The sequence below is a fragment of the Neopelma chrysocephalum genome, unplaced genomic scaffold (assembly GCF_003984885.1).
Source record: "Neopelma chrysocephalum unplaced genomic scaffold, ASM398488v2 Primary Assembly neopelma1_62, whole genome shotgun sequence".
Classification (NCBI taxonomy): Eukaryota; Metazoa; Chordata; class Aves; order Passeriformes; family Pipridae; genus Neopelma; species Neopelma chrysocephalum.
Genome location: NW_020897719.1, coordinates 3,313,849 through 3,385,937, shown reverse-complemented (window position 1 = coordinate 3,385,937; position 72,089 = coordinate 3,313,849). Strand labels below are relative to the sequence as shown.

Here is a 72,089-nt window from a genome sequence, read left to right as displayed (position 1 = left end):
CAGTGCTGGGACATGGTGGGTGGCTGCTGGATGTGAGGAGGCATCTTAGAACAGCGCTGCGCTCTGGCAGAGCAGTGCCTGGAGATTTCTGAACTCCGTGTCACTGCAGAGACTAAACATGTCCAGTGCCAGTCTTGCCAAAGGGCCTGCAGACAAAGGGAGACCTGACTTGCATTGTCAGGAAGAAGAAATACGCACTGTACCTCAGCCCACACTTCCTGGGTTAGTTTTATATATGTGATAAAAGAAACCCCAATTCCAAAGAGCCAGAACAGTGAATTTGATACAAAATTCCAGAGCGTAAATGTTACATTGTTTTGGCATTGCTTTTTAAGCCACAAAATTTTAATTCTCCATTAATTAATCTAGCAAAATCATTACTGAAAATTATAGTAAATTCCATTATTTATTTTTTTGGAACAAACAAAAGAAAGAGAAAGATTTGGGCTCGTATGTTCTTAAAAATAATCATTTATAGGCACATACTCCTTGTCCCCTTAATAGTAAAAATGCAGGTAGGGCTGGGATAATCAGGTTCAAGTACCTGCTTCATCTGGTTACAACATATGCTTCGTCCTGGCTTAGTGAGCACACAACTCTCGAGTTATTTCACAGAAAATTATTTCACCGTAAAATGCTTGATTAGTTCTAATCTAAGTAGTCTGTTTTCCAAAAGTCTGAACACTAGGCATTTCTCAGGAACATCACTTGCAGTTTTATTCATTACTTGTTCAAGCACGTGTAAATCTAAAGACCCTATATTTTAACAGGCTTATCTGTGGAAGATGGACCGTTAATGGGGGTAGATAGTGATCAATATCTTCAGTACATAACCAATGAGGGAAAAACAATTTTAAAGGCTTGGACTTCCTTGCCTTCTTGGTTTTGAGTTCTAACAACAGTGTTATCTTGAGAAATAAATTTATTATCTAAAATAACATCTTCTTGGCTGGGGAGGAGGATTCAGGAGCCAGGCATGCCAAATCACAGGTGTGTAAATAACAAAAAGGTACAGAGAAACAGGAGGGGAGGGTTACCAATGATTGAGAAACCAGTACTAACTTAGGAAGAAACGAAGCAACTGTGATTCAGAAACTCTTATTAGAAGGGAATATCAAAAGATGTTCAATTATTAGTTTGTTTAGCGGAAGATAAAGGTAAGAGTTCTAGTGTCCTGCCAAAACCACTGAGGGTAACTCAAGGCAAGGTGTGTAGGAGAAGCTGACACAAGTTAGCACAGAAGTTCTAGATCCAAGAAAATCAAATCCAGTGCTGTAAACACAGCACATCCCATGGATCAAAATGATTAAGCATGGAGAAATGCTATGTGCAATGGAGTTCATTAACAACAGGATTTGGTCCGGAGAGTATGGTTCCAAGCACAATAATTACAATGAGAATAATTATGATCTATTTACATGAGTTTATCTTGAAGCTCATAGAATTACAAGTCTGTGTGAATAGAATCATATTCAAGCTTAATAATTTAAGCAAAATACCAGCATTTGAAGATAAAATATCAACATTTAAGACAGGTCTTTTTCTCCAAAAAAAATTAATTATTTTTAAAAATAAAGTTATTCATAATTTTAGAGTGGAAGCTATTTATAACCTGTGCTTTAGTAGATCTCCACAGTTCAGAACAAAAAAACAAGGAAAGACATGGGATAATTAAATGGTAAAATTCAAGGATTAATTTTGATCCCCAAAGCATCTTTCAGGAAAGGATACTCAGTTAAAGCAATGCAAATAAAATGGAAGATTTGGGGCAAGATACAACTCATACAGCAAGATGAAGCTCAGAAAGTACACAGAACCAGTCAAAGGCATGACAAAGAAGCAATGGAAGTAAATCACATATAGAAAGCTGAATATTAAGCGTAGGCTTACTAGACTGCTAAGTGTTAAGAATTAAAGTGCAGGGTGAGGAAAGATTGCAATGAAGGAAAATTATTCATTTGGGTGTCAGAAAAGAAGGACTGGGGTTGAATCTAGACTCTGAAGTTACATGTAATGATGTGAAAGCCCTGTTGGATTAAAGATATTAAAAGTATCAGTGATATAACAACTCCAGAAATATATGTTCCAATAACTCATAGTACCAAATGGAATTCATTGAAGACTCTGAGGAAATCCTAAGAATGGAACACAGTTTCAGCCTACCATAGTTTATCATTAAAGATATGTAATTCATAATTAAAACAGACACTCTGCTGGGTAACTTGAAAATATCCAACACTGTAGCAATCTTTAAAATAGCTCTTAAGAATGACCCTCAAATTGAAATCTAAAGAATCTTAATTCACTAACAGGGCAAATAGTTGAGAAAATAATTTAAAATAGTTATAAAACACCTACAGGTGATATGTAGGAGAGAGAGAAAAAATCAGGATGAATAAATGGCAAGGCAGCACAGATTAGCAGAGATAAATTGATAAACTTATCAGTGAGGATAAACTGTGCTTTTCTAACCTGTTCAAATGTTACAAAGAGTTAGCAAAATATTGACTAAAAGCAAATCACAAGATATGCATTTACAGAGACATTTGATGGTATCATTCAAAGGAAGCTTTTAAGGAAACTCATTAACCCTGGGGTAGGAGATAAGGTCTTTGTCATGGGTTGAAGAGAGAGAAAAGGATAGGAATGAATAGCAGATGATTGGGATGAAAAGGTGGTAGAAGTGTGATACAGGGACTGTACCAGAGGATCACTGCTAGGATTAATTCCACTCTTTCTCCATCCCCATCAATTTATTAATGACCAGGAAGAGAGGGAATACAATGAGATGGCAAAACTGCTGACAACGCAAAGCTGTTAAATTAGATAAAACTAAGGTGTCTGTAAATAACTCTTGGGACTTATTGCAAAGCTAGCAAGAGGGAAGGAAATTATGTTCAGCATAAGCAACTGCAGAGATATGGCCATTAAACAAACTGCTTAAACTGCTTATACTCATTAATTAGGTCTGAACGAATTATGGGAGAACCTTGCTGAATTGCATGTGGGAGAGGAGAACTACTACATTTTGTTGCTTTTTTACAACTAGAGGGACTATTTTAAAACAACAAATAAGACAAAGCATCTCGTGTTTGACTATTTAAATAGTTTGGATTTCATTTTATCTGAACCGTTCCTACTCTCTGAGGGGGGCTCAATACACAGTGACATATCACTGCTGAGAAGGGCAGTGTCTGCCTCTCTCTTCATAGCTGAGAAACCTTGGCAAGCAGATGGCTCTGAATGGTGGGGCCAGCCAAGCAGTCTGTCATAGCCTCCTTCCTTCACCCAGTCTCAGAGCCAGAGGACTCCTGCTGGGGGAGTTTTTATATCTCTTCATAAAAAACACCGACAACATGCTAAAGATAGCCTCTGCTTACACAGGGCAAGCCAAACTGTCCACAGAGGAAGAAATGAACAACCTTCCCATATTGCAAGATATTTTTTGCAGATTACAGTGCTGATGGGAGGGAGTTTGCTGGAAGCTCCTCTTGGCCAATTCACTGAAGAATTTCCTTCCCTTTATCTGACCCTGAATGGCTTCAGAAAACATGAAAGGCAGAAGGAAGAGGAGGAAAATGGCAGGGGTGCACTGAAAACCTTATTCTGGGTTCAAGCGTCTTTTTCCTTGCACTAATGTAAATGTGGAGTAGCTCTGCAAAGTTCAGCAAAGACCCATCAGCAATGGGGCTGTGAGAGAGAGCAGCATGTGGGTAGACCAGCACTTGCATACTGAGCTGTCATTGCTGGTACCCAGCCCCACAGTACGGATACTGCTGGCATCTCCATTACACCTGCTCAGCCCTGTTCAGCTTCAAGCAGGAAGAGAATACAGCTGACAGGCACAGACTGATTTCCCAGGACTATGAGAAGACTCTACATTCTTGCCTTAACATCCTACTATAGCCATGCTTTAATGAATGAAATAAAGGTAAACATTTTTTCGCCCCCATCATGAAGGTATACATCCTTGGAAAGGGGAATTCGCTTCTCCACCTGTTCAGGTGACTGGAATGTTCCTTAGGGAATGCGAATAACTCAGTAAGGACAACATTAACACAGATCAGCAAACCTTGTGTGAAAGTGTGGGGGGAGGGAGGAGAATAAAGGCCACATGACACAGAAATGATTCACTGTTACCCCATCTGACCTTTCCTGCTTGTATGTATTTCCCTTTCTCTGGATATGTTACAGTTTAAAGTATCTTTTGAACACAGGTGAGCAGAAGCGCATATGATCTGAGCTCAATACCTTTTACCCAGCTACTTATTCCTTCCCAACTCTGCTGCAAATTCTTGCCAGGTACATTTTAGAACATCTTTAGCTGTTTTCACAGCTATATAGCACAGAAGAACTTATGGCCATCCTATGGTCAATCAGTTTGTTCATCTCTCCTTCCTCTGGTTCATGAACCCCTTTCCTACAGCAGAAGTTCTGGTGATTAGTCTTCAAGGACATGATTTTGCACTTTGGATTATTAAATTTCATGCCATTTCTATTCTGCTGTTCCACAAGGTCATCTAATTTTTCCTGCATAATAATCAAGTCTTCCTCTGGTCTGTATTAGCTGTACCTACCAGCTTTGTGGCATCTGCAGATTTTGTAAGCCGACATCTAGTTTTTGCACCAAGGTCATGAAGGAAAACATGAACCAGACTGGGCCCAAGGCTGCCCTCAAAAGGAATGTAACTACCGCTCTATATTGTGTTATCCAGCAGCCTCCTCTGTTCTACAAGGTCAGAATGAATCCCCCGTCACCTCTGAGTCAAATATTAGTTCCTGTGAAGCACACCCAATCTCAACACTTTCCTTAAGTCTAGGTAGATTCATTCTACTTTTTATTTGCTTTTTTCATCCATATTTATTCCCTAAAATCTTCTCTGGGTTTCATATAGGACAAAATCCAAATGAGCTGTGATTATCTCTCTCCACCACTCCTTTTTAACTTTTTCTCATACCTTGAAGCAGCATATTTCTCTCTAGAAATGGTGCCAGCAGAGGACCAGCAGAGGATGCTCTGCCAGCAGAGGATGCTCTGCCAGCATCTCCTGGGGAGAAAAGTTGCTGCTGAGCAGGTGAAGTGTCAGGACAGATAGAAGTAATGTTTGGATTATCACTCAGTCCTAATTTTGTGTTGTAGTTTTTTTTTTTTTCACTAGATCTTTAATAGGTTTAACAAACATGCAGGTTCAATATTATTTGGGATATTTTTGTCAAAGACTCTGAGAGACTCTTAATGAAGGTAAAGAGTGTTCAGGAAAATCTCCCTGTACTGGCAAGGACTCCATATAGATCCTTGCAGCTTTTCCAAAACAAGTGAATGCAGGGTAAAACTGCAGCCTGAGGATGGACTTAGCAAACAAAGAGGGAAGAGAGGATAGGACTACTGACCAATGACAACAGATATGCTTATCCACCAAAACATGAGCAGGAGCAGCTCAAAGGGACCAGCTCCCACATTCACCAGCTCCTCAGCTGATGGTGGGAGTCGACTGGGTTGGTTTTCAGACACACATGCAGGGCTCTCGCTGCTCAGGACTTCTTGAAGTTTTTTTATATATATATGCAGCTGCCTTAGTTTGTATAGATCAGATCAGCATCAGCTCTCGAGGCCCCTCACTGCCCCAGTGTATGTATCAGCCTGGCAGCCAGCAAACATTTCTCACCTCACCCAGCATGGTAGTGGAGCAGAAGATGTAGTCAGGATTAGTGCCGGTAAATTATTTTAAGTGTTATCCCCGCTCGTGGCAGATTGCTCAGGTTTCCCCTCTCAATATGTTCAAACCTTACAATAAAATTTCTGTTTTTCAAGGCCATCTGCCTAACTCACAGTTTGGGGGTGGGGAAGTGTCACTTGCTGCTTGCCCGGGCTGGAACCAAGTTTCCAACATTTCCAAGTGGGAGGTGAAGCCAGCCTTACTTCAGGTTTTTACTAAAGATGGCTCAAATTTGGATGAAGCCTCTCAAGATGCCAGCCAGGGCTGGGTGGAAGGGCTGCATGAGAGCTAGGTTCACTTTTCTGCAGTCTTACCAATGCAGCCCAGCAGTGCCCATTTCACAACTGGCTCCCTCTTGGCCAAACCACAGCAGCTGAAGCAGAGCTGCTTCACACCTGACCACACCATTCTGTGCGAATGTGCTCTCCATTTACTTTTCCCTCAGGAAAGGATTACTTCAATCCCCCTGCCATCCTCATTCACAGTCCAGCACTATCTCCGTTCCAGATCCTGGGAATGGGATTCATTTACTACTTGGCCTTACCTGGATTAACCTTTCATTTCTATCTGTCATTCAGCAACTCTCACGCTTCTTGCCTTCTTGTTCTCTTTTTATTTCAGAAGATACAGTATCTCCTGCTATTTATTTTAGTTTTCTTCATGAGAAAAAAAAAAGAGAAAAAAAGCTCAGTGAGGCTTTTGAATGTTTTCGATCTATCTCTGCATTTTCTGACCTTTGAGACCTAGCTCTCCCAACTGTCAGTTCCTTTTTCATTAGAGGCAGGTTTCTTCCCTTAAACACTTTCTGTGGGTTCTTATTTTTGCCAGACGGGTCAACTTTCCTATCTTACCATTTTCCCCTTGTGCTTTCAATACACAAGAAAACTCTTAAATAATACACAGTTCTGACTTAAATTAACTCCAAGCCTTCACATTAAAATTTTTGAGTTCCTAACTCCACAGAGCCTTCTTTCACACATGCAAAAAAAGTTGCCATTCTGAATCCTAAACCTTAGTTGCAGACCTGTTCCAAGTGATTTATAATTATCTGATCAAAGTTGATTTTTGACAGCCAGTTCCTTTGTAACTCTGTAAGATTCTGAGTTTAAAGCAGTGTCATCTCTGATTGATATAGTGACCTTATAGCAGAACAAGCAGACCTTCTCATCCAAAAATACCAGGACTTTTAAAATTTCTAGGAGCATAACTTCTCAGACTATACGTACAAGTTAGAAACTCTTACCAACATATAATTCTTCCATCATCTTACAGAGATCTCCACCTGCCCACAGCTGAGCCTGGGGAGATCCACAACAGATGGTTCTGACAGAAACATATTTTCTTCTCTATGCCTTCTGTTCATCACAAAGCTTCTGTTCCTGTACCTATTCCCACCATAAAGCCCTGCACAACTGAGTAAAACCTTTTCTTGACCTTCATGATTATACAGTTTCCCCATAAAAAAAAAAAAAAAAGCTTAAAAAGCAGAGAAGCTTTGATGGCTACCTCAGCAGCACTCATATTTTACTTTGACTCTTGGAATGTTTGCTGTTTTTCTGAAGGCCACAGCTAACAGAAAGCAATTGCATGAGACTATCAGCTTGCATTAAAGAAAAAATAAAAAAAAGAAAAAAGGAAAGTGTTTGTCACCTATATTTGTAGATTAAAGCTTGAAAATATGACTCAGATGCACCTGAACACTCTGAAGCAAAAAGGGAAATCAGGAGATACCTGAATTATTTATTTTTAAGGCCAGTGTAAGCAATGTCAAGAGGTTTAGAGTCTGAGTCGTGGTTTTTGAGAACTGAATCTGGTGGCAATACCATACTAAATGGAGGGAGAGACAACTGAAGTCAGCTCAATGCCTGTGTGTAGTGTGTAAAAGGAAAGGGGAACCTGCACACAGAACTGACCTGCTGAATCACAATCCTTGTATTGAAATTAAAAATAATCTTCTATCATTTCCACCAGGAATCATAAGATGAAGCAGATTTCATGACCTGGAAGTCTTCTTAAGCAGCCAGGAAAGTAGTACAGAGCATAGTTTCATATATAATAGACTTCAAAATATTTTATTACAGATGCAGTGATGTTGAAAATGGTTTAATCAACTACTGTGTGCTCCTTGTCTAGGGAATGTTTACCAGACTGTTAAGATATGTCAAATAAGCAACATGGATCATGTCGTCCTAATAGTGAAAATGCCGGAATAGTTCAATCTATGAAGCAGATATATAGTAGAAGGAAAACCTTTCTTCCCTTCATCTCAAAGCTCTCTGTAATACACTGTATTTGAAGACAGTAAAGACAATACAGAATTTGCAGTGTTCATTTTTGTGTGTATTAAATAATTGAATAAAATCAATTAGAAAAAGACACATAAGCATACAGTAGGTGTTATAAGAGAAGTGTGTGCGCTTCTGACAATTAAACTAATTACACAACTAGATCTTTAAAACCTTGGCAACTAAGAAAGAGCTCATCAAAGCACATTACTGTAACTGTCTTCTTTTAGTTTCTGACCTAAAACATACTTTCACTCCTTTGATCTTGCTTTTTATTTTTTTTCCCATCCTTGAATGTTAATTATACACTCGTGTCATTTTTCAGCTGGATGTAGAGACCATGTGGATGCCATCTTATCTTACTGTTCACAAGGTTAGTGTAAATAAAACAACATAGAACATTAATAAGCAGCAGAATAACATGTAATGCCATTTTGAAGAATTCATACCACTCTTATTCATCTTCTGTGACCATTTAATAGAGGAAGTGTCTGAGAGGACAGATGAGAATTGAAAGCAATGCACTCAGAAGAAAATGGAGATTGCAACTATCCTTCCAATAATTTGAAACTGATTCTCAAGCTTCTTCTAAAATAAATGCAGAACTCAAGGTCAGAAAATACATTACTTAGACTCAACCATTAGGATGCAGAACAGCACCATAGCAGATTTTGCTGTCTGCAGATATCCTACATTTGTCTTCATCAGCAGTGGAGTACCCAAGTTACTGCAAGTGTCTTGGAGTACTAGGATCAAATAGTTCCTTGACTGCAATATACAAGTAGCTATGGAATGGCAACAGAACTGCAGATACCCAGATGGAACCCAAAGTCCCAGAGTAAATGAACTCAACAAACTTTTGTAGAGATCGTCCATAGACTAAGGGAATGTTATCTCTGTGTGTATATATATATGTACATACATATATATGTATCAGAGGACTGGAAGGGTGATGATGGTTAGCGGTGATGTATTCAAAAGTGTGGGACCTGGCATGACCAAAATGGTATGGAATAAGGGCTGAACACTGTTCTGCTTTTGGCTGGGATAGAGTTAATTTTCTTTTTAGTATCTGGTACAGTGCTGTGCTTTGGATTTAGTATGAGAATAATATAGATAACTCACTGGTGTTTTAGATGTTGCTAAGTAGTGCTTAGCCCCAGTCAAGGACTTTTTTGTTTTCTGTGGTTTGCCAGTGAGGACTTGCACAAGAAGCTGTGAGGGAGCATGGATAGGACAGATGACTCAAATTGGCCAAACAGATATTGCATACCCTAGAACATCCTGCCACTATATAAACTGAAGGGATATGTCCAGGAGCTGCCAATCACCACTTAGGGACAGGCTGGGCATTGGTGGTGAGCAGTTGGATTGTGCATCCCTTGTTTTTCTTGGGTTTTGTTCCCCCCTCTCTATCTCTCCCTTCTCCCCACGCCCCTCTTCATTACTGGTATTATTATTGGTTTTATTATTTTATTTTACTTTATTTCAATTATAAAACTGTTCTTAACCTACAGGTTTTAACTTTTTTCAATTCCCCTCCCTCCTGCCCCACTGCAGTGGGGGGTGGAGAGCTGTGTGGTATCTAGTTGCTGTCTGGGGTTAAACCATGACACTGGGTCACATGTGCCACTGCTGATGGATTCTGCCACTCTTTGGTAAGCCACATATGTAAGTGCTGGTCAACAATACAGTGGGGAAATGTTTCCATGACAATAAGCATCACTTCTTTCTCTCCCCTCCACTCCTACTTCTTCCTACCTCCTCCTGGCTTGCATTCACGATTGCTCGGCAAAAAAACAGTAGCTCACTGAAGATGCTTTTGGATACCAGCCTATGAGCAATGGTAACTCTGCTCTCCAGGTGACATGCTGTGGAGGAGGTAGGCAACCATGGAGAATCTCTAGTCCTGTTGAAGCAGGTAGCCAAGATGAAGCTACTGGAATGACTGAGCTCAGAAAAGTGGGAAATGAACTTCTAGTTCTCCAACTCATAATTATCCCACATCTCAATATCATTCAGAATATAAGTTTTGAACAGCTTACTACACAGCCTTGCTTTCTTCAGAATCATTATGGCAGTCTGGTCTTGGGAGACAGAGTTGTCTTCTTTTGGATTGCTCAATGTGTTTCTGTCTTCCATGTTTTTGACCAGCGTAGTCTCTTTCTTACAGCTCTGCAGAAGCAGATGGGAGATCTAAAGTTTCAGCTGCCCTCAAATTGTATCATCTCCTGTGGAAGAGGGATAGACTGGGAGAGAATTTGCATTTCCACTGCTATTGCTTGTACAAAGCTAGCAGCAGCTTACTTAGTAGAGGATCTCCTCTAGCAGTGAGACACCCTGACATTGAATGCAGAAATGCAGATAGGCAGCAGCAGTAGCTCTTCTAGCACTACTTCTGCCTTTTAACAAGATGCCACACTGCATGATGACCAGATGCATAAGGAAAAGGCAAAAGTCAGGGATGCATTTTGCTCAGCGTCTCTCCCTGCACACTCTGGACCAACTGCGCTGACTCCTCCCTCTCCCCCCCTCCCCTGCTGTGTCACTGCCTTGCAGCCCAGGCCCAGTCGCTCTGCTGTTGATTGTGCTGGAGGTACAGAGAGAGAGCATCAATACTGGGAGACTTAGCATAGCAGCTCCAGTAAAAGGCAAAGGGGAGGGAGACTGATTTATGCCCTGTGTCCCCAGCAAGGAGAAGAAGACAGACCCTATATGGGCTGTTTAAAGAAACTGGAGAAACATTCCTCTAGGATTAAACAAAGCAACCAGATGGGATACCAGGACTCTCTGCTCTTGCTTGACCCAGAATACTGTTTCAGCCTTCCCTCATGTCCTGGGCAGTAGCTGCCTTTACTATTTAAACTTAGGATTTTTAAAGGTGGAAAGTGAAAGGTGGCCAAATTTAATGCAAATCACATCACTTCTTTCAATGCTGCTGGTCACAATCGCGTCTTGACTGTACTGGCCTGCTGAGCCACCAAGGTGCAGGAGAACCTCTAGATTAGTAGAGTAGACACACAGTTTGGGGTCCAGAGAAATGTTAATTTCCAATAGAAAGATCCAAAAACGTGAGGTCTTGAGGATCCCAAGTTGTTACAGGGGTATTTCAATTATTTTCTTCTTCTAATCTTCTGTGTAATCCAGGACTCAATTCCTGCACCCATGTGGAATGAACACCAAAGGATGCAACTGAGCTCCAGCTGTTTTGTGGGTCTCTGAGTCCAGCCAATATGCATCAGCTTCTCTGAACATAAAGGATTCTTCTTCCTCTTCTTCTTTGTCCTCCTCTTATTATTCTTATTTTTCTTCTTGGTTATATTTGCTTACCTTCTGAGAGTACTTTAAAACTTCGGCCTTGATCCCTTGGTAGTTCATCAGCCTAGCTCTATCAATCATGTGTCTTTTCAAACATGGCCCATTGAGAGAGCTCTAGAAAGAAGCTGAACTAGAACAGGCATATAAAAGTCAAAAAAAAAAAGTGAGCCCCAGGAGGTACTGAGCAGAATAGCAACAGACTAATACCAAGGAAAACAAATATTGAGTTGGGTTTGAAAGTAAGTTTGTCTAACTTACACATTTCTTACAACTTTACTAAACAGTTCATGTTGTAAGAAAACAAAAATCAAGTCATTCTCCTGGAAACTAGTGGGTGTGAAGAGCAGAGCCCTACTGTCATTCTGTGTAGCAATTACACTGAAGAAAGCTGTTACTGAAAGAAATATGGGACCATGTCCCTCTGGTCTTATTTATTTTGGCAGTCTCTGGAAACTTGGTGGTTCATGTGAATAAATGAGAAGGATTTAGCTTGAGGTGACAGCAGGTAAGCCCTCAAGCAATGGGAGAATGGAAGTGAGACTGCCCAAGATTAGAAATCTAATGGTCTCCCTAGATTAATCTAAATAGGGAAGACTGAAACTGTGTGGTGTTCAGCCTACTGTATAGCAATCCATCATTAAAAATAGAAGAGGCGGAGAAGAAAAATGAGAAAAAAAAATAAGATTTCTCTGCAGATAGGTTTCTAAAAGGTACATTTCTCTAAAAAACGGCTGCAAGGATTTCATTTGCATATTTAAACATTGCTTTTTAAAGATCTTTTCATTTCTTTGAAATTTGAAAGCATAAGGAATTTATCAGTAAAATGACATTTTGTATTGAATTTGAATATATTATAGCTTTGATGATAACCTTTATACAACAAGGAATTTTTTTATGTAGTCTTACTTAAAATTAATAGATATACATTCTGTGCAGCCAAATGTTTGATTTTCTACAAGTACTGCTACCATTTTTATTTCTTCTAAAAAATCTTTAGAACTGTGCAGACACAGTATGGCCACCTTTGCTAATCTTTTCATAAAGAAGCAGTCTTGTTTCATGCAAATTTGTTAAAGGAAATTCAGTCTTCTGCTATGAGTGTTTGAGGGAAGAGATGGAATCTCACAAAGACTTGAATTCACTGGTCCACACCAATACTTCTAAAATACACGAGAAAATCTGTAAAGAGACCTGTGGTTTTTCTGTAATCAGTTCACCATATTACAAGTATAATGTCTAGGAATGTTGTTCTATAAAAGGCATGGGAACTAGTTTTAGATACCCTATGGTACCTTTACATGGAACAACTGAGCCACCTTGTAGCCTGTCAGGTTCATTTCAAGTGTGCATAGTGTAAATCACACTTTTCCCTTTTGCACTCCATTCCCTATGGTTATGGCAGTAAAAGCTTGCACCAAAACTGTCAGTTTTATAGCAAAAATCTCTCAACATGCAATGCATATGCTGTGCAAAAATGTCATTTTCCTGTGCATTTTCCTGATGTGCACGTCATGCACTGTTTTCATCAATCTTTTATTTTTAGGAAAGCAGGAAAAAAAGCTCTTTTTTCCCTTGCAGATGAGAAAACAAGAAAGAACAATTTAGTTAACTTTCCACATGCCTTCCATTTTCTTCAGGAAGACAGAGCTATGTTTCATCTTCTAGTGTATATTCTACATGCTGCACATTTGTTTCTAAAAATATTAAGAAAACCACATCGCGGTGTCAACTGAATGTCCAGAGTGTGCTCTTAGATCTCCTATCTGACAGCTAAGTGTCTCTACAATTATCCATTGTTTGTGCCAGCTTTTTACCTGCTTAGACTTCTGTGTCATACAAATGCTGCTAGTGACAAAAGAGAATAAGTGCATGCCTTTGAACATGACACAGAGCTGATCAAAAACATGGGGGGAAAGTTAGTATTTTTGTGAAGACTAGAATATTTCATACCAGATTATAATCACTGCTTGCATTAAAATGTTAGGTAGCAGAGTGTCCCAGTGGGACATTCTGGAAGCTGAAATGGGTAGACTGACCCTTCATTTGTATGAGTATGGGGTGAATAGGTTACATATAAAGACAATTGGGTGACAGACATTGTTCCTTCCCCAAAAGGAGGAGTATTTCCCCTGTTGCAATTGATGAATACCACACTGTGTTTTTATATCAGCTCCTGTTCAGATTGACTTTCCATTCATGAGAGTAAAGCAGATATGGATTTATTAGATGGAGAAAAGAGGAAGTTCAGAGGGGCTATAACCACCTTCTTTCACCATCAGCATGACCTGCTACAGCACATATGTCCCTCATCCCTGCACGTAAGATGTTGTGACATAACATAGCCTTCCTGTTTGCATTTGGGTGGATTGCAGCTTTATCTTCCTGTGGAGGAAAGCATTCAATTTTTTCTTCAATACTTTTCTTGTCACAGAAGAGCTGATAAGGTGAAAAAATTTTTGTTAATATGGAGCAACATTAACAATTCAACACAGTACTGTTCAAGATAAACTGTATCATGATCCTTGCAGAAAATAATTTGATATAACTGAGATCTGACCACTCTGGAGAATTAAGATCTTATTGCTTTGCAACCATTAATCTCAGACAGTCTAGGAAAAATGGCCCAATAAGACTAAAGAAATAGAAATAAGTGAGGGATTGAAGTCTTCTTGAGAAAACTTCTCAGTCTCTACAGGATAGCCCAGGAAAGAAAGGTGAATAGGTAGATTCATTTCACCTCACTTGAGACATCTGCAATATAAGTGCTTCCATCTGAGCTCATCATGCTAAAATCCCTTCATGTGAAGGAAGCACTTCTAGGTGTTGAGTCATCTGACCCATTTTAGATGTTGGCTTCAGAGTGAGATAATAATAGCACAGAAAACCCAGTTTCTCTCTATAAGGGAAGTCTAGATGACCAGCTCAGACATAGATGAGTTACAATTCATCATCAAGCAGAGCAACTTTTCACAACATAAAACAAGTTAGAAAATTGATCCAGGTTCTATCACCACCTTTACCTTATGCAATGAGACATCTCCAGTTGCCAGAGATGTATGGGTCTATTCTGAAAGACTGAGTCATTTTTAAGGGCTTAATTGAGGCTTTTATCAAGCACACTGAATTTTCTTTAAAAATAGTATTTCCTTAAACTGCAGTCACCAAGCTAAGTTCAGTTTCCAAGTAGCAACTTCTGCTCTCTCTGGAATTCGAGTAACAAGTGATAGTTCAAAAAGATCCTGCAGGAGAGCTCATTCTGTTCAGTTTTGCCCCTTGACCTGGACAGTCACTTCTGCAGCCCAGTTACCCCTGGGAAACCATTGTCTCCGTCTTCCTTATCACAAAATTTCCAAAGTTTTCAAGGCATTAAAGTCCCTGAAGCCCTAGAGAAGATAAAACAAAACTGGATTTCTCTTACTAGACACTAATGAATCTCCAAAAGCTCAACCCTCCCAAAGAAGTCCTCTTAGAAATTAAGAAGCAATTGTAGCTGGCAAAGGGTATGTCCATGGTGTGTCAGAGATGAAATAGCAGCACAGAAGGTGAGAAAGTTGAATCTTGAGTACGCTCAAGCAGGTTCACACCACATTTTAAAGAATGGTCATTTGGATACCTCACTTTCCTCTAACCCAACCTGCTCAAGCTTGAGCCAGAGCCTGCAGCTTCTTTTAGCCCCAGGTCATGATTCACTGATGAGCCTTTCAGGCCATAGTCCAACAGGGATGTTGTGCACCACACTGCTGACAGGGAAGGTTTGATAAAACTTCTTTTAATCTGACTTAAAAACAACCTCCCACAAACTGTTTGCTTTTTTGGACGCTGCACAGCATATGTTCACCTTGGCAGGAGGTTGCTGCAGCAGAGAGAGCAACTTCTCCACCAGTCCTTCAGGCTTACACCCACAAGCCCCTGCTTTTTGCCACACTCCATGATCTCTTCCCCCACACCAGCTATTTTTATTCTAGTGAAAATATCAGCTGTGAACTAACTAGACCCATTTTCAGATCTCCTTTCCCATAGAAATGGTAACAGATACTGTACCCAAGTGCTTATAATTCGTTCAGTGAAGGACCCTCAGCTGCAATGGTGAAATGCCCCAAATAACAAATCACATGTCAGCTGTGAATTCATGTCATAATTTCTAATATGCTCTTTGAATTCTTTTCCTTATGGTGTATTTACTTTGACTGATTTATCCTCTTGCAGCTGCTTTTTCTTTCTATATTTGTGCTCATTACAGTCATTTTGTGTTTTATGGGGGTTTTTTTATGCCTTTCCCAATGTATCCCAAATGGAGACGAGAGAAGAGAGTAACTGAAGAAAAGAAACAGTGAAGTGGTGCAAAAAAAGGAAAAGTGATCGGCTTTTGGCTTCTGGCTCAAATAATTCTGATGGTTAACCAAGAGTTTAGTTTTGTTCTGCTGCCCTGATGCAAGGGGAGAGCTCATAGATTGGGGGGTTGCTTTTTTTTTAAATTAGTGTTTCTCCATTATGCTGGTGAATATGGTGAATACACCTTCTTTACAACTCCCTTCTATTGAAAAAAAAAACTGTATAATTAACAAGGATTTTATGTCTTTGTTTTCCAGGCTTTTATTAGCATGAGAGACCACAGCCTGTGGTGCAGCAGCATAATTACTCTGGTTCAGAAAGGAAAAATAAAATTCCTTAGAATTTAATTGGCTAAGCTGAATTAATGACCTTCCTGGTCCTAATCAGAAACAATACAAGGAAAAATTAAAGCAAGAATTATACATTTCCTGCAAAATCTCTCAAATTATGCTAATGCAGCCATTAATTGCTGAAGCCATTTTATGACTGGACATGCAATAAAAAAATCTAGCAATTTAGAAACCTTTACTCACTGTCTCTGCATGTTTATATCATAGTACCAGAAGTTCCTGCCAAAAAAGTTCCTCAGCTAGCATGGAAGGTGCTCACAGGTGAGAGAAACAATAACAGTCTTATTTAAGTCACTGAATGTGAATTTTCAGCCTCTAGTCATCATAACCTTGTTTAATGCAGGCTTAGGGCTATAGGAACTACGGGTTGGGTGTTTTAAGCAGAGATTGACAAGAAACAAAATGTAACAAGAGCTTTGCAGATGTCTCTTAACCTGCATGGCTTCAGTGGCACAGTCTTGTTGTAAGAGGATGGTGTTTGATGGGTGGCATCACAGCTTTACAGGCTGGCCAGTAAAGGAGAAGACAAAATCCCAGTACTAGTAAGGATCATCATACCAAGTGCACGGACGTGGCCCATGCCCTGGTGAACTTATCATTATTGCTTGGAAAGTATTTAGTAGAAGCATAAGGGAAGATTCATTAGTGAAAACCAATGCATATTATTTAAATCCAATGCTCTTCTCGGTGGGTGTTTTCATGCACAGTAAACAGATAATTTCAATTCTCAGTAAGTTTCTGAATATGAAAGTTCTTTACACCTATTTAGACTCAATCCTCTCCATATAAAGTGTATACACAGGGGATTTCTGAGAAAATCACGCAGCAATCTGTGGAGAGGTGTATTTGGAATGCCTGGATGTTTATTCAAGTGCCTGACAAGGAACTTCGGGTTGGTTGAGCGGGTGTGAGGTGCAGCCAAACATCCGTGGGCAGTTCATATGCAGCATGAGCTGCTCCGTGCATCTGACACCTCCTGTAGAAGAAAACGTCAGAAAGGGGAAACAAGACTCAGAAAACAGTGATTTGTATCAACTATTATTTCGGTAACAGAAAAGTCAGAGTTCCTGCAGAGAGTGAGGAAACACGAAGAGAGTTACAAAGATGAGAAGAGGAAACAACATGAACAATCTCATACCTTTGGGCTGGACTCCTAGAGCTTGGATCCAAGGTTTTCCTTTTCTGTCAGGTGTGAGGACGTGTGGGCTCACCAAAGAGCAAGGTTTCTAGTTCTGATCGAGGCAGGACTGTGTTTTATGAAGTGAGCTAGATAAGAATTGGGTTCATTGAGGAACTTCTTGATGCCCCAGCCAAAACATAGTCTGGAGTGGAAGCTGCCAGTCAGAGTGCTATGAAAAGAGCTTTGAGTCTGAAAACCAGTTCTTAAACTTTTTAGAACCAGTGGGTACTTTTTATTTACACTTACAGGCTTATAGTCTTTATCTGAGGAAGAGGATCCTGATTACCCTGTGCCTCATCTCATGGGACTTTTCTGAAGATTGTTTTGCATATGTGGAATGTTTTGATGTGATAATAAAAGCCACTATGGAAATGAAAAGTTATTGTCTGAGAGGATTCAGAGTGTGCAGGAAATCAGGCATTAGACTTCATCTGCATGTATGTATTTCTCCCTCCCTGGTCAATAATCCCTTCCCGAATATGAGAAACTCTCCTTTGAAGTCTGGTATATATGTTCTTGTTTTAAAAAAAAAGCAAAAGAGGGAAATTAATATTGTGCAATGAAATTCTGTACATTATAAAATTGTTAACAAGTTTTGGGTGACATATATGCATAGTCTAAAGATGTTTGCTGTCAATCTTAGGGTTCTCTTTCCAGCACAGAGGGATATGTGGCCTTCGTTGACCATTTCATCCAAACTTGCTTCTGATCTGTTGCTTTCCTGTCCTTATCCTCATACCATTTCTTCTCCAGCTCTTGACTGACGAGTGCAAGTGATTTTGCTATTTCTGTAGCTCTTTCTAATTTGCTCTCAAGATTCTTTGTCAAGTCTCTTTCCTCTCCATTCAGTACAATCATATTTTGTTTGACAGAAGATCTGTATTTTCATATCTCAAGTTTCTTATCTCAGGGCTAGTTTTCCTTACAGAAGAATCCTTTCCTCTATTCAGTTTCTCTCTAGTCTCCCTCTTCCTGCCAAGTAATACCTAGTATCAGTCTTCACATTGGAGTCATCCAAACTTTTCATTATGTCTTTGCTTACTCCCTAGTCTTTGGTCTCCTTCTCCAGGCTGGTGGGCAAAACAATATCTTTCTCAATGAATGGCTTGGCTGCTTTAGCCGAAACTGTTAAAATAACCTTGCTGAGAGGCTATAATCTCAGGATGGAGAATGTCAAACAAAACAGACTTTACTTGATCATAAAATTTGGTTAAAATGGTCTTTTAAAATCAGGAAGCTTTTATAGTACGTAGTGCTACAGGCCCCAAATATACTGAAGAGTCAGTTCCCTAAGATTACTGAAGCAAAGTAATCTATTAACAGTGATATACTACACTAGATACACTTATTCCAATTTATAAAACAGAAAGTTTCATGGCCAATATTAATTTTCTTTTGCTACAATACATGGTTTTATTTCATGCTTCATTAACAAGTGTGGGTGTTCTTGACATTAACTCAGCTCTTTCCAACTAGGTCTTATGCATTCATGCTCTTCCTCCTACAGTGCAAAACAGGGGGACAAGGTAACTGTCAAGAAAAAAAGGGACATCACTGACTACTTGTAGGCCTGAGAATTTTTAGTCTCTATTTACAAACAATTCCCAGCTTGACAATTTCTTTAAGGTGGAGGTGGTCAGCCTGCAAAAAATCAACCCAGCATGTCCGGAGCCCATATCCCTCCTCCTTGAATGCTCTCCAGCAACTGCCCCAGAGCAAACAGTTTGTTCTGGAGGTGGCACTGGGTCACTGCATCTCCTGAGGCTTGGCTGCCCCATGTCCTGTTGTGGTGTGGGGTCCCCAGGAAGGTGCAGCTGAATCCATCCATCCCACAGCCCTGACCTGCCCAAACCAGTGAACTGGAGAAGGCTGGGAAGGAATCCTGTGACTATTCTGTAACTGCTGGGCCACTGCTGTCTGCCTTCTTTGCCAGGGTTAGTCTTGTGGCAGTAGGTAGGGTTTACCTGCACATACACACAGTGGATCCAGAAGCAGTGAATGCTGCACCAGGCAGCTGTAGAATGTGCTGTAGAATGTGGCACTTAGTGTTCTGGTCTAGTTGACAAGGTGGTGATCTATCAAAAGTTGGACTTAATGATCTTGGAGGTCTTCTCCAATCTAAATGATTCTATATGTTGAGGACATGGAGGCAGACCACGGGGCAGGGACTGCACTGTCTGGCCCTTGGCAGCCACTAAAGGAAGTTTTGTGGCCTGCTTGCCTGCAAAGGTTTAACCTAGAAAATAAATCCACCTCTCATGCATCAATGGTGTTTTATTTTCATGAGCAAGGATAAACTTTATGAAAGCAATTCCCCAAAAGCTGAACTTTATCAATTATAGAGCATGTAGTAGACTGCAATCTTCCATGCACGTCACTGTAGTTCCTGTTAATCTCACTTACACCTGTCCTGATTGTTGATAGCAATTCAGCTAAATAAAAAGCCTGTTTGTAACATTTTATACTGCCAGAAAAATGTGCCATTGTTAGAAGAAAATGGCCCGATGAAGTTTTCTAAGAGGAAAAAAAATTCCCATATCAGCAAGCACCTAACTAAGAACAGTGTATAACAATGAACTGGTATAATAAATCCAAGATAAAATGCCTTCTCTAACAGAAAATTACCAAGTCACCCACAAGTTTAATTCTTACAATGATAGTGCATTTAATTACAGTGTTAGCGGTATTGTCATACTAGCTGGAAGATACAATTTAGTTAATTTTGCAGAAGAATTTAAAGCATTTATGTTCAAAACAGGTGGGAAATCCAGATGAGAAAATAGGGATGAATTGTAATTCTGCTCTCAGAGAAGAGGACTTAGACACCTAGAGAACAACTTCTCTCCCTGTTCTTCTCTGCATCTCCTTGACGCCAAGGTCACACAGAATCCTGTTAGTGAGCAGAATTGTACTCATCTGCTTTGGAGTGCCAAGCCTAGGCTCTAACCATGCCCTACCTAAAGTAATTTTTGCAAATCAATGCAACAACAAAATTAGACATTTTGACATATCTTACACCTAATTAGACAGAATTGTGTCTCCTTAATTGCCTTTATTATATGCTGATTATATACTGATGACAGGAATTGTGTTTTAAATTCTTAACAATAAAGCAGCTTTAAAAGTTCACTTTTCAAACTATCTTTAGTGCCTTTGGCTATATGTAAAAAGTTTGGAAAGCTCCTTCAAGGAACATTAAAATTCATACAGCTTACCACAGCTCTATGAAGGAAGCATTTGGAGGAGTGCACTGTGGTCCTTGACCCATTTTATTTTCTTACCTTGCTGCCTTTAATTCATTTCCTGAGCTGGGACTCTTCGTTTCTTCACAGAACTTATCCCAGCTGGTACCTAGATGGAAACTTCTGGGCCATTGACAAAAGAAAAATACAACCCAACAATGCTTGCAGTTGATTTTACACTGTGGCAGGGAGGTTGGGGAAGCTAAGGAAGTGCCAGACATCAAGGTATTAAGTGGTTTCAGATCTTGATTCTGCAAAGCACTTAGGAACACTTTGAGATCCAACTTTTCTTCAGGCAGCAGGAGATTGCATTTAGGTACATGCAAAAGAAATGTACTATAATAAGCCATCCACATATTGCAACCATCTGGGATGCATATAAAGTGTATCACCATAAAATCCCTCCGTTTGCAAATGTACAAATTTATTTAATGGTTTTAGTTCTGTGTATCTCTTCATTAAACAGCAGTTGTGCACGTTCGGGCATGAGATTAATTATTTTGGCCATAATTCTAAATAACAACAGTTAAAACAACTATCATGCCCTTTTTCCTTAAACTATAAAATCTCTTTGAAACAGGCTCTTCAAAGCATTGTTTTGCTCTGAAAATTTGCCTCTAGAAAATGAAGTGTGCTACCATCTCTTGCTGTTATCTAAAGGATTGCACTGCCATCTTGTGACAGGAAAAGCCATTTAAAATTGCCATCTTCTTACACTCCGGATTTTAAGCCATAAGCTGTCCAGAGCACTTACATTTTAAAACTTTTTAAACCTTTTGATTAGCTATAACCTCGAATTCATGTCTGGAGAAAAACTACACATTTTTCTCTAAGAGAAATTTTTTTAATTTAGTGAGAAAAATAAGTTATTTTTTATAAGGTTTTACATATAACAGGTAACATATAACTGAAGAAAAGCATTTTGCTGAAACACCCAGTACAAAGACCGATTACACCCACTACAAACAATCAATATACTAGCTTTAGTAAAACGCAGTTCATTGGTTTTAAGTTACCCACAAGAGAAGGGAAAGAGTAAAAGAAGAAAACATATTAAAAGAGTAAAGAAAGAAGGAAGAAAGAAAGAAAGAGAGAGAGGAAAGAAAAATAGTTGCCGACAAGATTCAATGATTCACATGGTGTCAGCTGGAACAAAGGAGAGGAAGAGAGCTCACATGGAGTCTCATATATTTATACAGTTTGTTTTTCCCTCCCAGGCAGGATATGACCTGGTTACTGACCACTTGCTGCCTTCCAGGTCAGAGAGAGATGTGCTGTAGCCAGTCACAGGCTCCAGGGGCACGGTGTGGACGGGCTCCCAGGCAGGCCTTCCTTGTCTGATGCCCAGCTCGGCCCTGTTGGCTGCAGGCCCTGTGCTCTCAGCAGCCTTACCACGGACGTGCAGGTCCAGGCCCAGTCCTTCCCCACATGCACACACAGCGAGTTGGTTCCGACCCAGATCAATAATTCAGTGAGATTCGGATCCAGTATCTCACACATCTGAACTGATTGTGGCTAAAAGAGACATTAGGTAAAAAGCTTTAAAAATTAAGCACAGGAAATTAATTAAGGAATATCTGTCCTATGATACAGGTTTAATAAAAAAGGGATAGAAGATAATAATTTTCTCCCCTCTTCATCACATTTCCACTAAGGGTTTCCCAAGTGCTTGCAAGGTGGTCTCTTAGCAAGAGCTTCTTCCATTGAATTGAAATGTCAAACCCATCAACAAAAGGTTTTCAGTACTTTAAACAGTGGAAACACACAAACTTCTTGACAGTCTGAGGTATTATCTCCTAAACCAACAGTCCCAACTTCACATCCTCAGAATGCTTTTGTCATCTCCTGCACTGTCAGAAAGCCTGGCTACTTTCAGAGACCCATATCCAATCCAATATGATACCTGTCCCTGGCAGCAGCCCAGAAATTGTGCAATATCTTTTTCTGTGTGATGATGCCAACACCAGTTGTCTTCACACCTTGGCACTATCCTTTCCACACCCCTCTTTCTCACACAGATGCAGATACATGCATTGGTTTCACAGAATCACAGAATATGCTGAGTCGGAAGGGACCCAGAAAGATCATCAAGTCCAACTCCTAGCACTGCACAGGACAATCCCCAAGAGTCACACCATGTGCCTGAGAGTATCATCTAAACACTTCTTGAACTCTGACAGGCTTGGTGCTGTGACCACTTCCCTGAGTAGCCTGGTCCAGCCCAACCACCCTCTGGGTGAAGAAACTTTTTCTAATATCCAACCTAAGCCTCCCTTGACACAACTTCAGGCCATTCCTGTCACTGGTCACTACAGAGGAGAGATCAGTGCCTGCCCCTTCTCTTCCCCTCATGAGGAAGTTGTAGATTGCAATGAGATCTCCCCTCAGTCTCCTCTTCTCCAGGCTGAACAGACCAAGTGACCTCAGCCGCTCCTCATATGGCTTCCCCTTAAGGCCCTTCACCATCTTTGTTGTCCTCCTTCGGACAATCTCTAATAGCTTTCTTATATTGTGGTGCCCAAAACTGCACACAATATTCAAGGTGAGGCTGCACCAGTGCAGAGCAGAGAGGGACAATCCCCTCCCTCGACCGGCTGGTGATGCTTTGCCTGATGCCCCCCAGGACATGATTGGCCCTCCTGGCTGCCAGGGCACTGCTGACTCATATTCAACTTGCCATCGACCAGGACTCCCAGATCTCTTTCAGTGGCACTGCTTTCCAGCATCTCATTTCCCAGTCAGGGCGTACATCCAGGGTTGCCCCATCCCAGGTGCAGAACCTGGCACTTTCACTTGTTGAACTTCATATGGTTGGTGATTTCCTAGTCCTGTAATTTATCAAGATCTCTCTGCAGGGGCTTGGGAAATGGAGGGTATACCATCTGGTCATGGAATAGAAGTATATTATTATTAATGAAGGCCTTGAGTAGATCAGAATCAAAAGATCAGCAATACAGGAAGCCTGTTAATGACAAAACAGTTCTGGAAAAGAAAGAGGAAAAAAAAAAAGAAAAAATAAAAGACAAAAGGAAAAGAAAAAAAAAGGAAGAAAAGAAGAAAAAAACTAGAGTAAAACTGAAATTTTGGGAAAGACAGGTGTATAAACAAGGTAATAACAAGGTTGAAAATCTCTCCTGAGAAGCTTTCTTTCAATGTACATTTTCTCATAACCAACAGTTTTCAAAAGAATCTTGCTTTTACGTCCAGTTGGTCCAACAGAAATCAAAGAAAATAAGTAAAGCTCCAGCTCTTCAAATATTTATGTATATCCCTAACACTTTGTATGATTCAAGGAGACAACTATCAGACCAAAGTAAACAAAACTGAATGTCTTAATGTAAATACATATTTTTGGGGGAAAAAAAGAGCTCTGCTCTAAATTTTCTCAAGCTTTTTTTCCCCCAAATTAAAAAATAACCTGTCTCCATTTCAGTTTTGGTGGGTTTTTTTTAAGGCAGAAGAAGGAAAGGAAAGAGGAACAAAATTCAATACTCTTCAGTGTCCACCTTGGCAAAGAAAAAAGACTTAACATTATAAACAAAAAAAAGGTTTTCTTGTTTGGGAGGTTGGTGGGGTTTCTTTCTTTACTCTGGATTACATTGTACTTTTGCCAATCTTCTGTTAAATATCTACATGTACTTACAGACAGGAGGCATAAATTTGCAGTGAAGCAACTCCTGAAGCCATGACCCTTTTCCCATCAACCACTTTGCTTTAACTCCTGTAGCTAGGTATGAATCTTAATTTCTCCTTTGCCTTTCTGTCTTTAAAAATCTATTATCAGTAATGCACTAGACATGTAGGTCAATATCCAAAGAGTCCTCACTAGGACCTCTGAATTCATGTCTGAATAAAAAGCAGAGTGCTGACATTTAGCTCCTAGATTGCAAACACAAGTGTTGCCTGTGACCACAATGCAGAGTTAGATGTCTAAGTGCTGTTTCTTTTGCCTTTCAGCTGAAAAGAATGATTGCATTGAACTGTTAAATAATTTTTTCTCTAGAAACATTTCACATAATTTACAACTTGTAATAATAATATCTAGAAATATTTTAATGTATTTCATATTATTTTCCCTATTACATACACTGCTAGAAAAGCTGCCCCCCCAAACCTGACAAATCATGGAATTGGTGAGGGAAGAAAATGTGGAGTTTTGTGAAGTTTTTAGGAAGCTGCAAAATATTTTCTTCAGTTATGGCCTTTACAGCTGTAAATATAGTTTTACATATTTTTCCTAATTGAATAAATGCTAAACTCTTCTAGCAATGACAGTCTTTATTTAGAAGTAATTCTTCACCTTCATACCTTTTACATTTTTAATGTAAAAAAAGGAAATATATATACACATTAAATCAAAACATCCCCTCCAAATATCATGAAGCCCTGTTATGTTTGCATTCAATTGAGGGCACATTGTTTCAATGGTTTTTGCTTTGGCCAGATGAATCCTTGGATGTGTAGAAGTCGTACTGACTGATTCTTTCCTTTACATCAGGAAACTGCAACTTTTATTTGTGTTTGATTTATCCCTCCCTGAAGGACTGAAAAATGATTCTGCTTTCAGATGTTGAATTCCATGTAATTTCAGTAAGCTTTTCACTTGTGTTAAAATGTCATGCAACTTTTATCAAAGCAGGTGGCCTACTGACTTCAGCAAGCCAAAGCAAACATTGTCTGTCCATCTCTAGTCTGCCACCCCCTGTGACCCACTCTGCTTGTAAGTGAGCCAGCCCTGCACTTTTCTTCTCCATTTGCTCTCGTTTAATAGTGTTCTTCTTTCCAACCTGGTTCACAAATAGTCTCACAAATTGACTGAATGGCCTCATCTTTCCCCCTTGGGTTTCCACTGTTTTGTGTCACTTCCATCTGTTTCCCAGAGATCATGCTGAGGTGATCTGTACTCCTGTCCTGTGTCAGGGTATCCTGATGGTTAGATGATACCACAGGACAGACAGTCACACTGTTCCTCAAGGGTGGTTATGCTTCTCAATCCCTCCTTCCCATTCCCACTGTGGTTTTTTGCATCTCTTTTTTCTTGTTCCTCGTGATGCTGTTTTTCATCAGCTTCAGTGACATTGTATTCATTATTTTGCTCAATACTAATTCCAGATTCATCAGAGATACTTTGCCATCACTCTCAGCCTTGACATCCTGGTCATTGATCCTCCTTAAGCTCTTCAAATTGAGTGTAAAATGCTATGCCATCACTCTGACTCCAGAGTCAAGAACTGACTGGGATGTGGGTAAAGGAGGCTATCTAATACATAGCCATAGCTCTGGGGAAGTACTTTTTCTGCTGACCAACAACCGGCTCAGTTCACTGATCTCCTTGATTTTCTCTTTTCAGAATTGTTATGGAGTAGTTATCTGTATAAGAGAGAAAGAAACTCTAACAAAGCAAATTATCAAACTTTCCTGTCAGAGTTGCACGATCCACTGCTATAAACAAGCACAGCTCCATAGAGGTCACTGGTGCTGTGTCAAATAACAATGACAAAAACCTGAACAGTAAAGGCAACACATACAGTGTGCAACAGATATGAAATGTTGACTGTGTAAAAAAAAATCTAGTTACAAGAAAAACCATTAACACTATACCATCTTTGGATTTATTGCTTATGATTGATTTGATTTTAGTGGACTTTTTGGTAGCCTTTAGTTCATATCAACTTCACTTTGTCATGTAACTGACAAATACCACAAATTACAACAAAAAGAGTGAAGTCAGCATCCAACGTCAAGGGATGATTAAAAATTAATTAAGTATAAAACCAAAATTCCCTATTGCCAAACCAGAGCTACTTTTGTAGGTCAAAATTAAGGTAAATTACCACTGGAGATAAACCTGTGTTGTGACCTCTTTCCCTTCAAGATAGTATAAACTCTGGTCAAGATCATCCTTATTTAACTTTGCATTATGAACTGATTCACTCAATGTCCCCTAATCATTGAAAATCTACCAGATGATAAGGACACCAGACAAAAATTAGTTCCACACGTGTTCATGCTTGAAGCATACTTTTAATGATTTGGATTGCGTGAGTCAAATATTTGCTAATGGGCAAAGACAAAATATTAACTTGTTAAACAACAGACTGAACTTTTCAGACAATATTTACACATTACCTAGAAAACAATTAAAGAGAACATTTTCAAAGACCCTGACTTGAGCTACTACTGACTTTCCCATCTCTTTGCTGTTCTCTTTTTCTGCGCCTTTGACAAATCATCTGATAAATGTCAGACTACTACTATGTAGTCTGACAATGTGACTCCAAAGCAAAGATATCTCCCATTAAAGGATATGCAATGCAGATTACAGAGAAAATAGAAAATCAACCTATTCACTAGCACTATAGCCTTTAATAATCCTTATTCTAGTTTATATAATTTCTCACGTCACTGGGATTATAAATAGTCATTATTTCAAATTAAGAATTTGTTTAAAATCTCACCTGGAGTTAGTTTCATATTTGTGTTGGATGTGAATGAGAATTCCAAGTACAAAAGAAAATCTCAACTGTGAGTATTTAATTTCAACTACCATCTTCTAAAATATCAGAAGTGGTTTTGCAGGGCTTCCTTATTGCTGTCTGTCCTGCAAGCCAACCCTATTGGACCTGGATTCTCCACAGCTGCAGAAGGTCTTATCTGGATCTAATCCTTAAGATTTCAACTCCAAAAAGTGACTTTGAGTAGTCCTGCAGCTGTCAGATTGATCAATCCAACTAGCATACATTCATAGCCACAGATATATTTTCATATTCTACCGAGCCGATGTCTTTACACTCACTTTCTTTGACAGTTTTCCCCTTCTGAAGACATACTCTGCCACTTACAAACAGACAACCACACCATTTTAAATACATAATTTCAGGCTTACCTATACTGCTATTAAAGGAAGTAGTTACTGTAACTCAGAATGGCTACTTAATCTCATGCTTAGTGACTTGTATATTTACATACATGATAGATCTGACAGTGGGAGATAGAGAGGAAAATATTACTACCACGTTAGGAGAGAAGAATGAGGTAGCTGTAGTTCAAAATCTATATACATTTAAAAAACAACCAGAACTGTTCTTGATAAGCCTTAGATTTTTAGTATGATGATTAATGGTCCCATGTAAATCAGAAAGATGGTGTGACAACATACTTCCCCATAAAAGTCTCACAGTCTTTGATTCAGTAATTCTAAATCAAATACATTCTTGGCAATTAAGCTTCACTGTCAACATATTCTGTCTGTGGTTTAAAGAAATGAGCATTTCCTAATGAGTCTGCCTGTGATAATTTCTTCAGAGTTCACATGTTCCACTACAGAGTCTAGGATAATTTTTCGCTGATAGAAATTGTCAGTTCTAAAAGACCATTAATAGCTAGTGACACACAATGAAACTTATTTCTTAGTGCCAGATTCAGTTTTCCATATGATCATGTGATGGTTCATTCGTTTTTATATAAATACCAACTTAAACACCTGCATACATAAGAACAATTGAAAACCCTAACAAAACATCCATCAGATAATACTGAGGAAAGCACAGTGTGTGATTTTCTTCTCTTTTTGATTCCTACAGATTTTTTTCGGCTGACATTCAAAAAAAGCCCCAACACTATTAACAGTCTACTTGTCAAATAAAGAGGAGACTTAAATCAGAAGGGATGGGAACATGAAGCTTTCTCTAGCCTATGTCAGAGCTGAGGAAAACTTTGTTCACTCTTAGCATTTGCTGACTGACAGATCAGCCTGTGCAGTGACCTTGAAATGCTGTACATTTTGGCCATTCAGGATCCTCCTCCTTTCACTAGGTTTTCTAGCCTCAGACTTCCTTTCCTTCCTATTTGCCCCATTCTTTCCAAGCTTTACATTTTTCTTTGTCATTACAGCAATTAGAGACATTTTTACAGGAACATCTGCTAGTTCCTTCCAGCTGGGCTTATATTTTTTGTAACACTGTTTACTTTTTCCTTCTCAGATTTTGTCTTAGCCCAAGCTGACTTTTTCCAGAACTTTTCTTCCACTTTTTTCCTTTTTTAACACCATAGACTTTCCCATGTTAGATGCCCAACAAGAAAAGAGATGAATGTTACTTGGATATGCCTTAAGGCTACTGAACAGCCAGTCACCTACACCTTAAACAGACTTACAAACACCTGAGAGAGGGATGTGGCTGCATGGGGCAGCCAGACCTCATGCTACACCACAAGACCAGTTAGGCTTGGAGTCTTAAAACATCATGGATTTACTCAGAAACACAAACCCTTATGCTTCATAGTAGGCCTTTCCTTGTGACTTTATCTCCATTCATGCAGTTTTTTCTTCTATTCCATCTTATGGCCAGGGAGATCAGAGAGGAGTCAGGGGGAGCAAAAGTCTTCTCTGTGTCAGTGTTGCACTTGGCTGTGGTCAGCTTGAAGCTTCAATTCCACTTTCTTCTGACAATCTCTAGTCTGCCTACTTGCAGCTGAAACAACTCATCCCTGGCAGCAGATACATACTAAGAAGTGATAGGGTGTCTGGTATATAAATCAGGAACAGCAGCAGGCATTTTCAGAAACATTTTCTGGATAAGAACTCTTCCCCTGACTTGTGATTTAAACCCTGACATTCAAATAGCACTGTCCCCTGACAGGACCAGGCACACTGATATGCACAGAGGCATAGTGCCCATGGAGTATGAGGAGCAGCACATGAGGACCAGTGCACAAGAAAGAGCAGCGCTTGGCCTCCAGCTTCCCTTGCTCCTGGGCTTGGCTGGAGCAAGAGGGGCTGCTCCCAAGAGCTGTGGAGATCTTGGCAAGTGACACACTAGTCCCTGCAGCACACTCCAGAAGAACCCTGCAGTCACACAGGTCCTATGGTTCCAGTATGGAGTGTAGTAAAGATGACTACTACTTCTCTCAGAAATATGAAAAGATGAGGAGAGTAGACTGGAAGGGTATTGTACTCCTGCCTGGTTATGCTTGGTTCAGGGTTAGGAGGATTTTTTCTTCTCTGCACTTCTTTCACACAAAGGTCAGTTAGAGCAAATGCACAGGGGAAAATAAATTTTCATTTGCAGGACTGCTTCTCGCTTTTGGGAGCATATTCTGGACACCCATGTTAAAGATTTCCTATCCTGGGTTATTAGGAAATGCTGAAATGAAGCCTTAAGTTACATTACAGTAATTTGGTATTTAATTATTTCCTTTGGCAAGAGTTAAATGTAAACATATGAGCATGAAAATTATATATATACACACACATTACTCATTCCAATTAGTTTTATTATAAGTATGTCATATTTCATCCTTGTCAATTACAACGCACAACAGGGACCAGTGGGTTCTTAACATTTGGTAGTATTTTTTTCCAAGGAGTTTGACAGAGACATGTGAAAGACAGACACATATTCCATGTGACAGTAAATAAATTTAGAGACAGCAGCCTCTATAAATAATCTATGTTCATCATCTTACATAAGAAAGTGGAAGGTTAGCCACTAATTCCAATCTACTAAATGGTTTGCAGCAGTTTGGTAAGAAAACCTGCAGGCTTTCTCACTATGGTTATGCTGTCACATGGCTGCGGCCACGGAATGACACAAGAATAACATCCATAGGCATGTGAATATAAATGCAAGTACAAGTCAGTGATTTGGAAAGACACACAAAAAAAACCTATAGAAAAACAGCATTAAGGGAACAAGAAGGAGCAATTTTTCTTTTCTGATTCTGAATAATTTGTCGCTTTATACAATATTTAATGTAACATAAATATCAGAAGCATGTGCACCAGTCCTATCTCAGCACAGAGCACCTAGTCTGTACAGGGAAGGATTTCTGAGGTTAGAGCACAGGAACACAAAGGCAGGGAGTTTATTCCTTGCCAGGAAAACCCCTTGCACCACCTTGGAAGAGTCACTTTTCTACTCAGTGTTTCTTTCATCTGTAAATGATCAAAACCTCCTAACCCCTAACTGGGCTACTGCATACTGTTAGTACTTCCTAGGAGTATGGGATCTGGTTCTCTGTCTCCCCTGACCCCTGAGTACTGCTGGTGTGGTGAGCGGGGAATAGAAAAGTTTTTGAGTTAAGGGAACAGAATTTGTTCTACAGAAGCCAGTACAGGGCAGTTGTAAACTATAAGCTGGGATAGTCAGTTTTTATTCTTATGCAAATTAACCCTCATATGGTTAAATTGTAACCTTTTGGAAAAGGAAAACCCTCTGCATAAATGCAGGGTTTTCCTTTTCCAAAAGGTTGGAATTAGCTGCAAACTTTCCGAATGATCCCACCTGCACTCAGCATCCTTCCTCCCAGAGATAATGCAGCTTTAACCACCAGGGGATTAAAGATCTTGGCCATGACACTTGAATTCAGAGTATGCAACATTTCATCTGCATTGCCTCTGCTTCTATGCTGGGCTCTGAAACCCTGGAAGAAGAATTTGCCCAATTCAAATACAGAGAGGATATGGACCAGTCCCATGGGGGGCAGTTTGGGAAGCACAGGTAGAGGAGAGCAGGACCTGAATTTGTCCCTCCAAGCTCCAGGTATGTTCTGTGAAGCTTCAGGCCTGACTAGTGAGAAAGCACATAGAAAGGAGTAAAAAGTCTGGTGCAAGAAAGGGAATGACGATTAAGGATTAATGAGACGGACAGGAAAACTAGAAGCTACGGATGTGGTGAGGGAAGTATCTTCAGAAGAGCAGAGCTGGAACCTAAACAAAAGATTTTTGTATCTGAGTTCAGTAAAGATACTACTTCTATCTGAAGCTTCTCATAATCTGATACGAGGCTATTCCTCAAGTACTATTCATATCCTTTGCATGGCAAACTGACTATCCAAATGAGTATGTAATTTCACTGTGCCTCTTCACTTATCTGCAAAATGGGTATGATAGCATCCCTTCACCTCAGGAATATGCTGGGATAATAAATTAATTAATGTTTGTAAGTAGACATATATTTGAGAGCAATAGAGAGAATCCAAAAGGAAAATGATTATGTATTCAGAAGAGGTTTGAACAGTGGGTAGTAAATAAGGCATGAGAGCGCACAGTGAACAACAGGAGAAAACCAAAATTCAATAGCTGCTTATCCATTTGAATAAGCCAAAGTGGAAACCATGAGAAAAAACACCAGTCATGTCATTAAAGTTATTAGCTTTCATGCACAAAGAGAGCAAAGGAAGATTCCATAGCATAATTAGTGTTTTCAACTGCAGCAAGGAGCATTTTATAATAACAACTGCCTTGATAATATCTGAGAATATGAAAAGAATGCAGCAGAAAGTGCCATACAAAGTATTTGACAAAATGGAGGATTTACATACTTATGTTGTTTTGCCTATGAGTCCTGCTACAAAAAAGCAAAGCTTGAGATCTTGCCAACTACTCTATGCTGTAAAATATTATTATACCAGTGGGGAAGAGAGAGTTTGGCAACATCTAACACTAGCCAGATGCTAAATGCAGTTAGCTTATATCCATACTACACTCATAAAAACTTTGGATCTTTGGTACTTCTGACATGTTTCTCTTCTACAAAGTTGACTTCAATATGGTGGTAGATAGGAAGTCACAATTTGAATGAAGCATAATTTAAAATCTGTAGGCAGTTCTAGTGTCTTCTTCCCTACTTCACTAAGTGTTCTAAATAATTTGATTTCCTAAACAGAGGACACACCATGTATTTTTTCCAAATGGACACTACAGAATTAACGCTGGGGGTGGCAGTTCATTTTCAACTGTGCATACTATCAATAATACAGGCTCAGGACCTGAAACCCATCTCTGTGACATTAGTATGAACCAACAATATATTCACTGAAGTTAGTGGAGCTATACCAGCATGATGGTCTAACCCTGTGTTTATTAAAGTTAGACAAAGCTGATTAGAGATTTGAGTGGGCACTAGGACATTGCCTTGAAATTGCTCAGAACTAGGGTAATGACTTCGCCTGAAATTTATCTCCAGGCAATTCCTGATCATGAGCTAAAGAATGTATTTTTGCTTGATGCACTTACAAACATTAAATAAATAATTTTATCTTTTTCTACAAAGAAGGTTGTTGCAAAAATAAGCCCATTTCCTCTAAAATTTAACACATCTATTTATTATATTACTACTGATCCTGTTGACACAGTAGTGACACATTTCTTATCAGGACAAATATAGCCAAGCTTGAAATATTTAGTATTGTTACAGCACATCAGAGGCACTATACAGACTATCCTATATGGACACTTTAAGGAGTAGAAAGGATGATGATGTACTTTTATATTTAGGATGCAGCTTCTTTTGAGAAGACTGGCTTCCTTTATAGTGGTTTAGAGGAAAATTGAAGCATTTCACAAAATCTGTAGCTGGTAAAATATGACATTTCACCTCTCTTGGAATTTTTAAGACAGTAAGAACATCTGTAAATATTCAAATAGTAGGATTCAATCATGCCTTTCTCTTTTTTAAAACAATTTTTTTATATTTTAGAAATACTTTACATTTATAAGTAAGTGCATTCTTCAATGGAATTGAACATCCAACAATGCAGAACTTATTTTCTCCTAAAGTTTCATTGTCTAAATAGTATTAAATATTTTAATTATAGATTTTACCTTTCATGATCAAATCTGGTTGTTTGTTTCTCCAGGCCACATTCAAGGCCAATTGCAAAACTGAAATATACAAAACCTTATGAAAATATATGTAATGTAAAGTTAAGATCTCATAAGGTATATTACACTTTCAAGTTTCAGTGAAGATCAGAGTTTTCATAAAACTTACTTTTCCCAGTGACCAGGTGAGTCCTTCCAAAACAATATTAAGTAAACCTTCTATCAGATAGAACTAAATTCACACATATAAGCAAGTCCACTGAAGCCAACAGAGATGAGAACAGAAATGCTCTCCACTTAAAAAATAAATTGAAACAATATCCAAAAGAAACATAACTTCATAAATAAAACATTGAGACATTGATTTTCCCACTTGACTTGTGTGATGCTTAGTATGGTGAAAATCATTGACTTACAGTAATATCTCTTCAACATGGCAATTTTTTGCTCAGGCACTCCACATAGACCCCAATCTGTCTTTACACAACTGATTCTACCTCTTTAGCAGGAGGTATAATAATACATTATAATAATAATGAAGGGTTCCAAAACTTAAATTATCTGAATTTGTAACTGGGTCTATATCTTCAGTTTTACTTAATCTTTATGTGCATGCAAGTATCCCCTAAAATAGCATAAATGTTCATTCTGAGGAGTAGTCAGCAGATCAGCTAAGGAATTAGTCTTCTCCAGAGGCTGGAATACAGCAGACTTTTCAAAAGCATGTTTCTCACTTGTGTGCTACAATCACAGTCACAAATAGAAAGGAGGATGTTTTCCTGACATCTCTGTAGCCCCAAAGGAGGCAAACATGCAACATCTGTAATAGGCTGTTCAGCAGAGGAATAGCAAGAGAAGCAACACACCTGCTCTGTTTGAAGTGTCAAGCACATGCTCCATCAGCTCCCAGACTACATTTGCAAACAGAAAATGAGATTCCTCTGCCCTAATTCAGTCTATACTCATCACCCTAAACTCCTCTGACAACCAACAGGTAAAACCAGGCACCATTAGAGATTAGTGACGGGCAACTATCTCCAGATGAACCTCAGAAAGTACCCATTTCTAAACTCTGGATGACTAAAATTAGGGGAGAGAAATCATATCCTGAATGACTGGAAGAGAATTGCATGCCCTGAACACCCATTTTTCTTTAGTATTTTGCAAATGAAGGATGACAAGATCCTTCCCTTGAGAAATTAGTCCCATAAAGGCCCAGGCCTCCTCAGGGCATATTCTTATTTCAATGCCTAGTTTCCCAGAATGCTGGAAATGATCTTTTATCTTTTATGGATGGTATTCCCTAGGTCAGAGTAAAGACATAAGCAAGAGAATGCAGGGGAGAACAAAGCGGGACCAAAGAAGGAGAGCTAAGGATAATACATTTTATTCTGTTGAACCACCTTTGCCAAATTAACATGATGAATGCAGAAAGCAGCTCCAGCTACCAACTCCAGCAGAGGCCTATCATCAACCAAACTCCTTTTCAGGAATGCCATGGATCTGAGGCAAGCACTCGGCAGTGTACATGCCAAACACATGCATATCTTCAGTTCAAGCTCTCTGAGGTACACAGAGAATTAGAAAAAAATATTTTTTAAGGAGAAAAATAAATATATATATATGAAAAGAATAGCTGTGATCTCCTTTAGCTCTTTCATATTTGAGCTGAAAGACAAGATGCACCTAAAAACGCATGCTGAAGAGGCAGTGTGAGATATTTGGACATAAGGAGACCAATTTGGAGCCGGAAGGCAGTCCGCCAAGTGACAGTAAGAAGCAGTAGCTGAATTTTTGCTTTCACTGATGAGATTGTAAAATGTGAGACAAACTCCTGTAAAGTCTTCACATAAACCTGGAGAAGAGACATGGAGTGTTCTCTGTGTAAGGAATTAGAGAAACATCAGGGGAAACAGTAAATGGTATGGTTGTAGAAGCCAAGAGAGGACAAGGAAAGCAGGAGGCTTTGTAGGAGATGCCAATGAGGAGCTTTGATTATAAAAAGTCATCATAGATATAAACAAAAGCAGATTTAGTGAAGATTGAAACAGAGAAATGTGACTAAAAGAGCATTAAAAGGAGAAAAAAAATTCGTTTGATGAATGTAAACAACTTCTCAGGAAGTGAAAAGTTACTAAATGAGATGCAGAGTTGTGAAGGATTTTGCCCAGAGTGACAAATGGAGTCAAGGACTACTGTTCTAAGATGAAGGGACCAAAGAATGCTTATATTTTGAAGAGTGAGAGGGAGGAGAAGAAAAAAGATATAAAGATATAAGTTTATTGATTATCATATGAATGCAGGGTGGAAGACACAAATTGGACAAATTGGACAAAAATTGAGAGAAGAGAGAGAAAAGCTGAGAAGTTAGAACTGAGAAGAGCAATACACTTCTACATGAAGCGGTTTTGTATATAGAACTCAGAAAAAACACAGAACTGAGACCCAGCCTTCAGGAAGTGGTTGACTCCTTTAAGTGGGTAGTCAACTCTTTTTTCATTTCCTTTTTAAGATCCAGATTACCTAATTTCCATGTTTTATTCAAGAGCTCATATCATCAACTTCTAGAGCAAAAGTGTGTGACATGTCTCTTCTTGAACAATAAAATGCACCTGTTGTTATGTTCTGTTATAGGAAAAGGGCAATTCAATAGTGGGCAGTATCTGGTTGAAACAAATCTCTTCATTTCAGCTTTTACTCCATGATGTAAATTTAGGAGTGATTTTTGAATACATAATGAACTCCAGTTGGTCTTGCACCATAAATCTTTGGCAGGCTGGAAGGGAGAGAGGTCTGATATTGCCCACTCACCCTTCTGCCCACCATGGGATGAATACCACTGCTGACTGTCTGAAAACTCCTACAGAGTTTATAAGATAGGTTAGATAATGATGGAGCTTTCATAGTGTCCCTAGCAGTCACTTCCAGTCCGTAACATCTCCTAACCATTAGAACGCAGAAGTTCTTTCAAATGTCTGATTTAAATCTCCTTGCAGTTTAATTTCTCGTTATATCTTGTATCCAACATTAATTCGGTGAATAATTTATTCCCTTTCTCTTTGCTGCTACCTTATGCACACCTAAAAACTGTATCCTTGCCTTGTCTTTCCGTGATAGACAAAAAAACACACTTGCTTCAGTCTTTATTTGCAGGCCGTGGGGGTTTTTAACCTGTCATCATTCTTGCTTTTCACCCCTGGGCTCTTTCCAGCTGGTTCATGTCTCTCTTGAAATGGGATGTGCAGCACTGAACACAGTATTCTAGTGGAGGCCTTACAATGCAATGTGTGGCAGTCAAACACTTTCACGTCTCACAGACAGCATTTCAGAGGACATAACCCAGACTGCAAAACAAATGAATAAATGAATAATGCAAAGCAACAGTAAGACACTACTGATATAGGTTCAGCTTGTTATTTTGTACAAATCATGATCCCCTTCTATTTGACTGCTCCCTTGTTCTGTACTTGGGCAGTCTAAGCTTCTGTCTAAATATAGTAATTTTTTTTTTTTTTACTGAACTGCACCCTACTTTCTTCAGGACACTTCACTAGTTTTCAGGATCATGTTGAATTCTGAAATGCAAGTGACTTCTTCATGTTCGGTGACATCTACAAGCTTAAAATATCAGTGAAGAGCCAGTAAAAACAGTTTTTAAATATTGCTATATCTTTTATTAAGAAAACAACATTTTAGAATCTGAAACCTTAAAAAAATTTGCTAATTTACTGTGGATTCTTTCCTCTAAGCTATACTGTATTTTTTGCTGTTCAAGTAATTTACGTTTTCCACACTGCAAGTTCACAGCTCCTTCAAAACTCAAAAATTTTCTTAACATTTTAAAGAACCTTTTCCTGGGTAGGATTTGCATATGTCAGGATTTGTCTAAGGCCTGTGAAAACCAAAAGAAAATGGCTACTGACTAATAAATTGCCATTGATCTAGGTGTTCCCATATGCACACTACTGACGTTTTTCAGATTCCACTGTATGCATGATTGCTCATTTTCTGGCAGTTACCCGAAATAATACTAATATTCCAAGTTTTCACCTGGACCACAAGCCAGAAGTATTTTATCAGCTACCAAAGAGCTCAGAGCTATTGCTAAGGCTGACTCCATAGTCCCCATTAAGAGCTAGCTCAACAGCACTAACCCCTGAAATTAACTGCATTGTTTTATTCATTACAGATACTGTGGAGATAAGAAAATGAGAACAACCTCTACTGAATAGTGTAGATCATTAAGCATATCTTAATTAACTGTCTTTAAAACTAATTTTAGAAATTCTAAAACATGAGGGATTAAAAGTATCTTATAGTCCATTGTGCCATCAACCTTTCAAAATGTGAATCTTTTGGAAATGCCACTTGACTTCATGCCAAATGCAGTGGCAGATGACAATTACTTATAAGATTTGACTAGAGAAGTAGCTACCTCTACTTGTTGCCTACCAATTTTTTTAGCATCCACGCAGCACATAAGTGACCAAGTTCCATTTCTCCTTGTCTAAAAGCTAGTCAAACTCATGTCTAACACCTCCAGAATGAGTCCTAGTTATCCAGTTGTCCTTAAAAGGTGGGGGAGAGGGATAATCTTCATAATTCTGGTGGACGTATGGTCCATAAATGAAATCAGGATTCAGGGGCTAGAAAACAGATACATGACTCTAGTATAATGGCTGGGAAGGGAAGACAACAATTTCATGTCACATGTATCCTCATTTCTCAGCAGACTGCTCCTCCGGCAGTGAAAAACCCCAACAAGGGCAGAGCTGACTAATTTTCCTCATGACCAACATCTCAACTTCTCTTATATGTCCTGTAGGGCTGCTTGGGATCTCATGCCCAGAAATAGAGGACAGCAACCAAGTCCACTGACCCCTTTAGGGGTCCTGATTGGAGTCCTTTGCTGTGTTACTCCCTGAACCTTTAGCCATATGTGACCAGCCATTCTCAGGCACACTTGGACCACCAAGCATGCAGTCATCAGCTATCACATCTTCAGTGCTGGTATCTCTGATCACCTGCAAGGAAGCAGGAAAAGCAGATCTGATTTCTACCGTGTCATTAGAAAAGCTGGCTAAGAGGTGGATGTGATCAGAGCAGGGTTCTCTCCTACCCCTCATTTTGCCCATTGCTGTCCTTTTATAAACCCCTTGCTACCACGGACACGACCAGTTTATTTGCCTGGGCGCATTTCTCCCACGCTTACCCCCTCCGACGGCCGTGGGCCCGCTGGTACGGACCTGGGCACGCCACTTCGGTGGGGCTGGAGCCGCCCCCCTGCTCTGCCCACGGTGGGGCTGTGACACCGATCCACGGCAGCCCTGGACCGGCGGCGGGCGGGCGGCTGCGAGGGTCGGCAGTAGCTGCACCGCAGAGCCCGGGAGCCCGATTTCGGTCCGGCGGGTTGCCGGGGGGAGTCTGCCCTGTCGGTGCGAGGGACGCTCCCGCCCGCCCGCTCGCCGAGCCGGGAGTCCCGCTCCGGGCGGCTTGCTCACGGTGACCGCGGGCTGCGAACGTCAGGGAGGAACCCGTCACCATCGGGAGATCCCGGTATATATAGGGGATGCAGGGGATTCGCCAGCGCCGGCCGATCCCAACCGCTCCACGCCGGGCAGCGGGCTCCGCAGCGTCATGGCCCCCGCCCGGGCGGCGGGGCGAGCAGGTGAGGGCGGCGGGGCCGGGCGGGCGGGCTGCACACCCCGACAGCCCGCACTTCCCGACGCCGCCACGCTCTTCGCAGGTGCCGTCGCGGCGCTAGCGCTGCTGTGGCTGCTGGTCTGCGGCCCGGGGGACTCCTGCTGCCACCTTCTGACCGTGGCCGATCTCTTCGACCGGGTGATCCGGCACTCGGGCAGGATCCACAGCCTCTCTACGACGCTCTACGCCGAGCTAGTGAGTGCCAGGCCGGTCCCTCTGCCGGGGAGCGAGGCTGCGCCGCCCTGGGAGCGGCTGCCGGCGGGGCGGGATAGGGGGGGAGATGGGGGGATGGAGGGCAGTGGTGGTGGTCTCGGAATATGTTTACGTTTTCTTCCCCCGTAGGAAAAACACTTTCCTCCCCGTGAGAACGAGCTGGGAAAGCCCGCTCGGAAGTGCCACACGTCGGGGATGCTGACCCCCAACGGCAAAGAATATGCCCAAAAAATCCCGGTAAGGGGGGAAGGCGGCGGCGGAACAGGGTGGAAGGGGATACAACGGGGCTTGAGGGGCTGGAAGAGGACTCCGCGGGTCACACTGCCTCCTTTCCCTCCTCTGAAGAAAGGGGAAAATACCTCCCGTCCCGTCAGAACAACCAAATGTCTCATTCATTACACTGTGATGATTCCCTTCGGGCTGGAGATAGGCAGAGGGGCTTTTATGCCGCCGGAGCTTCATCAATAATGGAAGGAAGAAGCTGCTAAGTTTTGACCCCAAAGAGGTGCACATCATGGAAGTATTGCATATGAATCATTAGTTTGTTGTATTTTAAAAGCTGCATATGGTTACCTATTCTCAGATCATAATATTAGTTCTAATAAGGATATTGAAGTAGTAGTTTGTCAAAACGACTGAGAGACAGACATCTTTTGATTTTGTTGTGGCAATCTCTGTGGAATGAAAACTTAGAACACACACTGTGTGTATGTGGCAGAGAAGTTAAATTAATCAGTGTCACTACAAAGTACAAAAAGCAATCAGGAGAAAGAAACAACAGTCATTATCTCAACTGATAGTTAGGTAAGGGGAAAAGAACAGCAAATTGGTTTAGACAGTTGTAATGGAAAGAGAAAAAAATCATTATTAGTTTAGAGAAGAGCCAGAAGAGTTTCTTCAGACAGAGAAAAAGCAAATTGTGAAGTCGGGGATACAGCACTGGGAGAAACTTTTGCCTCTCGGAAGAGACAGACAAAGACAAATGTTAACGTTTTTGGTTTTGGTTGTGATGGAGCGAGGAGCTTTGCCAAAGATGTCCAGAAGGTCCCCTGCAATGGCAAAGGGAGATGAGGCCTTGCCCATGTTAGCTGAAAACTAGACAAATACAACTTCTGGGTGTTATTATATATAAGCAAATAACCAGTGAGAGAGTGGCCTTTAAGTATTGAATTGCAGATATAAATCTTAATCTTAATCCTGCTGAGATTTCACAATGAGTCTGTTTAACATTATTCATATGATCTGCTGCACAGTAACAGACCTTTATGGTTTTAATTTATAAGAGAGAAGAACTAACTCACTTGATACTGAAACTTTTGCAAGCCTGGAAAGAACCACTTTCCCATTTTAACCAGCATATTGAGCACCATCAAGAGCTACCTAATGACAGCCTTAGCAAAGCTAAGCAAATCAGCAATATGGTACATGAGTTGAAGACTGGAGTTGAGAAAGTAACAGAAAAGGTAAGATTTTGGATGTAGCTTTTATTTATACCAGTTATGTGGCATGACTGACTTTGGGGAGGGGGCAGTGTCTGCTCCCACTTGGGCTTGAAGGCTCTGATCCAGCAAAATGCTGGACTTTGTTACCAGATACAGGCACCTTTGCATGAAAGGATATGACTTAGTTTATCGATTGGCAGATACATAGATGGCGTTATGTGGCACTTAGCGACATGGTCTAACAACTGCAGCAGTAGTGGATCAAGGGTTGGACTTGATGATCTCGGAGGTCCCTTCCAACCCAGTTGATTCTATGATTCTATGATTCTATGATTATAGATTTCCATATCTGACAAGCAATATTTTATTAATATTAAATATATGAAAAAAAGACACAAGTACAAAGACTACAGCCTTCTACAGCTTCACATATGAGCCACTTTACTTTTCTAGGGTAGTAGAGGAGATGTGGGTAGGCCATGATAAATGCTTAATTGTTTTCAGTTTTATTTGGATTTACATTCTAAGTAATTCCACTATCACTGCTGTCTGCTGAAAAGAGCTCTTTCCTAAGGCAATAATTTTATGCTGGGATAAATTCTCCAAGACAACAGTGACATTGCTTAAGTCCAGTGCCAATCACAAAACAATTTCAAAACTCAATTCCAAATTCTGGCAGATCATATATAAACTATAGGATGTATTTTTGTTATTTCCATTTCTGTCTTCTCATTACTAGCTAGAAGTCCTGACCTTTGCATTTCTTGTGCATTCGTATCTAAACTTATTTGTAGTTTTGGCTCAACCAATGAAGGCTGTGTGCCCATTCTCTGCAATGGCCACACTGCCAAGGTGCTCATTTCACCACAAAAAGTGATTAATAAACTAGTATCTTACACTAGTGAGACCCCTGGTGGCCTAGTGGTTAGCGTGCAGGACTTTCACTGCTGCGACCACGGGTTCTAGTCCCCGGTCTCCTGGCCTGATGGAGGTCGTTAGCCCTGTGTGGCCATCCATCTATGAGAAGGACACTCTAAACAAACCTACGTCCTGAGGACCTCACTGCCATTGTCCAAGCTTGCTTGGCCCCGGCAGATGAACCTTAGGATTAAAGGGTGGGCTCAGTTCAGCGCAGGCTGTGTCTCACCTAAAAAATCCATTGCGCAGGCTGGAAAGGTAAAAAGACCTTTCCCCAAATCTTCGTTCGCGAAGATGGGCCATTATAATTATAATTATATAATTTATATAATCTTACACTAGTAGATCACCTATCAGCTTTATGAACACAGGTGGGCAATACAAGTTTTAAAGTGGTAAGTAGCTTATTACTAGGATAGGCTGAATTGTACCCTGCTCTAAAATGCAGCCCTGATTAGGGTGACTGAGAGCTACAAGTAGAAACTCTATTTTCCAAATGCAGCCATGGTTTTGGGTTAAAATGACCTTAAAGTTCAGAAGTGTTCAACCTCAAAGCCTGACCTTTGCTTCATTCTGTAGCTGAAGCAAGCCATCAAACTCTAAATTAGCTACACACTTTTTTTATATTTACTTGCTTTATTTTATCTAAAACACCTTTGAAGGACTTCCTAAGAAGGAAAGCTTTGAAGTATTGACCTCTCTTTACTATGGACATACCACAGGTTAGGAATATAATTACAAAAATGAAGCGAACAATGCAAATGCATTCCATATTTTGCAGCTGTGTTTTTCTGTAAGACAGAAAAATTCTAAACTTGCTTCTGTTGTGAAGCTCCTACTCTGAGAGGTGATCACAGTCTGCACAGTTCACCAGGTTAAGCAGCACTGGTGGATGCTCACATTAGAAGCTTCCCTTCACAAAGCTCATTCAAATAAATGGCTAAAAAAATCTCAAGACAGATTTGCTATAATTCTTCAAGAGGAAATAATGATCACCAACCAGGGGTTCCTCTACTTAAACTCAGATGGAGCTACACCCCAGTATTCATTACTAGTATATCAAATCATTTCAGTCTAGTCTAAAGGTTGTATAGATACCATAAGGATAAAAAAGTTTTTCTATGTAAGGAGCTTTACATATATCTTCAATAAGTATATGAAAGATCCGGAGTAGCACATCCCAACATAGTGATGCCTCAGTTCACTTCTGCACTAGCATTTTCAAGATTTGTTGTATGTGTAGTTACAAACTGTACTTCTTTTCCTGATTTCAATACAGATGCAGTCAATGGGGATCATCAGCAACTCATTAAATGGAATGGCATCATCTGAAGGCACTGGTTTATCAATTAGTAATGAAGCAAACATGATGAGTGACTCTGACTTCATCCACTGTTTCAGGAGAGACTCCAATAAAGTACAAAGCTACTTAAAAATTCTCAAATGTAGGATTATGCCAGAAAATAGTTGCTGAGTTGTAATCCCTTGACAAGTAGTCTTCAGCATGTTGCTTATAAAGATACAAAAATAGAACTTATGAATTACCACATTTACAATAATTTTAATGGGAAAGTGGTTTTGAAATCCTTTGGCAGCTATTTGACACAGTTGACCAATGCAGATGAAATACTAAATAAAGCATTATGTGTGTATGTGGGTTAATGCACCTGATAAAAAGGAGTACTCTAGCATATAGATAAATAAATGTCCTTGCACATTACACTGTGACAGACTATATTATGGCTGATTCACACAGTTTAGATATATACATAGAATCATAGAAAGGCTTGCGCTGGAAGGGACCTTAACGATCATTTCATTACAATCCCCCTGCCATGGGCAGGGACACCTTCAACTAGATCAGGTTGCTAAGGTCCCCATCCAATCTGGCCTTGAAGAGTTCCAGGGATGGGGCATCCACGACTTCTCTAGGCAACCTATTCCAGTGCCTCATCACCCTCTTGAGTAAAAAGCTTATTCCTAACATCTCATCTAAATGTGTCCTCTTTTACTTTAAAACCATTCCCCCTTGTCCTATCACTATTTGCCCATGTATAAAGCAATTCTTCCTCTTTTTTATAAGCCCTTTTTAAGTCCTGGAAGGCCACAATGAAGTCTCCCTGAAGCCTTCTTTTCTCCAGACTGAACAACCATAACTCTCTCAGACTGTCTTCATGAGGTTCTCGTGGGCCCACTTCTCAAGTTTGTCCAGGTTCTCCTGAATGGCATCCCATCCTTCAGTCATGTCAACCACATTGCTCAGCTTAATGTCATTTGCAAACTCACTGAGGGTGCACTAAGTCTCACTGTCTGTGTCATTGATGTATGTATTGAAGAGCACCCGTCCCAAGACAGAGCCCTGAGGGACACCATTTGTCACTGGCCTCCCCCGAGACATAAGAGCCAGTGACCACAACTCTCTGGCTGCGTCCATCCAGCCAATTCCTTATCCACCAAATAGGCCCCCCTTCAAACCCAGTCTCTCCAATTTGGATATAAGGGTGTCATGTGGGACACTGTGGAAAGCTTTACAGAAACTGAAACATAGTTGAAAGTGAGATTCAATTTGTTAAACCTTGGTACAAATACATCTATGTACTATCAATAAAGTATACTTTTACGTAAAGAAAATGTTTCCCCCCATTTATACATACCTACTTGCAGAATACTGCTTAACACTGAAGAGTGGCCTTGATGTTGATCAGTTCATGTAACTGTAGGGCCCATGGCAGACTTCTGTGTTCACATCACACTTCTTAATTATTTCTACGGGCTTTCACATGTGTCCCATAAGATCTAGCTCCTAGCAGTTTTATTAATTTTGAATGCCCTTTTATACCTGTAATGGCCTCACTGATTTTAGTAGAAACTCCTAAAGAAAAGGTTTTCCTGGTAAAAGTAAGTCAGAATTCTGGTCCAAATAGCATTTCAGCCCAAGGGCTGAACATGGTGTAGCAATAAGTCTTTTTCCCATTCCACATGCTGACATAGGGCTTGGGTTTTACAGTAATGACGACAAACTCCCTAGAAAATAAACATGTGAAAGCTGTCAGATATTTTATGGAAATCACATTTTCCTAGCAGCAGGGGGGTACTGATGGCTGTGCATAGAACAAAACTTTGCATTCAGATCCTGAATGAGCCATTTGAACAAGCAGTTATAATCAACATGGATTTATCTTTAATATTCTTGACTATTTCATCCCCAAACGCTCTTTTCTGGCCTTCCCTGATCTTGATGGTTCCTGACAGTAGCTGGAACTCAGACAACCAAGAATGGAGAGTAAAATGCTGATGATTATTTAATAATGATATTGAATTTAGGCTTGAGAAACTCAGCAGGGAAAGACTTTAGAGAAGAATTTATGCAGACCAGAGGAACAACCTTTTCAGTTACACCTCCATAACTGCCAATATTCTCAGGTATCTACTGTCTAGTAGACAGCTGACATACTTTTGCAGCTAGAAGCTGTTGAGTGTTCACAATTCACGTCTCGTGTCTGCTGTGTCAGGTATGGTAGAAAGGCAAGGGGTCACATCATGCCTGCCCTTCAGTCCCTAACTGCAGTTCCTTCAGCAGTAAGATACTACAAATACATAACGAAATAGCAGCACTCGTGTGCAAATTTTGAACAAATTCTGGAAGCAAAACACAGCTCCAAAGACAGCAACGGCAGGCTCCTCTGGGCAAACAGTACCAGAGGGGCATGCCACACTTGCCTGCATCTACCTGTGATCACGGAAGATGTAGTAGCAATTAACACCTGTAGCATCTATGCTGTTACCTTGCGTGTCCGCAGTCCCGCAGTACAGCAGCCCGCTGACGGTGAGTGCCTCCCATGCCAGCGAGGGGTTATCGCTGGCTCCCAAAGCCTGAAGCGGGGCCGGCGCGCGTTCATTGAGGAGACAAGCGGTGCCAGGGTGCAATGCCGCCGCGTACCGGCAAAGACACCACAGCCACCCTGCGTCAGAGGCGAGAGGTGACAGACACGGGAGGGGTCGAAGAGGCTGACGGGGGGAAGCTCCCTCCCGGACCGGCTCTGTCCCATCCCATCTCGCCCCCTCCCGTCCCGCCCCGCTCCCGGGCCGTGTTCCCACAGGAGGTGGCCGTGGCCCCCATGGCTCTGCTTGTGGCGCTCAGAGCGAGTTACAAGATCACTCAGAAATCAACCGTAATGACAGCTGGAAGGACCTCCCAGGGGTTGTGGCTGACGGTCAGGTGGAAAACATGTCGAAGACGGAGCAGATCATACAAATAACTTGTCTCCTTCAAAGCGCTAAACCCTGGGAACGCTTTTCAGTACAGAAATGTAAAAGCAGAGAAAATGAGGAAGTAGGTGGCACATTTGGAACAACAATGCATCAAAGTATTATCCTGCTGCTAGGTTGGGCAATGAGATCCCTCTGTCCCCAGCACAGCCTGAGGTCATGTAAGTCTGCAGCTTGGGTAACAAAGCAAGTACTGAGTCTCAGTCCTTTCTCCCTTTCCCTGTTGTATTGTGTATTACATTAGCATTGATATGTTGCCACACCCAACAGAGAGCTGCCCATCAAGTATCTGCTTTGTTTGTGGCCTCTGAAGAGTTGAGCTTTTTAACTGCGTTCACAATTTGAGGTACTCAAACTTTCCCCAGCCCCAGGATCCCAATAAATGTCCTTCATAATACTCCACAGCCTGTTAAGTATAGTCTTTAAATGCTACACATGGAAATACCTCAGATATCCTACAACCATGCAGCAAGGTCACCCATCAGGTCAAATCTTTGAAGTCAAAGTATTACATCCCCAGTACCTGCTGGGGATTTTGCATCTAATTTGTGCTCTTTTTGTTCTTTCTAAAACTAGTATGCACACATTATTTGAAGAAAACAAATACTACTTGATCCTTCACAAAGAAAAGACTGGCACTGTAAAGATATTTTTATATTCATACGGGATGCTGTTTCTCATTTACCAAGTTTTTACAGTATGGACTGAAGGCAAACTTCTCCTTTAAACAGCACTAAATGAGACGAATCAGGTTATATGTGTCATGGGACAAAATCCATTTTAACTAATTGAATTAGACTGTTTCAGATATAGTTCAAGATTTACATGTATACTTCTAGGTTTTTAAGATAGCTTGATCAGCATTTTCAAGTAAAGAATGTTTCACCTGGCATACTGAAACTATTCTAGCTATGGAATAAGAATACTGATAGGAGATATTAAGAGATTTGGAGGACCATGAGATGGTGTAAGTTTTAACAAGCTACAGTGAAACCAGAATTCATTCAATTTAAAACGTGTCATATTACAACTGTGAAACCAATTCTGTGTGAGCCTTGGTTGATCTTTGCCTCGGTGAGACATCTTTCACGTGTATTCTGTTCAGCACATCAGCCCACAGTTTTGACAGCAGTTCACATTTTGTGCTTATAACATCAGCAACTGAAAGAATTTCCCAGGGAGCACTCTGAATTGCATCTCCCCTCTCCAAAAGTGCTGCTTCTAACACCAATGCTTGACTTATCTGCAGTAAAAGAATATGAGCAGCTGTGAAGACTCCCTTTCCATGAAAGGTGAGATGGAAAAACCCCAATCACCCCCACCATACACTGATTTCCTCCCAAATGGGAAGCACTGACGAATACACACACACATGTACCACCGCTTGATCATTCAACAGTAATTTGGAGATATCTGCAATCCCATTTCACAAGTATCTGGGCCACCAACTTTTGCTGGTCCTTCAGGTAGAAGTTGGCAGGACTATGACTTCAACAAGACAATTGGACAGTAAATTCATCCCCATGTGTACACAATCTGTCTGTTCCCCCAAAAGGCTTTAGGCAGAATCTGAGCTGGTTATGGGATTTCAACTGCAAGACAGGAATAATCTCCTGACATTACTGAACAGCATATAACACATGGCATACCAAATGTGTTCAAGGGCCTTCTGACGGTAGGTATCCAGGCAGCTTACACTAATGAAGGTTTGTAACTGAAGGAAAAGGTAACCTTTTAATTTTTGTGTAATTGCTTTTTTTCTTTAAATCAAGCATAGGAAATCCCATGCAAGGAATGACACATAATGCAAGACTAGGACTGCAGTTGGCGACTGAGAAGGCAGGACGTGCACAAGGTGAGATACAAAACTCACCCGATCATGTAAAATTTTATGATACAAGCTTCATCATGCAATCTCAAGTTTTTTAGCTGCAAATGTATCTAAACTTCACCTCCCAGATGTAATAAGGGGAATGTAACATGGGGAATGTACAATGTAACAAGGGGAATGGTAGGTCATCTATCAAAAGGTAAAACATTAAGTAACGATTGTATGGCTTTTTGAAAGATGTACAATACAGTTCAAAAGATTTGTAGCTCAAGACAAGAATAATCAGTAACATTCATGGCATGTATGACAAGAAAAGCCAGACTATATTGTCATAATCACCTCTTTTGCCTATAAAATATATGAATGTCAGAAAGCAAACAATCCCTATAAAACCATAATGTTCTCCAGAAGATTTTGCCTGTAACATAAAATCTTAAGTCTCTCTTCTCAACAAATGCATCCATAAATGTATGGAGAGAAAAACAAGTGTTCTGCTCCCATCTTGAGCTATATAGCCTTGCAAATAAAACAAACAAAAAACCCACTTAAATTCATAGAGAGATTTCCTTAAATCAGATGAAGCAAGCAAGTAATTTTAAGTAGCTTTAATAATATTATTCGAGGCTACTTGTATTATACAGAATACTGTCCTGTCTTTGATACAGACATATCCTAATGTATCCCTATTGGTGCCAGCTTAAACAGGACTAAGTCACGAATAGGGCTACTGTGGTACAGCATCTCCAAATGCACTTCTCTGAGATGGCTGTAGTGGCAATTTTTCCAGTTATGGGTCTGTTGCTTAGTGCATTTTTGCTACAATTCTGCATACTGTTGTTACAGTTTTGAAATACCAAAGAGATTACAACAGAATGCACTAACACCCTGACAACAGCCACTGAAATTCGGAGTTAAGAATGCTGTAAGGTTTATCCATGGGAGAAAAGACAGGAGTTAGTGAATGGAATTTCCCAGTACACATTCACATAAGTTAACTAAACATGGAATATTTTATAGGGTAGGTTGGTTGCCCTTTAGTATTGCACACTTTACCAGGGTTATCAGCTGACCTGTGACCATGCTATTCAACCCTAACAGAATAGTGACAGGTGAGGACAGATGGAGAATACATGCCAAAAATGCTTATGTTTATCCCTATGAATCTATTGTGTTATTTCATGAATTTCAAAAAATACCCAAAACCACTTACTGGCTTGAGAGAAACAGGGTTTTCCCTATCTCATGCACAAAAGAAATTAATTGGTCTGACTACAATGAAAGATAAAAGTGATTCTCTATCAGTGTGTTTTTAATGAGTATCACATACAATGCAGATGTATAAATCAGAGCACAGCTTTATGCTCTTCACTTCATTTTACTTACCATCAGTTCCTATTTCACTTTTAAGGTCAGTACAAGACTGGAAAAAACACAAGAAAAGACTGAGTACTGAAGAATACTTCTTCAGTCATTAGTTTTTGTAATTTTAATGGTGTTAGACTTTAGCAAATTTTGAAGTCATAAACTAGTTAGCTTTACAATGTTCAAATATTGTTAATCTTAAAAGACTGCTCAATTGAAGGCTGCACTCTCCCACTCAATTTACAAACTGCCCCTACTTCCTTACACTGATGATGTAACTGCCTTGTTTGCAGTGTCTTGGTCAGGATACAAATACAGCGGGCTCTGTGATGAATTTGCTCTTGGAGGTGGTTGTGTACTAGTCAGTCTTTCAGAATTTCCTGGAGAATTCTCCCTCCACCTTGGACTTGCCCGCTCCTCAGACACTTGCCATACAGATGGGCACGGGGAGGTAAAATTCATGGTAGATCGCGAGAGGTAGTTCTCCTGAAGACCTTCTTCCTGGAGGCACCTGTTTGAAAGTACCTCTTTTTCTTTGGAGTTTCGCCATTTCATCCTTCGATTCTGAAACCAAATTTTCACCTGTTTGCAAGTCAATGAAAGTTTATTATCATTCTTTTCTTTAAACAACTTGGCCGTAACAAATGGGCTTTTTTCTTTCCATTCTCTTAGTTTCACATTCCTTCCTTATTCGTTGTTATAGTAGAGATCCAGTGAAGCTAGCTGACTGACTTTATTTGAGGATTCTCTCATCACTGTTTACTACAACTGGGCCAAATATTCTCCTTGACTTTCACCACCTCCAACAGGTGATTATTTGGCTTAGACTGGAAAATGAACAGCCCAGTGGCTAAGGATAGAGCGGTTTCCTATAGCAACATACTTCTAGACAGAAAAGAATTCCCAGAGAAAATTAACATCATCATTAAAAAAACTAAGTGATATTACTAGCGATGTGAAGCCCTCTCTTTAAAAGAAGCTGTAAGAAGTATGACTGTCCCTTTTACAAGCACAGCTAAAACCAGCTTGGCCACATAACTTCAAAATGTGTGTGTGACATAGGACATGGGAGTGAGGATTTAAAGACATTTTGTCTGAATGACTACAGTCTTCCAGGAGTTGCCTAGAATCCGTGTGCTTTTGACAGAAAATCAATTCTACAAAAACTTTGAGTTGTAACTCTTTAACACAAACATTCAAAGGCATTTATGAAATGCTGGGGAAAGCTTGGGGGAATATACATCTAGAAAGAGGTTTTACATAAAGAGAATAAAGGTGAGGGTGATCAATGAAATTATTCAGATCCTGTTCTATTTTCCCTTAAACATTTGCATTTAGGTCTAGTACTCAGATACCTGACAGGAGGACAAAGGGGCTATGCTTTCAAAGGTTTGAGAATCATTGCCTTAGATGGCAGGTACTGTTCCTCCAGCACAACTGGTCAGAAAACTGAAGAAGTAATGTTCGTAGCAACTGTGCTGTTCTTTTCAAGAGGGGAAAAAAAGAGACAGATATCATCTGGTCTATCACTACCATTAAATTATTTACCTGTAGTAGTAGTAATCTGTATATCATTCCATTATTTTTCGCTCCCCCAGGCTCTCTTGAATAACATGACCACAGAAAATAAACTCAAAGAAACAACTGTAATATTAGGCATTTCAATACATTTTGGGAAAATTTTAGGCAGCACAACGGTCAGTGCAGTTGCGCATTTCCATTAAAATAATTTTCCTGCAGAGATTACGTTTCTGTTCATCACACTGAGAAACACCACACTCTGCTTGTTTTGGTTTATTGTTGCAGTGCTTGCAACAGAGTCAATCAGGTTGCAAGGAATCACTGCAGACCACCAGATCTGACCTCCTGTGCAAAGTGGAGCCAACTGCAAAGTTACATCAAATTGATGAGAGCCTTACCAATTTCTGAAAATCTCCAAGATAAAGATCCCATCACCATTCCTAGACTTTTCTGTCCCCCAGACAACTTCTGCCGTTCATATCTTAAGAACTTTCATTCCTGCTGCATGCAAAGAAACAAAAGTGTGCTGTCCTGCTCTTAGTCTTTCAACTGTAATCTAGAGGGCTGTGTCTACTCCAGCACCTTCAGAATCCCACCTATCAGCAACTACCATGTTCATTTTCTGCTGTTACATGCCCTCACAAACTTTTTCCAGTTTCTTTCAGGTTTTGTGCCCTTCAAGCACGTTTCCTTTGTTTTTATCTGCAGCTAGGTCAGGCCTCTGAGATTCCAGATAGAGCTGTTACTGCTCAGCACCACTATTAATGTACCTGTTCAGTCAGAACAGCTCACTGGAAGCCAGCTCAGATTCATGTGAAAAATCTCATGCAATGTGAATTGGTAAGTAAAGTTGGAGTATTTTAGAAGGTCACCCTAAAAAATTTTTCCTCCTACAGTATCTCTCAGCTCTGAAGATCTCTTTCCTTGTGCAGACAAGTTTCTTTCTGTAGGGATGGTTGCCTGTCTCTTGGGGCAGAATGGTTTCAGAGCAAGTGCTGTTGACTGCATTGTCCCCAGCTGTTCATCTGCAAGTGCAAAGGGCACTCAGGAGGGCCCTATGCTCTGTTGTTTTCTGACTGTTCCCTACCCCAAAGCTCCCAAGGGGGCTCTGTCAGACAGAAAACAGGAGTTGGAAATGAAATGCAGAGGTCATGTTTCTTCTGCTTTGTATGAAAATGGAGCAATCAATTTTTGCATGTATAAATAGAGGAAATAAACCAGGAAACCATTCAAGCACTCCCCGGTTAAAACTGCCATTGATTTACTGAGGTCTTTGCGCCATAGAAGAGCTCAGGGCTGCCCCTGTGCTGTTCAATTTTCCTCCTTCAAAGCCATTTTAAAGATTTTTCCCCAAAAGGACAGAAAGCCACAGATATTATATCATTCCTTACCTGAGACTCCTTTAGACCCAGGTTAAGGGCCAATTTCTTCCTGTCTGTTTTACTAATATACTTCTGCTTCTGAAACATTTTCTCCAAAGCTTTCCTCTGGTCTTCAGAAAAGACAGCTCTTCTTAATATGCCTCTCCGGGACTTGGAGTTAGACTCCTGGGTCAGAAGAGGCAGCACACTTTCCTCTCCTAGTGGAAATAGATGAGAGTTTCCTATAATATCTAGCACATATCAGAGAAACACATAAGTGCTGTTCATTATAATGCTTGCAGACTCTTGTCCCAATTTTGATTTGTTGGTGTTATAAGTGTGTTGTAATGTTTCAGTCATGTTCATTAAGGACTAAATCCTCATTTGGATCTAGAAGTGTTGTCAGTAGTCAAGAGTCTCCCCTTGACACGGTACAAAGTAAATCAGATGAGTTCATAGAGGAACATTAATACAGAGCCCATGCTACTGCAAAATTCAAATACAGTCAGGGAGAAACTTCTCCATTTTTCTTTGCCTGTCATCATCATTGAGTAAACTGTAGTAAGTTCTCCTTTGAGTTTATTTTATCCTTGTGTGAGATGTAAAACCAGATAGAAGTGGTCTATAATACTGATGCAAAGAAACTAAGTAGGCTTTCTCTGGGGTTTTTTTAATTAACAAAAGGTTTTCAGAGTGAAAAATTTCTCAGAAAATCCCTGGTCATCCACTTATTCTGGAAATCACAGCAATTTCTTTATTAGAGGATTTGGGGAGTACTTGGACTTACTCCTTTCAGCCTGGTTTCTAATCCTTTGACATCTCATAGCAAGTCCAGGGAGGGTAGTTTTCAATGAATCCAATCACATCCCCTTGAACTATGCCTAGAGTGAATCCTACCCTGGAAAACAGCTGAAAGTTGGGGGACAGAGCTGCAGTGGAGAAGTAGAGGTGTTTGCATTGTCCCTTCACTGGCCTCACAAAGAGCACAGAAAACCCAAGTCCAGATAAACCTCTTGCATTCTTCACACCAAATAAAACCTAAAGCCATAGTGCTTTCCCATGCTCCCTCTAAGCATACAGTATACGAGGAGCAGTCCCTGGTGAGCCTTGGTATGCCTTCATCACTCCCAGCTTCCTCAAATACTCACCCAGGGAGCAGGACCAGAGGCCAGTTGAATAGTGCCCATCACCAGGCACTGGATGTGATAACTGGGGCAGATACAAGCAGGCCAGGAAAGAGCTTCTCTCTGGCTCATAAACCTGTGCCATGGCTATATAACCACTGACACCTGCAATCTTTCTGTAGGAGTGGCAATTCAGACTCTGAAGATGCAAGCTGTCCTCTTGTTGTCCACCTTCTCACATACAGGGGCCTAGACTGCTGTCGTGGCTTATAGTTACAGCAGCTGGAAAGGTGTGTTGCTGTTCAATTTCTATCAAGGATCTGACAATTTTCATATCAAACTCAATGGCAAATTCCCCATGAAAAGCAGATTCTCTAAAAGACTGCACATTTTTTTGGTGAAAAAGTCTGTCTATTCTAGTCAGTTGCAATGGGGTGGGGGGAGATTAAATATGTTTGTCAAAATGATATAGTGCTCTTGAAAATTCTATTTAAATCCAGATGCAGCTTCCACAAACCGTTCCTCGGGGCTACATCACACTTCAGTGTCTGTATATTATACATATATACACGGATATACCTGTCTTTAAACACGCACAGAAAAACAAACATATACTGAAGATATTGTAGTATCATGATGAGAAACTGAAGTGTATATGTGTATGTATTGCAAAGCTGATTCACTACTTTTGTGGTGCATGTTTGACTGGTTTGATATGACATACACTACCCCTGCATCCTGCTTCCAGCTGTGACCAGGAGAGAAAGAATCTCAGAAGCTGAGCAAGTGTAGAATGATTACTCCTTAAAATACACTGCCACTGTGAAATGTTCCTGATTTAGAGACCATTGCATTCTGTCAATGCTTTTCTTGAATTTTTCTACACTTCAAGGACTGGTCTTTATATTTGTCCCTCGTAACAGCCTGTGATAAAAAGTAATTATTATGATTTACGAGGGACCCCTGGTGGCCTAGTGGTTAGCATGCAGGACTCTCACCTCTGCAACCCAGGTTCGAATCCAGCCAGTTCCCCGGGCAGATGGAACCCGTTAGCCCTGTGAGGCCATCCATCTATGAGAAGGTCTCTCTAAACAAACCTACGTCCTGAGGACCTCACTGCCATTGTCCAAGCTTGCTTGGCCCCGGCAGATGAACCTTAGGATTAAAGGGTGGGCTCAGTTCAGCGCAGGCTGTGTCTCACCTAAAAAATCCATTGCGCAGGCTGGAAAGGTAAAAGACCTTTCCCCAAATCTTCGTTCGCGAAGATGGGCCATTATTATTATTATTATTATTATTTATTATGATTTACGATGTTACATCATAAATAATCCTAAATTTATACAGATGCATTTCAATTTTCAAAATTATATCTGAGATCAGATACAAAAATCATAACCTACTGGTTAATGTCCTGATATTTATTACACAGTGAAATATAGTAAGACTTCATCCAAACCAAAAAAACTATCTGCAGAACAAAAGTCAAAATACCACAATGGAGGTTTCTGCAAAGGGCAAGCCAGGTTCATATTTCTCTGAAGAGTGCATAGCCCCTTCAAGACCCCCACCCCAAGCTCTGATCATGCCCATGAAGTTGGAGGCAAGCTCGGGGCTTTTCTTCCTCAAGCATGTTTTCTCCCTTTCTTGCTCAAATTTGGTGAATTTAGTTATCTTTTTCCAGGCAGTGTCAGAGTAGTTTCTGCCAATTTGTCAGCCATTCTCAGGTTTACAGGAAGGTACAGCCTGGCAGCAGAAGAGCTGCCACCTTCTCTCATCCCCACTGCAGGAAGAGAGACACCAGCAAGGAAAAAGGCATAACAGGGCTGGTCCTTGCCTCCTGGCCTCCATTCCACAATGGAGTTGTCAGCCAAGGACAGAGGATGCCAGATTATGTGACCCCTTAAAATTTGTCTTGCCTGGCTGATTGTTAACAGTCAATCAGCAAGAAAACAACCTCCTGCCGGAGCCCCAAGGCACCAATTAATTCCCATACAGGCAGTATGTAGGGTACAGCTTAACACCTGTATTAGACTAACTTAATAGGGAAGCACCTACACACTCTAGGGCACAGTTAAAAGATTAACTAAACAGAATTTAATTATGAGCAGGATGCTCACATGCACTAGCAAACAGCCATTTGGTCAAAAAATTTGACACTTATCCCAAACTGACTAGCCTAGAGACTTTTTTTAAGAATAACCCATATTCTAAAATGCACTCCAACTGTTACACAAAAACTAAATTTCATTGTGTGAATTAAAGGATTTTTCACTACAATGGGACAGGCAGTCATTTATATATTTCAACAATTACAGCAAAATTAAAGATGTCAGTTTGCAGCTTGTCACTCTGAATGTGCATCAAAAGGTTTAGTGTTCTGCTGACATAAATATGACTCTGTTACTAACTATATCCTATGTTGCTGGTTTGATTTTTGCTTTGCTTTGGGTTTTTTTCAAGTCTTTCCTTTGTATCCTAATATATAGTGATAAATGTCCTATTAATCTGTGGAACAATCTTCACTTGCCTTTATGTCAGAGACCACCTTGAAGGAGCAAGTAAAAGCTTTAGTCATGGTTTCCATTTTTTCATTAGAATTCAATACATTCTAGTTAAATGGACAATTAATAGGTCACTTCCAAAATAGTAGTGTATCAGTCCTGGTTAATAAACAATCCCCACAGTTGATAATGGGCCTATGTATTCACCAAGTCCCTGTATACACTCAGCTCATCTACTAAATCCCTTTTCAGGTAGACAGGGTTATATGGGAAGATGAGCTAGAATGAGTCTATAAAAGTCAGTTTCATTCACTGCTTTATTTTTCAGTCAAGTGCTTTAAATGGTGTCCAGAAAATCCCTTGGAATGTGAGACAGGAGAAAAGACTGGCACATAGAGTATTGCTTTATGGCCATACAAAAGGGCAACTGACCCTTGCCCAGGCCTTTTCAATGTGAAATGGTTCCTAAAGTTCATCTGCACAGTGAAAAATTGTGGTGAGGTCGCGTGTGGATGAGTAAAGTGAAAGTGGTGATTGGTCATGGTGCTGTCAGCCATTGTGGGAGAGCCGAGGCCATGTAAAACGCTCTGTGGGAAAGTGTCAGCCCCCTAAAGAGGTGCTCAGAAACTTGCAGCTCATTAAACTGCCAGCATTTGCTGCCTCACTTGTCAAGAATCATTCAACTTAGCAACTGCCCTTCTGAAACATTCATAAAAAGCATGTACTTAGGAAGGGTTTGAATGCAACTGTGATAAAAAAGTATATGCTAGAGCACGTATAAGCTCCAATTTTCAGTTGGATTTGACACGCGATTTGTGCTTCTGTTTTGAAGAACAAGGAAATGCTCCTTCTGTTTGTATTCCTGAGCCATAAACATGTAATATTACAACTGTTCTTACACTATGGTAGGCAATCTTCGAAATCAAGGTTAAATTTGGTTTTGGATTAAATAGAAGTGCATTCCAGGTCTTAATCCTGAACAGATACTTCATGCTGGTCAAAATTCTCTCCAACCTACTTCTTCAATTTTTTACATTATCATTAAAAAAGAAAAACAAATTAAACATGCAGACATTTGACTGCTGCAAGAAGAATTACTTGTATTTAAATAATGCTAGGGCTTCCTGAATCATAATTTGTCCCTAACAAACATTAAAATGCAGCACACATTTTATGATCCTTCAGCTCTTTTCTTATTTGCAAACGTTTATTGACACTGATTTTTAGAAGAGTTACTGATTTTAAAGAATCGTTTCTAGCAAACTGAAAACAAGGAGCTTTCCTAGGTTAGCTCTGTCTCAGTGTCTCAATGCCATTAGAAACCTCTCACAATTGCTCAGTGTACTTAAGTTTGATAAATCTTTGGAAACCCTCTGAATAGGATTGCTGTGATTTTATGAAGGAATTAGCTGCTGCCATTGCATCACCAATTAGTTTTCCAGAACACATTAAATCCTGCTGCTTTGGTTTACAGAATAACTCAAGCATTACTGATGAAGCATAAAAACTTACTTGGAAAAGCAGTGGGGGATGCAGGGTGCTGACACGACCCACCGCAGCATGCTGAGTAGAATGGCAGGGCTCGGAGAAAAACGTGTTTGGAAAGAGCTGCAAAGAAAGCATAGATCTAATTGATTATCCATTGAGCTTAGGTGATATTCATAACAACAGTCCTCCAAAAAGTCAGTGTGTAAAGTCCTGCCCCACAAGTTCTTTTTCCTTTTTTCAAGATGGTGATATTTTTAAGGCAAACAAGGATAAACCAAGTAATTGCTCTTTAATTTAGCAAACTTATTTTACACGTGTAGCTTAGCTATAATACACAGAACTCTCAATATATTTATCATAAGAATGAAGCTCTGCAGATTTGAAATTTCCCTCTGTAATTGGTGTAATTATGGATTTTTTCCCTAAATATTGGTATTGAACACATTGTTTCAATAATATGTTGTTGAAATAATGAGTATAATGAATCTGAAAAAGTTATTTAAAATAACTCTAGTAAGCATGACATCCTAGAAAACAAAATCAGTTTGTATTCCAATGATGTTAACAGTACTCAAATCAGTAACGTCTTCAATAAGAAACCTTTATGAATAAAATGCCATAAGATGAACCAGCTGAGTTCTACAGGCCCAAGCTATAGGGCCTGATGGTCAGCTTAGTCTTGCTGGAAAAGTGCTCTAAATTTAAATAAACCAAATGCTAAAGAAGGCTATGTTTCACACAACAAAAAATTGCAAAATCAACCCACAGAATTAAGTAACACTTGGTAAAATTTTTATGGATTTTTTTTAACCAATGCATCAAAAGTCTCTGTTATGTCTAAAAAGTACTTCCACATCTTGGAAAGGTCTTCATTATCTACTAATCCTTTAATTTTCTTCTGTAAGGCTCATAGGCTTTTCCATTAAGATTAATTACCTTTCTGCTCGTACTAGTCAACTACGAAAAACGGAGTGTTTTTTTCTTTTGAAAAAAGATGCATCATGCTTGCTAGAACTGTAAACTGGCAAACTGTGATCAGCATCAAAACATTCACATCACTCTCCTCATTTGGTTTAGGCAGAAAATAAGTGGTTCTCGAACTGGTCCTGTAGTTGATCTCTAAAAATAACCCGATTAATTTGTTTTAAAAAAGAAGTTATTGCGTACTCAAGTAAAAGAAACAAGAAATCAATAATCAGGGAGAAAGGTAGATAAATAGGTAAATGTCTAAGCCATGCTGCTAATTTTTATAGGTTTTTCAACTGGAATTAAAAATAAAGATCACTCACAATTAGGTTTCCCAGTACATAATAGGGCATTGAAATAAGTTTTCTGACCTTTCAATTTGCTGTTATTCCAGAGCAATAAACTATTACTATAAAAGTCTAATGCTAAACAATTTTTAAAATATTTATTTGCAATTGCTGATAGATAAGCATTTTGTCAGTATAGGTTTTCCTTGAAACCTTGCTGTCTGTAATGAAATATAAATATACTCCAAGAGAAATTAATTGCCTATTTTTGAGATATATGCTTGCAAAACATTTACAAAAAGGAATGAATTATATCAGGCATTAGTATTCTAAAGTTTCTTTTCCGCAAAAGACCATCAAATGTGTAACCATGTCCTTAGAAACTTAAAATAGTCAAGAACGTGCAGCCAAACATTACTTATCTTATGTATCCAAGGGTGTAGTGTCTAAGTTGGAAAGGATTCTACTAACTCTAGAAGCACAGGAGCTGCAGAAGATAAACTTCTTTAATGTGCTCCAGCTACAATACACAAGTGAAACCTGTATTACTTATATCAAACTACATCCCTAGGTCAGGTCTACCGAAGCTGTTGCACTCAAAACAATGTTTAGCAGTTATACAGAGCTACATCAGTAAAAAAAATTTACATAATACAGGGATACTCAACTCTGTCTTGGGAGTTCTACGCAGAGAAAAACGTTAATGCTTCAACCTAACATATCCAAGTATATTTTTTATCTTTGATAAAAACAACACAAACTATTCATCACATTAAATGGCTTCCACTACCTGCATGAACCTGCATTAACAGAATTAAAATTGTTCAGAATTATACTGAGATTGTGGCTGTAGGAATGACACAATACCTAGCAGAGCTGAGGACAAACCACTGCCTATGCTTTTATTTTCTCTCCACATATCTCACGGCAACGCTACCAACAATTGTTGGCCAAGAGACCTAAAGCAAACCGTGTTTGCTGTTCACATAAGGCTGAAAATTGCTGAAATGTCAGCATATTAGTTTTGTATTTTTTAGGCCAGAACAAAATACACAATAACAAAAAGGCAGCTGTTGCTCCCAAACATGTATAGTAACATTAACTAGGGGCCAAATCCTAATAATTCGTATTCAGGACACTTATGTTTTTTTCTGCTTTGCATCTCCATTTCATAAAAACTGAGATTGTGCAGAACTAAGTGTTTCACAAGAGTCAGTCTTTACAGGTTTAACATCATACACGCATGAAAACAAAATATCAATGTATGCTATAGGTGCCTTTTGGTACTCCAAAAATTGTACAATATACCTTAAAAGAAAATGTACTGGATCATAAATACAAAAGGATTAAATATCTAAAATAAAATAAATATTTTTTCTCACTAAAGATAAGTTCTTTTGACACTGTTGCTGCACGCAAAATTTTAGTAATAATGCTCACTACATTCAGCTTTGTGAATAGAAATCATTTTACAAACAGACAATAAAATTATACTAAACAAGTAAATGGACCTCAAGCTCACCTAGTGCTGAAACTGAAGGGAGTAGTTCAGATACTGATATTTTAAAATATACTGCCCATTCTGAAGATATTCAAAACCCCTTCCATTCTAAAAAATCATGCTGACAGTGGGATCAGAAGTCTTCCTTCCAACTATCCACCATTTTGAGAGTAAGGTTCCTAAGTACAACTCAGTTCAAACAGATATGTAACTTTTAAAATGGCTTATTATTAAAGGCACTGTTTGCTTTTCCTAATTCTACTGTTGTGAAGTAACTCAGAAAATAGTGTAGCCTATAACTCATCAGGAAAGGGGGAAGGGGTGAAGGAAAAACGGCTACTGAGGAAAAGTAAACTGATGGTAAACTTCTGATACTACCCATACAGGCTTGTTCACTGCACACACTCCTTGTCAGTTGGGGTTTTTTTAAAGATAACTGATAAAAATGTGGTATTTACTTGTGAAGAGAGATGTATCACCTCCAAAGAATGATTCAGAAAACTGCCTATAGCCAGCTAACAAGAAACAGGAAGGATGGGACCAGAGACCTCAAGCTGCATGAATACTTTAACTCTCAAAATATTGCTAAGCCCACACGAGCTGCTTTTCACAGTGATGCCAGGCTCCAGCCCTGGCAGGAAAATAAAAAATATTATCAGTAAAATTATCAAATTTCATCTGAGAACCTTGGATGGTTTGTGCCCACAACGTGGGCGCAGATAAACTACAATTTCCTACCTACATCCATGCTTGGCAATAACTAAAGTAGGCTTTTGCAAAGCTGCAGGAAAAGTTTCACGTCACGAAGAGCTCCCTGCAAATAGTCCAACAGTGGCTCTGCCAGCTTAGCGGTCCAGCTGAACCACAAGCTCAGCTCCTGAACCACAAGCTCTGGACCTCACAATGCTCACAGCTCTGTCCCTAGCAGTTACTGTGTTTAGAGTGCAATATTCCAGCAGCAGTTGTGCACCCCCCAAAGCATTTCAACCAGCTGAAGGGGAGCCCCTGGCCATGAGAATGGTGCAACAGCCACTGCCATATCCCACCAAAGGCGATCATCACCACATGGACCTGGCAAAACTTACTGTAAGAGCCTGTGGTGCAGCACCCCTCAGAGCTGGCTTTCCTGCACTCCCAAAGTCACTGTCTATTTGGTTCCCATTTATTCCTGTAAACCACAATTGCATGAATGCTCAAAGGAAGTCGAGCCAAAAGGGCAGACCAGGGCAGCATACGCAGATCAGTTTTAAAATACTGGCAAACATTCATAGAAAGGGTTTTGAAGTTCAAATATATATTTCTAAATCCTACCCAAAGGCAGATGCTAGAATCTGGCTTGCACTTTTATGCTGCGTCTTGGTGGGGCTTTCAAAAATTGGCAGAGTAGCCCCCAAAAAGGGCTTGAAATGTGCTAGCAGCATGATAATCATTTCCTTAAACCTACAGAAATGTAATGGCCTATCGTGTCATGGTGTGGATTATCTGAAACCAGGTCAATCACTGTCAATTTTCAGTGGCATCATTCACATGCCTTACTATTAGGGCATGATTTGCTGTACATGTTTTTCTCCACCTGAGGAAACACAGGTGCCTCAGGCTGGTGTCACATCTCACCTCTGTTACAATCCAAAGCAACAACCAAATCAAACCATCATTTGCCAAAGACTCTATGGGTCTCACGGTGTCAGCAGTAAAGGTGGCTTTCTACACTCTCCATGCCTTCTACACAGCCTTGCTATTTAGAAGAAAGAGGGGGATCTGGAAAGCTGTCAGAAACAACCAGCGTTGTTTCTGACTTTGCCCTTCTCTGATACACCCATGCACTAGTGTGCCCCAGCACTTTACAATTACCAGTTCTTGTCAAAAGGGGCATCGCTGTCACTTCTCTGTCTAAAAGTTCAATGTATTGCCTAAGCTCCTTGTCTAGGCCTCCTGTACAGTCAATGAGAAGAGATAAGTAGCTCTATATAACAATTCACTACCTTAAAACAGACACACAAGAAGGCAAGTTGTGTTGTCCTCTGGTGGCATCTCTCTGTACTGACTATAGATTAGACACGACATTTACTTTTTATTAAACAGTTGAATTACCATGACATTCTTTTTATCCTTCATAGGTAATGTCAAAAAAATACAATCATCTGTACAGCCACAAAGACTCTGTAAAAAATACAAAATTCAACCATAAAGGCACTAAAATTATTTTTTTAAATTTTTAACATATTACAATTTGCTTAGACAAAGCACAGCAAAATTAGGGTGCAAGAGGACAATCCATTGTATTGTCATTGTTGCAGCCCTTATTCGAAATCTTATAATAGACCAAAATGCACTGTTTATTCCAGTGGTATGCACTGATTAGCTAAAATTTCCTGTCTGGACCAGTCTTTACTTGTTGCAGTATTGCTAGCTCCAACCAGACAGAAGTATTGAGATCACTGAAACATTGTTAGAATGAGAAAATAACAAATGGTGAATTCTTTTTACTTTGTATTTGGGGTTTTTTTAAACACATGAGGTTTAAAACAGGTTTTTGTCTTTTTATTTTTTTATTTGTAAAAGGAAATACTTCTTAAAGTTGAAATTCAAGATATAATCACATAGTCACAAGATTTCAGGGGTAGGAACTTCAACAAACAACACCAAATTGTCCAAGAAGGGGAGGTAAAATCTGCTATATACATACAAAAAAACTCAAGAGAAGTACGTCCTATAACTGCAGAAAAAGGCAGCCTTTCAAGAGAAATTTTCACAAGCTTTTTAGCACAAACCAAAGGCCACTCCTCCAATGGGACAACTCACCTCCAAGAAACACAGCCCAGGTTACTGAAAATATTTAGGTGCCTAACTTTATAAATATCAGGGTGTATGTATCTGACATTTGAAACAGCCTTCAACTGCTTTAGGTACCTGCAGTTGTTTTGAAAAAAATACCTGCCTCCTGCTATGGGTCATGACCGACCACAAAAGCACCATGTAAAACATTAGATTAAGAGTTATTTTGCAGAGCTGCTTTATACAAGAATGCATAACACTTTCAGCGGGAAATTGAGGCAGAGAACTTACCTTCCAAAATTCAGGGGAATTTGTTAACACAAAAAAAATCACAGTACAATGAAACCTGAAATCTGCACTTGAGGAGAATTTGTCTGATGAGATTAATCCTTATCACAATCATGTTTTCTAAACACATGAGGAATATACTACAAGATTTCAGAAGACCAGCTCATTCTGCAATACAAAATACATTTTACAGAAGTTAATTCACTAACTGTAGGCACGATTGATTCCATGGTTTCCCCTTGGTGAATTGCTTTTATACAAACTCCACTTGTCTTCCTAGTGCAGCTCTGAGATCTTCTGCAAGTGATTAAATCTTGCTAAGGACCGAACTCGGGATCCCCTTCCTTTTTCAGAGGCAAGAGCTGCCAGAGCAAGGAGCACTGTCCAGCCAATGTTCATACTCCCTGCTGAGCACAGACTGCCAGACTAGTGGCTGGGTTGGAGAGTAGCTGGCACTAGTCTAGCTTTGGCAACCTTACAATGAGGACAACAATTTGTCCTTTAAAAGACATTTTGCAGCCACTCTTAAGATATGCTGGGCATCCCAAACCAATTCTATTAAATGGCTCACAAAGTTAACTGGAAGCAGGAAAAGTGCTGAAAAGAGTCTCTGATTTCTGATACCTACAGAAACTTCTTTGTCTCCAAAGACAAACTTTTAAAACAATAAAGGTGCCTCAGCGCTCCTGACAACCACGGCATAAGAGAAGATGCCAAATAGATTTCTCCACCCTAAAGAAACCTTCTATCCCCAGAAAACACCAACAAAACAAGAAAATCCTGTTGTCAGTCAACTTGCTGCCCAAGTTAGAGGGAGCCAAGATAAAACACTGGTCTCTTTCCTGCCTTTTATTTTACTGAAAGTTAGTGTTACATGTCGCTTGAGGACACATCCTGGCTTGAAATCAATAATTAATAAGCACTAATTCACTAAGAAGGGGACCAAAGTGAAAGAAAAAAAAAACACTTAACTTCAGTAATTTAAATATTTCCTGGTTGTCATAAAGGAACACAAGAGATTTTATTAAAAATAGGCAAGAATTGATATTTGAACAATAAAAATTGATTCATATAGGTATTACTTTTATTATTAGGATAGAAATGCTGTCATTACATGAGGGGGAAAAAACTGCTGGTTCAAAGAGTTAGCCTGCAGAAGAAGGTTTGGTTTAATCTCCCTGCAATGCTACCCACTTTCTGTACTACCTTGGGCAAGCCACCTCATTTCTTTTTGCTCCAGCTTCTCCTCAACACAGTAGAAGTCTCTCCTATCTCACTGGCAAAATGTGATGATAAATACATCAAAATGTAAAGTACCCAGATGTTACAGAAAGAAAAGTTACATCTATGGCACAGATGTTTATTATTATTAATCAAATTTATGTTTATTACATACTGCTTCTAATTGATTTCTTCTATGTTATATGCACTGTCCTGCCTTCTGCTCTACTCTATTCTGATGCTTTAGGCAAAAATCCCCTAAGCTTAATTTTTCAGCAGGTTTCACAATGGAATTATCTCACTGTTATGTTTATTTGTTTTGTTGCATTTTTCAATTTCCTTTCTCTGTTAATTTATTAAAATGGCAAAATTAAAGCCGAAAGCCTGATTCTTTCCACATATGACCATATTCATGGGCATAGCACTAATGTAAAGCACTTACTGTCATCCTCCACCAGGGTAATTTACATGAGAAAAGCAGAGATTTTCAGAAAAATTATTTCAGGTAGCAAAGTAACTTTGCATTTCCCAGGGAGGTCACTCTGCCCTGGTGCCAGATAATACTTGCAGAAACCAAGTAATGAGGAAATATGTGGGAGTGGACCTCACAGCACCTGTGCTACAACAGACAGCACCTCAGCAGCCTCTGGACAATTTTTCTATGTCAGAAAACACTGAAGAAAACTGTCAAGTCTTCTAACTTATCCAGAAGACAACAACAGGACTGGAGTACCAGGGACTAAAATCCAAATTAGCAAGTACCAATTGAGGACAGCACTGGCACTTCAGAGCAAGGTGCAAAAAAGTCTGTGGGAATCCCAAGCTGGTATAAATTGAAATACCATTGCAGAAAGTGAGTTTATCACGGAGCATTAACGTTCCTTCTGCTTCTGCTTCTTAAGTTTCACATAACGCATGCGGTTGTACTCTTAAATGAAAATAAACTAAATTAATTTTAAAAAAAACTATGATTTGATTACATTTCATTTTTTAAAATATATGTAATGATGCAAAGTAATGATTTTAATATTTTATAGACAACATAAAGATAGTCATTTCAAGTGCACTCATTAGATGATGTATCTAAGACATGACACGTGTTGAGTACTTGTTCAGATTTTGATTTTGCAAAAATCAAAATACTCATGTAGATAGGCACTTGAAATAACCTGTAAATTATGGGAATGGAAACTTGCTGATACAACTCTGTTGTTGAGGAGTTACAAAAGGAAAAATTGCCATGATCAGATGACCCAGATCAAGAATGCCATCCCACCTGGTCTCCTTTGCCACAATGGATAAGAGTTTTCCAATTTACAGAAAGAATATAGGATTTACATTCTTTAGCAGTTTTATGGAGTGTTAAATGGTATCCTAAAACAGAGTGCTTTCTTTATGCTTTTCCTTGGTAGGTGCTGTAGATACATGTAAAAAAGTTCAGCTTATTCAGTTCAGTCCCTGGCGTGATTTTAAATTTCTTCCTTTTTGAGAGCTTTTGGTGACCTCACCAGAATTTGGGACTACATGAGTAATTTAAATTACTGTTTCCAAAAAGTCTGATATTTTTTCAGTTCTCCTTTCTATAGCTTTTTTTTTAATTAAAACCCCTAGGTTATGCCAAGAGAGTTTATTAGGGGACTCTTAGTCCCTGCATAACCTAAATTTATGAAAGCTCAGAAAGATTTTAAAAAAAAATTAATTTATCATGTTCAATAGTCTCATTAAAGACTTGGACAAAGGTTTTCCAAAACACCATGTGATATGGCGGCTCCAAATAGGAAAGAGTTGATTCATTAAAAAAAAAAAAAAAAGGTGAAAAAAAAATCAGTGAATAGTCACAAAAATCAGTAAATTAAATCAGTAGGATTTAAATTAAAACCCCCTACCTGGTACGAATTCCTTGGTTAAAATATCTTCACCAGTCCTTGAAAGCTAAAATTCTTATTCTAACAAAACACTCTTTTGCCCTATCACTGCAGAAGCAAGAAATATAACACACAGCCTGGTCACCCCAGCCTTACTCTGAAATGCAAGTGTCTGGTGTAAGCAGTTTCCCCAGTGTACACCTACACTAGAGAGAAGACACCCCTAGCAAGCACAAACTCTACTTCAGCAGTTCCAGTCTAATTTGAATTTATGAAAGTTCAAACACTTAAGGGTCCTCATCACTTTAGGACATGCAAGTTAGATCAGAATCAGCAGATCCCTGTTAGAATATAAAAGTCATTGTTGCATGTGTACCATCACAGGAGAACTTTCTCTGAGTGCACAATGCATGAGGAAACCTAGTCTTTCTCCCCGATCAAATTTAAAATTGCATGATCATAAACAAAAATTTTAAAAATACCACACAAGATTGGAATAAATCGATATATTATAACAGAAAGGCAAAATACAATATAGATGGCGAATCTAATATGGAATTTCATTAATTAAGTTTGAATACAACTTCAATCAGTTCCATGACTGACAGAAGTGTGCATTTCTTAAAATACTTTCTAACGTTACTCATGCCCAGACAAAATGTATTTGTGCGGAAATTGGCACATTCAAGAAACAAAACGTGTTTTGTAAACCTATTTGTTTCCAGTTCAATGACAGCGGTTCCTGCGGGCCCCCGACGGCGGGGAGCTGGTCCCACCGCCCGGCAAAGCGCTGGCTTTCAGTGTGACACCGGGCCGAAGGGCTCATGACGGACCTTTCACACCGCTTAAAGTCTTTTTTTTTCTTTCTTTTTTTTTTTTTTGTTTCTCGCCACTGGTTTCGCCAAAAGTTCCGGAAAATTGCCTGCTCTGCTTGGATTCATTTTCCTTTTGGCTGGAGGAGCATGGTCCTTCACGCCCTGCTGTCCCCCAGACACAGGTCACTTGCCGAATGGGCTGCCGCCTCCCCAGCTATCGCCACCCGGGGGGACGGGACCGCTCGCCTTTCTCCCAAAACTTGGGATTTGAGACCTTCCCGGGGCGCCTGTTGGCGGCGAAGCTTTTACCACCCCTTGAGACTGCGGGACGAGACCTGAAAAACTGCGATTAAGGGCGTTTTAGCAGCACCCGACGCTGCCATCGCAGGGCTCTGCGGCGCTCGCCTGCACCCGCAGGTGCGCCGCCCGCCCGCCCGCACTCGAAAGCCGCCGCCGGGCCACCCGCACCCCCTGCCCCCGCTCGCTCCTCGGCGTCTCGCCGCCGGCGGCAGGGCGAGATCCCCGGCCTGAGCTCGGGGGCAGCTCTCGCCGCAGGGAGGGCGACCCGGCGGCACGGCACCCAGCGGGGCTCAGCTCCTAGGACCGTCCTCGCCGTGCGCAGCGCGGGGCCGAGCCCTCGGGAAGCCCCTCCGTTCCTCTCGCCGGCGGCGGGACGCGGGAAGGGGCCGGCGCTCACCTGTGGCTGACGGCAGGAAGACGCCACCTCTCTCTGCCGCCGGGGCCCGCGCTGGCGGGCGGCTGCCGTCCGCCCCGGAGGGGTTAAGCACTTGGAAAGCCCATCTTGTCGGGAAGGGAGCCCCTGAGGGGCTGATTTGTTCCGCCGCGGGACACAGCTTGAGGGGGACAGGGCTGGCGGGGAGGGGACGGAGCTGGGCAGGGCTCGGCGGCGCCCCGGCCCGCAGCAAGTTCTCGATGAGAAAACTTTTGCCCAGGTTGCCGAAGCCCGGCGTCGCCGGCAGGTTGAGGAGAGGAGAGGAGCCCACCAGGTCCCAGTACAGGGCGCTGGGCAGCATAGCGAAGGCTTCTACCTCCTTCGCCCTGCCCGGCCCGGCCCGGCCCAGCCCGGCCCGGCCGCCGCGGCCCCTCACTGGGCTGGGACGGGGCGCCGGGCTCCGGGGCCGGGCGGGCTGGCGGGACGCCTCCCCGAGGGCTGCGGGGAGCGGAGCGGAGAGCTCGGCGGGGCTGTCCGTGGAGACGCGGCGCCTCTGCGCCGGGCTGGAAGGTGTGTCCAAGCGCATTCATTATGTCAGCCGGGGACGAGGAGTGATGGACGCGGCCAACAATGCTGCCTTGCCCAGCAGCCCCCCGGGGAAGGGGGGTAGGGTGGGAAGCCGAGGTGCCTGTACGGCGGTGCCCGGCCCGACATGGCGGCGGAGCGGCGCCTCCCGGCCAGGGGCTGCACCTGTGTGGAAGGGACGGGAGGGCAAGGGAAAGGCCGCTGGCCTTTGTCCCAGCGGGGAAGTGGCTCCGGTGCTGGCCGCGGAGAGATCATGTCGACCTAATGATCCCATGAGGTAATGGGAAGATAGTCATTAGCTCACTCCCTCTGGGCATTTTTATCTGGCCTTTTTTTTTTTTCCTTTTAGTTACCCACCTCTCAAATACATGCTGGGTTTTCAACATTTGTCTCAATAAATCTGATTAAGATCAGCACAGCACTGTTAATCATGTTTTCCTTGAAATGTGGAACGATGCTTTGTGCAGGCATAAACATTCTTTGTCAGGGGTCGCTTAATATATTTCTACTTCCTTATGTGTATTCTTATTTGTTTGCTTACAAACGATGAAATGTGGCAAAGATGTCTCATTTTGCAGTTCAAACACACATGCAGAAAGTTAAAATTGGATGCTGTTCCCAAAGACCTGAAAGCATCTCCCTGTTTTGCAGAGAAATACTTTTACTTCAAAGCAGCTGTTTGCTGGTCTAATCTTGGGGATGTTCCCTGCAAGATCCTCTGGAGCAAGCACGTCCCTTAGTTTTGTATAGTAGCAGAGGCATAACCCCTTGGACATCAGGATAGTTAAAAGCTAAAACTAGCTGGACAAGTGGAATCATCTGTGCCCTCAGACGGGAAATGGGAAGGATGACTTAAATGCTGTGGCACTAAGGAATACCTTGGGAAGTGTAAATTAGGTGTTTGGCTGTCCCAAGCTTTCCTTCACATCCTTGAGTGGGTTGGCCCTGCTACAGTTTGGGCACTTCATTGGCATTAAGATGTTGTTAGCTGTGGTGAATAGGAGCTTAAGAGTTGATGAGTGCTTCATGCCAGGGACCCATGGAGTCTGACTATCTGTCTTACAGCAGTGGCTGTAAGCATGAAGAAGAATAAGACCCAGATGAGTCTGATGTTTTGCCCTGCTACATTTCCATTTTCTATCTGTTCTCAGCTTAAACAATTTCCACAGCTTGAGCACTTGTACTTACAAATCTGAAGGCCTTCATCTCAAGATATTAATGCAAGTATTTTACCTATGAGCATTTTAAGACTGGGTTGCCTCTTGCCACAGAAAATCTAGCCTGTTGTATCCCAGAGTACATCTGAAGGTACTATGCATCATTGTAATATTAAGCTGCAGAAATACATATTTATCATGTTTTTAAGGGAAAGAAACAAGTATTCCCAGGACAGCACATTCTTTTGAGCATTGGAAGTAGCTGCCTTTCCAATTACCCCTCGAGAATTTATTCACACTTAAGGATTTACTCTGTGAACTGATTTGATCAGTGAACTGATCAAGTTCTCACAGAGTTCCCAATGGCCTGAGACATTGAAAACCATAATTCAGCAGTTGGGAAAGTGGAGTTAGTCCATCCAGTTGTGCTGCATGAATAACAGGTATTCAGCAAGGAAAAGATGGTTGTCAAAGACAGTAGTCTTCAAAGACAGAGTTGGGCTTTGGTTTCCTCCAAGGCTCTTTCTTTTGCCAGAGTGGCCACCAGTGTGTTAATCTCAGCTGTGTAGTTCAGTAAAGCATGATTAGCAAGTTGCACATTTCTGTGAAATATTAGCCCAACACACCAAATCACAGAATCTTCTGGATTGGAAGGGATCCACAAGGATCAACATGTAACATTGGACAATTTGCTGCATGGAAGAGAGCAATCGACCACAATTCATGTCAGGTTTCATCTGTTGTTCCAGGATTCAACCCATGAATTGTAATGTGTGTTTAAGCAGTCCCTTTCTTCCCTCTCATCTTCATCTGTCAGTGGCCTCTCACCCATGTTCTGGCTCTGCTCTCATAGCTGTACTAAAAAAGCACTGTGAACCAGATCAGAGTTTTAAATAAGACAGAAAATACTATTTTTCAAGAGATTCCCTGTGCAAACCTAAAACAGGTTGTGTGAGCTTAAGCAAGGGTGGTATAGAAGAATAGCTGAATGAACTCACTAAACCAGGGCAGCCTCTGAGCACTTGGCCTCTGGGACACATGTGTAGCCCTGCTGAGCAGTAGCTAGAAAATTCTGTTTATCTTTTGGACATGTGATAAATAAAGTACAGTCAGGCCCAAGAGCTGTTACCTATCAAAAGTTGGAGAGCACAGCACAGGAAAGCATAGATTCCTTGTTCAGATCTGGAGTATGAAATGATTTCAGAGTAAAGCAAGTGGCATTCCTAAGCCCAGATCCTTTCTGGTGAATGCAGCCTGAAGTTGTGTGACAAACGGATCTTTAGCCATTGTCATGGTTTGAGAGCCCCAAAAATCCAATTCCCTAGTTCTAGCCCCCCTCCCTCATCTCAACCCAGTGTGAGATGGGTTTTCCAGACACCACATGAGACTCAAAATGGGGGGAAGGGAATATATTACAATACACTGTACAAATAAATATTATAGTACACTACATACACAATCTCAACTATCTCTACCATGACATACAGTATTTACAATGGATCAAATCTCTTCTCCCTTCCAAATAAAAGTCCAGGAGGGAAGAAGGAAAAGATCCGTTCCACTCTTAGAGCAGCAGTCCCTAGGGCAGCAGTTTCTCTCTCTCTTTCATGCAGCAGTTGTAGCTGGATCTCTGCCAGTACACACGAGGGGGTCTCCAAGCCCCTCGTCCCTTTGACACATGCAAAGGGTCTTCTCTTCCGTGGGCTGTGTTCACCAGGACAAATGTCACGTCACCACGTCATATCGCAAAGCACAGGGGTCTTCGCGACGGTCCTTATCTTCAGGGGATTCAAACCCCTTGCAGAGCTCCCGTGCTCTGACTCAAGACTGCTAGCTTGGCAGTACGGCGGGGGGGCCAAGGTCACCCCCCTCCACATTCCTTCGGCCGTCCTGATCCAGCTTCCTGGGACACCTGAGCTTTATTTGGAAGGGAGAAGTGATTTGATCCATTGTAAATACTGTATGTCATGGTAGAGATAGTTGAGATTGTGTATGTAGTGTACTATAATATTTATTTGCACAGTGTATTGTAATATATCCCTTTCCCCCCATTTTGAGTCTCATGTGGTGTCTGGAAAACCCATCTCACACTGGGTTGAGATGTGGGAGGGGGGCTAGGACTCGGGAATTGGATTTTGGGGCTCTCAAACCATGACAGCCATGGACCTGCAAACTTGTTGTGTATTACCCAGATACATTCAATAAGTAGAGATGGTATTCAGATGGTGATTAACTCTCATTTCTTTTCATTTGGCTCTGCCAACTTGGAAGATACTTGCTCTGTATTTGGATTTTTCCAATTTATTACTTTATCTTAATTTATCTTAAAAGAGAAGAAAGTTTGCCTTAACTGGGTATCTTGCATCAGGTGTTTGGAAAACATGAAGATACACTTCTTGGGTTGCAAAACTTTAAAAATGGGGTGCATGGAACATACATGGCATGCTCAGCACTCAGTTACACCTTCCCTGCTCAGAGTCCCGAGTACAGTCTTACTGCCAGGGCAGAAAATTTACATAACATACCAAGCACAGGATCTGTGCAACTAAATCAAAGTTTCCCTAACTCCTCTTCTACAGTAGTTATGCATTTTCTCAGATGGCATTTCCACCCTTGAGCCAGGGGATCTCTCCCTTGCAGCTCCTTCCTTGGAGCAATTCGTGTGAAGCTGAACCCTGCCATTACTTAAAACTTTTCTTACTGATCTTCCTGTTACTTAATGGGAAGCATACATATTACCCATCAGATGTTCCTCTTAACTTTCAGTAGAAGATAATTTCCTCACACAGCTGGTGAGGAAGCTAGCCCCATTGGACTTGATGCTTGTGAGCGGAGGAGCACTGTGGCTGATGTGATGGTTAGAGACCATCTTGGGCACAGCAATTATTAAATGATATAGTTTTCTATTCTTGGAAAACTAAGGATGGGGCACAGCAGAACTGCTGCCTTGGACTTCCAAAGGAAAGACTTTGTCCTGTTTAGGAGCCTGGTTGGCAGAGTCTCTTGGGAGGCAGTCCTGAAGGGGAAAGGATTCCAGGAAAGCTGGACATTCTTCAAGAAGGAACTCTTAAAGGCACTGGAACAGACTGTCCCCATGGGATGAAAGAGTGGCCTGGCTGAACAGAGAGCTTTGTCTGGAACCAGGAGAATGTATGACCTTTTGAAGAAGGGGTAAGCAGCTCAGGAGTACTACAA

General features: G+C 40.6%; 2 protein-coding genes across 3 annotated transcripts; one reads left to right on the top strand and one right to left on the bottom strand.

Moving 5' to 3' along the window:
* The first annotated feature begins 38,665 nt into the window (after nt 1-38,665).
* On the top strand, nt 38,666-43,061 carry LOC113966977 (prolactin-like). Its single transcript, XM_027682185.1, has 4 exons — nt 38,666-38,926; nt 39,074-39,181; nt 40,228-40,407; nt 42,584-43,061. Exons 1-4 carry the CDS (start codon nt 38,666-38,668, stop codon nt 42,776-42,778), a joined length of 744 nt encoding a protein of 247 aa, XP_027537986.1. The 3' UTR covers nt 42,779-43,061.
* Nucleotides 43,062-47,706: 4,645 nt separating this feature from the next.
* DBX2 (developing brain homeobox 2) lies at nt 47,707-67,585 on the bottom strand. Of its 2 annotated transcripts, none has more exons than XM_027682280.1 (4): nt 67,177-67,585; nt 56,786-56,881; nt 51,679-51,866; nt 47,707-49,348 (listed from the first exon to the last, which is right to left on the bottom strand). In XM_027682280.1, exons 1-4 carry the CDS (start codon nt 67,511-67,513, stop codon nt 49,028-49,030), a joined length of 942 nt encoding a protein of 313 aa, XP_027538081.1. In that variant the 5' UTR covers nt 67,514-67,585; the 3' UTR covers nt 47,707-49,027. The 2 variants fall into 2 exon arrangements, with proteins under 2 accessions (XP_027538081.1, XP_027538080.1); XM_027682279.1 differs by having other exon boundaries at nt 47,707-49,330; nt 67,177-67,561.
* Between the last annotated feature and the right edge of the window lie 4,504 nt (nt 67,586-72,089).

What these genes read in the sequence shown, in the direction of transcription:
- LOC113966977 (XM_027682185.1), top strand. Translation starts at nt 38,666, where the DNA reads ATGGCCCCCGCCCGGGCGGCGGGGCGAGCAGGTGAGGGCGGCGGGGCC. An exon ending in CGACGCTCTACGCCGAGCTA is followed by an intron (nt 38,927 to 39,073) that starts GTGAGTGCCAGG and finishes CTTCCCCCGTAG; the next exon opens with GAAAAACACTTTCCTCCCCG. An exon ending in TTGAGAAAGTAACAGAAAAG is followed by an intron (nt 40,408 to 42,583) that starts GTAAGATTTTGG and finishes ATTTCAATACAG; the next exon opens with ATGCAGTCAATGGGGATCAT.
- DBX2 (XM_027682280.1), bottom strand. Translation starts at nt 67,513, where the DNA reads ATGCTGCCCAGCGCCCTGTACTGGGACCTGGTGGGCTCCTCTCCTCTC. An exon ending in CTTCCTGCCGTCAGCCACAG is followed by an intron (nt 56,882 to 67,176) that starts GTGAGCGCCGGC and finishes CTTTCTTTGCAG; the next exon opens with CTCTTTCCAAACACGTTTTT. An exon ending in ATCCCCCACTGCTTTTCCAA is followed by an intron (nt 51,867 to 56,785) that starts GTAAGTTTTTAT and finishes TATTTCCACTAG; the next exon opens with GAGAGGAAAGTGTGCTGCCT.